Source organism: Protopterus annectens, chromosome 1.part0 (genome assembly GCF_019279795.1).
Source record: "Protopterus annectens isolate FY-2018-M chromosome 1.part0, PAN1.0, whole genome shotgun sequence".
Lineage (NCBI taxonomy): Eukaryota > Metazoa > Chordata > Ceratodontiformes > Protopteridae > Protopterus > Protopterus annectens.
The window spans coordinates 1,458,933,266-1,459,005,354 of NC_056725.1; positions in this window are offsets into that span (position 1 = coordinate 1,458,933,266).

A 72,089-nucleotide genomic window follows, 5' to 3' on the forward strand; every position below is an offset into this window, starting at 1 on the left:
ACCGCACACTCACCTTTCACACACCCTAACCCTACATCCCTCACTATTGCACACTTACCTGTCCGCTCCCTAATCCTAAATCCCTCACTATCGCATACTTACCAAGTCGCGCTTACACATTCCCCTTGTCGGTCTTCCGGCTGTCGGGATTCCAGCGTGTCGGTCAACTGCGTTGTCGGTCCGTTCACGTTCCTCTTCCGCGTGTCGGCGAATCGGCGTGTCGGGCAACTGAAGGTGATCCATATATATATATATATATATATATATAGATAGATATATATATATATATATATATATATATATATATATATATATATATCTATACGGGTCTACTTCAATTCATTGAATCCCATTTCGTTGAACTTTCATTTCACTGAAAGTTCATTACATCGACAAGCATTTTAGGTCGGGGGCCTCACCCCCCACACCCCCCAATGTGGGGGGCTGTGCCCCCCACACACCCCCTACTATATATATCAACTCCAGGGTCGCACAACATTGGGGAAGGGGGCAAATGCTTGTCGATGTAATGAACTTTCAGTGAAATGAAATTTCGACGAAATGGGATTCAATTAATTGAAGTAGACCCATATATACACGCGCACACACACACACTATATATATATATATATATTTATATATATATATATATATATATATATATATATATATATATATATAGATTCACTTTATAATTTCGAAATGCTGAAATACCGAAATCATAAAGTCGAACGTCCATAAACAGCACACAATCGCAAAACACACAATCACGAACACATACAAACCATAATCTACACAACACATACATCGTCCAACCCACACAACAACAAACAAAACACACACAAACACAAAAACACAAAGAAACCTACACTGCATGTAAGCAGGGGGGCAAGCCCCCCTTCACCCACCATGTGGGGGGCTGTGCCCCCCACACCCCCTACTTATATATACTAACTTAATTAAATTAAATAAATAAAGGACAATAATAATTTAAGATATTCAGAAATAACAGTACAGGGGAATCACTGAAACCAAAGTAAGCACTAGGGCTGAAATCCAATATTTAATTTAATTTGATTAGTTAATTAAGTCACGATGATAATGTACCTTTTAATGCTGACATCTCTTGGTAATCACAGCATTTTTTATGGGTTGGGTTATTTTATTGCTGAGTCTTATGATTGGCCCTTTGACATTCTATCTCTTTATGACAGGTTAGTATTTTTTTGAATTACAGAATATCAAGTGTGTACAATTGATTACACTGCATTTATGTATTTGTTTCTGAAGAAGTCTTATCCATCAATAAAAGATGAAAGCAGAAAAACACTAGTTCATCCTACGTGTTTTTTTTTTTTTATAGTTCAAGGTTCGTTTCTCGTGGTCAGGGTGTTTTAAGTTATTTTATTATATATATATATATATATATATATATATATATATATATATATATATATATATATATATATATATATATATATATATATATATATATATATATATGTATATAGGACACACACACATGCACACAGACACAAAGACCCTTCTACTGGCTTATTATTTGCTAATGCATTTTGAAGGTGTAAAATATTCACTATCAACAGGTATGTAATGAAAACTATGAGGGTTTAACAGTGGACAATAATGTTGAAAAGAAGTGCATTTAATACCATAGCATACATATGCTGTAACAGTGAAATAGATTTAACAGGGAATCTAATTATGCAACATTCAAATAAAAGGGATTATCAAAAGCTAGCTTTTAACATGAAGAGATCCTGGTTTAAACTGGAATCAATTAAGAGATAATTTTTTGCTTAGGATTTAAATATGCCATACTTAGGAGGTAGTGTTTACCAGAAAATGGTGCAGGTTTTGAGTTTTAATCAGCTCATACCTTATTAACATGCTGAGGGCTGTGTGTGCATTCTCAGTAAACTCTGCTTTAATATTTTATTATGTTTGTTACATTGAGTGCTTGCCTTTGAAGATAAGCATTCATCCAAGTACTTATTTGACTTGCCAAATAAAGTACTGTCAGTACCTTTAAGCTATGGCTGAGGAAAATAAATTCAACATTCTATGTCTATTGCTCCCTTTTACTTCCTTTAAATTATTTTGCTATGTAACACTACTGCAAATTCATCATTTTAGAAACTAGTTGTACATTCTACAAATACATGTATTATAAATTCTACTTCCAACATGTTCAGACTGTAATTTTTATACTGCACTATATGTACAGCTAGGAAAGGCAAATGCATGCAATGTTAAACACTGTAGGGGAGGTTAATAAATGCTAGAGGTCACCACGATTGGAGCAATCAGTGTCAGTAAGTCAAAGCTGCATGTTCAAATCCAGGCATGTGATGGTATGCTGGCATACTTATGGAGAAGCATCAGAATGTTCTTGTGCAAATCTGAGCTTCAGACTTTTTTCTTATTACCATACCTGCTCTTATAGTACACTTAGTTTAGATAATATATTCTTAGAGCAATAATTTTATCATATTTAACCTTCTAAATCTATTTTACTGCAAGTCAGAACCAACACCATACTATTAATTAACTTAGGCATCTGCAGATAACTTTAGGAGGTGAATGAATAAAAAAAAAAAAAAGATCTAAATTGTTGCTTAACTAAGTCTTGTAGCTTAATCTGTAGTAATCAAATGTCCAGACTATAGGGACCAGACAATGCACACTTGCCAAAAGTTTGTTTCTCTATTTCAGCAGATTGATCTTTTGACATACAGTAGATATTTTCTGTATATTCTGCATAGTCAAAAGCTGGTCATCGAAACAGCATTATCCTTATGCATAACAGGCGGAGTCAATGTTTTTTTATACCAGGCAAGTCCACTGGACACAAGTGAACATTTTCAGAGGTTACCTGGGAGCACTGGATTAAGTAACTTGCTCATAGTTAACCAGTAAGCAAAGGGGAGCGGGATAGAAAACCCAGTATTTGTATTAAAGGAAGCACTCATAAGTTTGCAGCACCTTAAACACCTGTGCTAACTGCCACACAATGTGGTTCAACATCTTGAAAATGAAACAGAAAAGAAACTCTATCTTCTGCAGCATGAGCAGGCAATACATGTAAAATGTCTAACAGAAACAGATAAATTACAAAGATATAAATTAATTTAGTAAAACATCTTCTGTTACAGATTAGCAATCATGAATCCTGTAGACTTTTTCAAGTCGATGTGCACTAAGTGCTTTGTGGAGTGTATATTTAAATATTGTCACAGTACTTTCATGTTCATCCAGTACAGCAATTTATGGCTTTGAAAATCAAAAGAGCATTAAATTAGGACTTCAGCAGCTGTGAATGCAGATTCCAATGAGGTATTACTTTTATACACAATGACATAAGCTATTGCTTTTACATTATTTTTCTCTGGCCAGTAATTTGTCTGCATTTATCTTTAATGCAGAGAAGCTGAGAAGAAATGATAAGATTCTGCCAAATATTTATTCTTAGTTTTAAATAACACAGAACAAAACTCTTGTAAAAATTCTGAAATTCCATTTAAGCCCCATGTTTCTGTAACATTGCCAAGGAAGCTTTTGTCTTATTCATTTGATCGAAATAGTACAACCCCTCCCCCATAGTGCTTCATTCAACCATGTTTTCATTCCAGTGCTAGCAATTCAGAAAAAAATAGATGGAGATTATGCAAATATAGTTAGCTTAACAGTTGCCTGCCCTTACTTTGCAACTAAAGTTATCTGCATTTCCTGACCAGCGAGCCACAAAATGAGGGTAGTCCTGCTTATTTTTGATTTTACTCTTCTTGTCTGTTGTGATCACAGCGAACTTAGTCTGATAAGATACTGAGCAGAGGTGGTCTCCGTCTGTAAGTATTACCACAAGGTTTTTTTTTTATAAAACAGGATATGAAAATGGAAAATCTGTCTTCTGTCAGTTAATAAATCTAAGCCTATCTAAATGATGTCATGCGATAGCTAAGAAATCCTCATTAAAAACTGGTCTTATCTTTATTCTTTATGTTTTCAGTATCTGCTTCCTTCATGACAATCATATAAGTGGTTAGCTGTTATAACCAATTCAAGTCATGCAAATCCTCAATGAAAAATTGCTTCACTGAGCAATATAGTGAGTTAAGAAGTGCTTGTTATATTCTTGGCTATTAAACTGTTTCTGGTATGGAAACATCCTTCAATTTATCATTTTAAAGTCACTCTCCAGGCACAAAATCAGCATTTGTCTACAGCTATGAAAGGTTCTACCTGGGAACTGAGGCTATGTTTGAGTTAAAGAATTATGAACAAATATTTTAGTGACTTGGTCTACAGCAATTTATAGTTATGTCATCGCATGCTCTTGTTAAAGTCAAAATCAAGAGTGTGCCTCCTCAAAAAAGTAATAGAGCAGTTTGTTTCTTGTTTCTTGGATTCATCCACCCCCCCCCCCCCCCAAAAAAAAAAAAAAAAAAACGTGCACAAAAAAATGAGTGACAGAGGCAGAGTGGCATGTTCCTGTCCCAATGAACAAATAGTGTTTTTGACAGGAGCTGAAAAAGTTAAGCAAAGTAGAACAAAATGGCCCTTAAGTTACAATACTTCTGATTATGAACACTTACAGGAAGCCAGGGAGGAGCAGAACTGCATAGAGCATAGAAGCTTTTGATCCTCAATAATGAAAGTGTTTGACTGATGAATATGCATTCTCAGATATGCAGGCATGAGCAAAACTGCAGAAATTAAGTCTTTAAAAGACCTTGTCATAGACATGTTACACATAAGCAATGCTTGTTATGAACGAACAGGTAGACAACTATATTACCCAGTCTGTACTATAATTACCATAGACTAAAATGTCAAAAACTGTGGAGCTATTTCTTGTCTCTTTTCTTATAGAAAGGGCAAAATGATGGTGGGATGGTTTAACCATTATAATAGAAGTCATAAGGAAGTTAGGGGGAAGCATCAGTTGGGATTAGATGGACAGAAACTAGTGGCCTGTTTCACTTGTGGATGCTAATTTTTGTAAATTTGTCAATAGAGATAAATGTTTTTCCTCTAGAAATAGCTCCACAGTTTTTGACATTTTAGTCTATGTTAATTGTAGTACAGATTGGGTAATATATTTGGCTACCTGTTCATGCTCTGCATTTTATGTGGGGCAAACATCACATCCTCTAAAGTTAAGGATGTCTGAACATTTAAATGATATTCATTGTGCCAAGCCAATGAGTACTTTGTATGAACACACTTTAAAACATGCTTCAGCTAGATTTATGTTTGCTGTTATTGATAAGAGTCTATTTGCAAACCAATAATAATGTGGGAGGGCACAAGATGCTAAACGCAAGGAACAAATGTGGACTATTAAATTAGGGGCTCTGTTTTCATCAGGGCTTAATGAGCAGTTGTGATAACCAATGGGAGTTGGGACTTGGGTATTTAAATGTGATGTAATGAGTTGTATTTATGTACTGATGAAGGCTTACAGCCAAAACCAGTATGCAGGATGTGTTCTTACATAATGTGTTAATATATTAAAATATTTATTGCCAAGCTTATGGATGGTGCTGGCTGTTTTGCTCAGGTTATATAAATTACCCAAAACACATACATACCTAATTATTAATTCCAATATATAAAGTACCCAAAACACATAAACATCTAATTATTAATTCCAAATCAGATTTAGCTGTTATTTCCTTATCAAACACAGTTTCTGCCAAACATATTGTGAAGGATAACCCCATTCCATCAGACAAGGAAGTGAAGAGTTTTTATAGATTTAGGAAGAACATTTATTATTGTTACTTACTTTCCGAATTCTGAACTGCAAAATTCACGTTAAAATTTTTGCTGGTTATGTTTGAGAGCATAAGAAAGATAATTATTAACCTTATTTCTTCTAAGGTTAAATCTGACAATATGATTCTGCTGACGCTGTATCCAGAGCTACTGCTACTAGTTCATTTATGAGAAGATTTGCTTGGCTGCATTCTCAAAATTTACCATAAGATGTTAAAGCTAAGCTTTTAAATGATTGTCTTGACAAAGAATTCTGTTTTGCAGCTTTGCTGCTGAAGCCCTAAAAAAGTTGATGAAAGACTGAAATTGATTCAATGGGTTACCAAGTTTTTTCTAGTTCTCATATTCTAAGTTTAATAAAATGTTCCTTCCTGTTCAGGACCCTTTTTCAAGAAGCAGAATAGGCAGCCTCAACAAAGTTCTAACAAACATAATTTTAAAAAGTCATGGCTTACAGGATAAAAAAAAGAGCCCTCCCGGACCAAGGACAGTTGAAAAAGAATGACTATGTGACTATATGACCCTAAAAGCTCCCCCTCCCTCTCATCCCAACATAACTTTAAATATTTCCCTCAGCCTAGGCCTTCATTTCCACCAGTAACATCAGATTATCTCTGACAAGTGGGTGTTAGAATCATCCAACAGGGCTTCAGATGGCAGTGGGAAATTCTGCCCCCTTTCCAGTAGATTCATCCTTGTCCTCTAACTTAAGCATCACTGTTTCTTCCAATTTTGGATCATATATTGCTTCAGATGGTCATAGAACTTTTGCCCTCAGATAAGGTAGACAAATTTATTTATTTAAGGATCTTTCTGTGGCCAAAGAAAGAGGGAACTTGAAAAACAATCTTAGGCCTCTCCCTTCTCAATAACTTTTCTTTGTCAAGGTTCAAGCTTCTTATCTTTCCAATCCTTGTCACCACTTTTCCCCCTGCAATTTCATGATCTCATTACACTTAAAATATGTTTATAACCAAATACCAATTTGCAAAACATTCAAATGTTTCTAAATATTTTCCATAGTTGATTTGAATTACTAGTTCTCTGTCTTACACTTTGGTCTACACCAAGTGTATTTACAAAATGTGCAGCTCCAGTAAATGTTCAATGCAGACTTTACAGCATTCACATATTTCCATGTTTGGATGACTGTTTTATATTTGCAATCTGTTTTAACAGCTGTCAGTATTCCCTAAAATGGGTCAAGAAACTCTTGCTCAGTCTGAGGTCTCAAGTGAAATAACAAACATCATCACTCATCCTTCTCATAGAGGTTTATTCTGAGATGTCTTTTGGATGCATCACTGCAAAGGGCTTTTCTTATACTGGATGAAGTAGACTTGCATAGATAAATCTTCCTGAGCCGTTCCAACTGAACTCTAAACATCTGTCAGGGAATTATCAGGTTTCTGTATTTCTTGGCCTCTGTTTTTTTTCCTGATGTGAAGTCTGGCCAAGATAATCATGATAATGACAAAGTGGTACCTCAGGTCACTCTGTTAACAACATAAACATACTTTATCCTTTTAGATTTCAGAGCAGTGGTTTGTAAGAATGGAGGTATCATGGTGGGTGGACCAGTTTTCTCTAAACTCAGGTCTCCCCTTCTACCTTCAACCTAGTCTTCAGTCTGTCATAGTAGATGCCTTGGACTTTGCTTGGAAGGTTGTGTCAAAAGGGGTAAACATTCAAGAAGGTCTGTGGAACAAGCAGGACAGACAAAAGTACATAAACATCCAAGATATGCTGGCATTAATCGATGTTTTAAAAGCCTTAAATAAACTCTCATCCTGTTGTTCTCTTCCAGTGATCAGTGACAACACCACAGTGATGTGGTATATAAACAAAAAAAGCTGGTACCAGGTATTACTCTCCTTGCAGATGGTGTGGAGGTTGTATTTTGTCTATTCTGGTTTCATACAGTCTATCAGAGCAAAACATTACAAGAGAAAAGCAGAACAGAATCAGAACAGTCACTCATGAATACAAACTGCATCCAGGAAACTTCCAGGGTTAATTTAACTGGGAAGAATACAACAAATAGATCAGTTTGCCTCATTTAAATTAATGCTACACCAGGAGTCCCAGCAAACAGACCTGGAAAACAGGCACCTTCTCATTTCCATGGATGTGAATGTTCCTGTATGCATTTTCACCCTTTTGACTGATACCCAGGGCTCTTCTAAATATACAGAAGTACTCTCTAAAGATAATGGTTGTGACTACTTTTTTGCTTAGGCCAGTGGTTCTCCTTTCTTTTGAAAGTGGCCATAGGCTTTCCCACAAACTAGATCCACTCCTGCAAGACGAGTCAAGAGTTGTATGCTGTACTCTAAGGTGAAAACACTTCATTTGACTGCCTGGATGATAATGTTACTAGAGAATCATATATGTGCAAGTGGAAAAGATTTTCTAGTTGGTGTCACACTAAGGACAAGGTCCCTTTTAATCCCAGGATGCTTCTAGCACATTTGTGTGAGTTATTATCTTTTGGCCATTCTTTCTTTGATATCAAGATTTGCTTACCATTATATCTCCCATTTCTTCTTGTTCTCAAGTCAACTAGTTTTTTTTTAAAGGGATTTACATATCAATCTACCTAGAAAACAGGTGGCTCCTCCTTTAGATCTTAACTTAGTACTTGAAAAATTAACAATTCTTTCATGTGAATGAGCTCATTAGGCTGATTTGAGGTGCTTGACTTGGAAAACTGTGTGGTAATCATTACTCTTGAGTACTGTAAGAAGAGCATTGTGTTGCAAGCTCTTACAGTGAGTCAACCCTAAACTATTTTCCAGAAGGATGCAATTTCTTTGACAACAAACCCTTCTTTTATGCCTGAAGCAGTTTCAGAGTTTACCTTGAACCACTCTGTTAATTTCCCTGTATTCTTTCCATAACTGAAAACCAGGAAGAAAGGATCTTACATATTCTGAATGTCCACAGGTAGCTTAGATACAACTTTGACAAAGCAAAAGCCCTCCAGAAGGCTAATTAGCTGTTTCTCATGAAGGTAAGCCAAAAAGACAACTAGAGACAAACAGACAATTTCAAAATGGGTGTTTTTTCAGTTATGCTCACCATAATAACCCACTTTTATGCAGGATTAGGGTCCACTCTACCAGTGTTTTGCTTATTCTCAGGCTTTTTTGAAAGGGGTGGACTTTTTAAATGTATTCCGTTGGCAGCAACTTGTTTCCCTGTACTACTTGCTTTTTTAAACTGGAAAATGTTTCCAAGTCAAAAACATACTTTACTCATACTATTCCCCAGGGGATCCTGGATTCATAAAATATTTCCACCTCTCTATATGTGTGTATGTATGTATTTGTATGATATAAACTTATATATATATATATATATATATATATATATATATATATAGATATATATATATATATATATATATATATGTACACACACACACACACACACAAATAAACATACACACACACACACACACACACACATATATATATATATATATATATATGTATATATATATATATATATATATATATATATATATATATATATATATTTTTTTTTACATATGTAGATATGTTTTACTTTGTTTTCCCAGCTCTGAATCTTTTGGCATGCTAACCACTCCTTTTATGCATCTCTCATCAAGCCTCAATGAGGTTAGGGTTTCTGGAAGGTACCTTGAAGCTTTGGAAGCAGGCCATTTTGTTAAACCTAGAAAGTTTAGGCTAGTGCAGCAAATTTATTTACACAGCTGTACTTTCTTTGGTACTTCATAGTGAAAACTGATATGTTTTACCTATCAGCAAAGTCAGCCTACTGAAAGGCATTGGTGGAATTATTAGATTGTAGACTTTAATGTTACACATGCAGGATCAAATTTTGAACCTTTAGCTGCAGTTTATAGTACATAAGATGTTTTATTTTTTTCTATATAGCTTTTGCAGTAGACAATCTCTAGACTAAAAGAAAGATAGTGCCTTATTGCTGTAATTTTACTGTAGAAAATTCAACCTATTTTATGATGTATTTACAAATGTTATAAGACAAATCAGAAATGGCTACTTATAGCAACAGCGGAGTGTTCAGTATTAAATTCTTGTTACCAGACCAGATGAAATCATGACGTTGTAGCTTTTTCAAAAAAAAAGCAAGATATTCATTGCATATTATTTTGTCATTTGGCCTTGCACTAAAGTCTTGCTGTTCAGACATTTTCTCTGCTGGTGGACTCCTTTGTTCACATATTTCATAAGTATTAGAGTCATTCCAGGATGTTTTAGATACACTACAACAGCATTCTGTGTCAGCCTGATTGACGATTGCTGTTAGGGAAACATACAAAATCCATTTCAAGTAGACAAATAAATATTGCATCTCACAGGGAATATTAAGGCCTAATGCTTTGTCACACAGCTTCTTGGAACGCTAGCAGGTCTAGCTGTATTTTGAAATGTTACACGTGTTTTACTAGTTGCCTGGTGAAGTACATTTAATGAACAGATTAGCAGAATGTTAACTATTTGAATGCAACTTTACTCAGTTTGGTAAGTTTTCACTTTTCCTTTTATTGATTTTTGTCCTGTGTTCTGCTTTGGTTTAATAATAGCTCTTGTAATTTCTTTACGGATTTTGGAAGAGGTAACACTTATTAAGGTAAAAGATAAATTACCTACATTTATATAAATGGGAGGATGTAAGGCTCAACAGATTGTCTCTGGGTTTTGCATATTTGCATTACTCATTTGATTGGTATGAAGAAAGATACCATGGAAGAAAACAATTAAATGGGGTTTCATGCAGAAATGCAGATAAACATGACACAGGTATTCTCAGCTCCATATAAGTTGCTGCAGATGTTAATAATGCTGTTGAAAACAAAGCTTTCCTGAAGGGAATTTGGGAAAAGAAGAGGGCAGACACAGACTAAACAAGAGGTTACATTAATTGTGAAAAATGGAAACTGTGAAGGAGATAGTCATGAACGCATTGAGAAGGTTTTAGCCCAAGGCAAGCACAAACCAGAGCAAGTCAGTAGCAAAGGTAGAGATCAAAGGGGCAGCACATAGCATGATTGTGCCTTAAGCGGTACCGCAAACCAATCCGTTTGTGCATGTAAAATCCATATGAAGGTTAATCTCCTCTAAGAGAAGAAACCGGTAGCCAAGAACTGTAAAGAGCTGTTTCATCAACCTTCTTTGTACCAAAATAGAAAAGGATAAAGGAAATGGGTGATGATATCAATTGTTATAGAGTTCTAGGAAAATGTCAGAAAAGGTAACTCATACTTTACTATCTTCTTATTTAGTAACTGCATCTAAAAGTGTGATTCCAATTTTGTATCACCTATCATTATCTTTCATGCATAACTGGCTCTTCCTGTATATTAGTATTCTTTCTATCTTTCTTATTTTTTTAACTGTATTACTAATATTGCATAATTTCCTTGTAATTCTGGAGCTTTTCACCTCTGGCCTCTGGAGAGAAAAAGGGCTTTTTCCCCAGTTGGACTAACCCAGTCAACAAATGTCAAATACATAATAAATAAATATAAAGTAACCCATCGTCAAATTATGTGCTAGAAGTTTGGATATGGGAATGGCAGTTTTAAGAGAAAGAAGTTCAGATAGGTACAAGCCTAGTGAGTAAGGAAGCTAAGTCAAAAGATTAAATAAAGAATGGGTCTTACTGTTTTACATTTAACCATGTACTTATCCATCAGATTTATTAGTAAAGCATGCAATCACAGGAAAAATTTTCAATGTAAGCCTTAATAATAGATGATAAAGTACATGCCTGTTTTGGCCACTGGTAATGAAAGTAAAGCACAGAGCAACGATATGTATGGGGATGAGCAGAACAGTCATTAAAGTTCACTCATCAAAGTAGATTACGGTCATTAGGCAGATACCTGTGATTGTCATTCACAGTGAAGGTAAACCACAAGGTGAACAACTGCTGAAGGATGGTTAGAGAGGTCACTATATGTCCTTGTCCACAAAAGGCTATAGCAGTCATGCTAACAGATGTGATAGCTGTTGTAAGTGGAAAAAAAGCTGGAAGGCAATTAATTGCTGGAGATGGTTGGAGCAGTTATTAAAGTATACAAGCTGTAGAAAGAACAGTGAGCAGGTTTGTACCTGTGATAGCCACTGGTGAGTGAAATAAACAAAAGAGCAAACAACTACTTTTAGATATTTTAAGCAGTCATTAAAGTTCCATTCTGATAACATCACATTAATCAGATGGGCAGCTGTGATGGCCATTAGAAGTGAAAATATATGTATACACTCACAAATATACAAGTGTGTATGTGTGTATATATATATATATATATATATATATATATATATATATATATATATATCAAATATCTAAATTCAGACATATCTAAACATAAAATAAAGTATCAACAAAATCTGACCAAATTGAAACTCACTGTTTTTGCAGGTGGGGCCCCGACTCTATGCTAATTATATATATATATATATATATATATATATATATATATATATATATATATATATATATATATATATATATATATATATATATATATATATATATATACCAGCTCTGAAGTCGAGCCATTGTAAGGCAAGAGCATGAACCCTTCCCTAGTATAACTTTGAGTTTGTTTAAATTTTGTGTTGCTTATGGGGATGTATGATCCACATCACTCAGCATGTCTATAATGCCTTCTTTACATGAGTCATGAGTTCATGATCATGTACTCTCACTTTTGTGAAGGCTGCCATGTATTGGTAGCCTGACAGATGTGCATTTGCATCCCTGCCACTCCCCCAGTGGACTTGCACAGTGCAAGAGAATCACCCCCCCCCTTGCCTTCCCCCAAATTTCCTTCCACGTCATCTTTACCAGTGCCAAAACAACTTATGGAGCTTGGGTTGTCTGGACTATAGTCATAGGATTAGCCCTCAATGCCGCAGGAAAGAAGTAAACTGAAAACAGTGCAAGAGAAAATAGCTAAATTCTGTCTTTGGAAAATTGTTGGAGTAATTAAATCCTTAAATATATACTATGAACAAGTAGGATTTCATTCTTTATAATTCTTTACTCACCCCTTTTCACTTACATTCTTACTGCTACCTAATTCTCTTCTTTGATGTCTCTCTAAATATACTATACACCTGTTTTCCCTCACTTTATATTGCAATTACTATTTGTATTAGACTAACTTACCTTTAATTTCTCTACAAACTGTCTAGAATTTCTTGAGATATTAAGTGATTATCATATACCTTGTATCAGCTCTTAAACAATATTTTTTATATTATGTCTAATTTGTTTTTTTTAAACAAGAAACATCTTTATTAAATTATCATATATGATATAGGCAATAATTTTATATAAATGAAAACAAACATACTGACACAACTCCAATTGCAAAAATTATACATTACAAACCATGCTGACATAATTGCAGTTGCAAACATTATACATTACTTATAATCTATCCAGCCATTGTCAGTCAGACATTACATTATAATTATTTAAACTGCGGATGTTTTTGTTTTATTTTTGAACATCATAAAATTATTGTTCTTAAAACATTTTGTAATAAATTGAAACTTTTCTCCCCAGGCCACCATGAAAATGGCTTCTACCCAGCCAGACTTTCCAGTAATCAGTTGTAAAAAATGAAACAAATATACTGTTATTGTGATAGTGTTATGTTTGCTGTTACATATATTTGTGTACCATGAGTTACTGAATTCCAGTAAAAGTTATAAAATATTATACCATGACCCCCCCAAAACGTGCACGCTGATTGGCCAGCGTGCACATTGTAAATCGAGTTATACTAATGGAAAAAGGTCCGGTTGCCCGGACTTTTTTCCATTAGTATAACTTTACTTTTAAAACACTGTCTCGCTATGTTAAATGGGTTAAACATAGTGAGACAGCTTTAAAATAAGCAACGGAGATCTCCGTTGCTTATTTTAAAGCTGTCTCGCTATGCTAAACCCATTTAACATAGCGAGACAGGTTTTAAAAAAAAAGCAACGGAGAAAGCAAGATCTCCGTTGCTTTTTTTACTGTTTCGCTATGTTAAATGGGTTTAACATAGTGAGACAGTTTTAAAATAAGCAACGGATATCTCCGTTGCTTATTTTAAAGCTGTCTCGCTATGTTAAACCCATTTAACATAGCAAAACAGTAAAAAAAAAAGCAACGGAGATCTTGTTTTCTCCGTTGCTTATGCCCACAGCTCTGATGTACTGCGCAGGCGTGCAGTACATCAGAACTGCCACGGATGCCAGACATCTGTGGAAGGGCAGCAAACAGGCATTATACTATGCCATTATTTAAGAAAAGTAATAGTTTCTTTTCTTAAATAATGTCATGGTATAATAGCAATAACCCACGCCTGGGTGTGGGTAATGCTGGATTACCCACGGTTGGCTTTGTTTGGTCCTCGGCCGCCTCGGGACCAAACCACGCCAACCGTGGGTAAATCCAGCATTACCCACACCCAGGCGTGGGTTATTGCTATAATAACTTCCCACTGGAGTCTGCATAAGGAAGTCAGTTGACTGTATTCAGCTTAATTTGTATTTGCCATGATATATATTAGAAACTAGCACATTGAATAATACATGAAATACAATATGACGAGAAGAAAAGAATACCTTCTAAGATAACTGCCATATACTCAATATTCAGCCAGGTATTGGTACCTCTAAATGACCCTGTCAAGTATTAAGCTAGATCTATGAATACAAATAAAGATAAGCCTTTATAAAAAAGTATAGCTCATAAGTTCATAGGTTCATAGGAGGTTACTAGGCTAATGGCCCAAGAGCCCTTAAAGTCTAGCCATGTTAAACCTGAGTTTGTTTATGCAGGGTAGTGGTCATTTGGGGTGATTTTCCCTTAAGATAGTTTATTGGTGGTGGCGGTGGTGATATAGTGACTGGTGGCTTTCTGTGGCTGGAGTGCTTCTAGCTGAGCCTTGAGTGACAGGGTGTTTTGGGGACTGCAAGGCACCCGTGAGTAATGGTTTCTTGCTGTGCTTGCACTGTGTGGCGTTAACCGTTATGAAGAAGGGTGGATAATAATACTGAGTTGTGGATGCTTGGTCTGTGATGGTGTCCCTTGCTGTCTCAGTGAGTAAGGGCCATAACTCTCAACTGTTCAGAATTTTGCAGAATCCAGATTTTGCTGATATTTTAGTCTGTTCCTCATACATTTATAGATTTCTGTCAAAGCAGTGAGGATTGATGTCATGAAATAATGGCATGCATTTGAGTTTTGGACGTCTTCCTTCAGAAAATGTATGCTAACACAAAGCCTATTCAGCAACTTTCCAAGTTTCTAAAAGAAATATTTAAAATCTGTCCCTATTTTTGGACCTTTGCCCCCCCCCCCCCATTATTTTAGGCTGTATGCAAATGTATTGCACTAAGATGGTGAGAGATGTAAGTGTGTTACATGGGTTTAATGTTGTACATGTAAAAAGAAAAGTTCAATAATGAGATCAAGGACATGAAAGGAATTAGAAAACAATACAGCAAAGCACAGCACATGAGGGGAGAGCATAGAAGGCAGGCAGAGCAGGGATATTACGTGAGATGGGGGAGTGCAGAATTATAGAAGGAAGGGTTGGCATAACGGTTAAGGACTTAACCTCACTGATAAAACTTACTGGGTTTGATTCTGATTTCTGGTTATTTATTAGGCTACCTGTTACTATGAACCTATTAAGTGGTTGCAGGGCAGTTTTGAATCTGTGATTGCTAGGTGTGAGAAATACTCCAGAGGTATGAGGCAACAGGCTGGAGATGTGGTGAGATGCTGGAAAGCCCAGCAGACTGAAAAAAAAAAAAACAGGTATGGCAGGGTGTCTAGGCACATGTTTGTGAGTTATGCTACCAAGGTTGGGTAGTAGACTGTGATCATACCTACTACATGTTTTTTTTTGGGAGAGGTTTAGCGAGGGGTGGCAGGTCCAAAGGGATGCATTGAGTGGGGAGGGTAGCTTAGGATCATCATTACAGAGTTTAGGGTCATGCTTAGGCAGGGTTAAGTCGCAACAGGAGGAGGTGAGTTTGGATTTTGGGATAAGACCAGGGGATTTGTTAGCTACAAAGGCCTTGGGTGAGGTGAAAAGGGGGGGTCTTTGTGACCCCTCACAATTTATTTTATTTTTATTTATTTTACATTTGTTAACCAGGATAGCCCAGCTGAAACAGGTCCATTTTCAGTGGAGGTCCAGGGAGAAAAGCTCCAGAGTTACAAATAAGTGAAAAAATACAATTATTGCTTACAGCTACACATTACACTTTATATAATACAATGAGCAAACAGTAGTATAATTAATTATTAATAAAGGCTAGCATAGTACCATACATATTTTAATCTAGTTTGCATGACATAAAAATGGCTACGTTACAGAAACATGGAGAGGAGTGCCAGTGGATAAAAGGTGGGTAGTTAGGTGATACATGGGCAAATCCAGGTTTTTCTAAGATGTGCTTTGCGTAGTGATTTGAAGTGGGAGTTTGTGGATGTACTGGTTATGCTAGAGGGGAGAGTGTTCCAGTATTTAGCTATTTTGTAGGAGAATATTGTTTTGCCGGCAGTATTATTGGCAGTGCTGATGTTAAGGAGAGGTTTATTAGAATAGCTAAGATAACGATTGGAAGAGTAGTGGGTTAGTAGATGTTTTAGTGATGGAGTTTTGTTTGGGTTGTTTAGGATATTAAAAGCACATGTAAGCTGTTGGTAGCTAAATAACTGTGGGAATTCAAGCCATTGAAGATCAGTAAGTACTTTGCAGTGGTGGGTTTTGAAAGGGTAGTTGTTTGCAAATTTAGCAATTCTGTTGTAACATCCCTCAAATTTGTCGGTCTGTTTTTATAATATGGGTAAATATGGGTGCAGCATACAGTAGTGTGGATAAGAGATGAGTTTGGGCAAGGGTAATTCTTGTTTTGTCAGTGATAAAATTCTTGTATCTATAAAGAGTACCTATTTTTTGTGGACCTCCTGGATAGTTTGAGCTATGTGAATATCAAAGTACAGATTTTTATCAATCTCAACTCCTAGGAGTTTTGTATGTGTGGTAGGAGAGATGACTGTGCCATTTCTAGATGTAATTGAGAAGGATAGGGAAGTGGATCTGGATTTATTGGGGCAAACAAGAGAAGTTTAGTTTTATTAGGGCTGAGAATCAATTGGATGCCAGAAATCCAGCCTTCTACAGAAGAGAAGGAGTCTTGGGCCAATTTGTTTAGGGTGGTAAGAGATGGGGCTGCACAGATAAGTGTTGAGTCATAGGCGTATTGTATTAATGTGGCTTGTTTGTAGGAGGTATGTAGGTTATTTGTGAAAATAGAGAACTATATCAGGCCAAGTATTGCCCCTGAGGTACACCTATAGAGGTAGGGAGGAGGGGTGATAGCTCAGCTTGCCATTGGACAGCTTGCTGTCTGTCTGATAGCTTTTGAACCAAGAGATGGTAGGGGAGTCAAATAATAGGGCAGAGAGGGCATCAAGTAGTAGAATATGTGAAACCATGTTGAACGCTTTAGAAAGGTCAAGGAAGATAGCAGATACAAAGTTATTATTATTTCTGTGCAGGTTAACTTCATTTATGAAAGACAGAAGAGCAGTAGTTGTGCTGTGGTGAGGGCGGAAGCCATGCTGAGTGAGGGAAAGAAGATTATGTGAGGTTAAGTACTGGAGAACCTGGGAGTTGATATATTTCTCTAAGTGCTTGGATAAAGAAGAGAGAATGGCTACTGGCCAATAGTTGGAAAAGTCATATGAGATACCACCTTTATATGGTGGTATGATGTAGGAGATTTTCCAGATTTGAGGAACATAGCCTTCTTTGATTGACCAGTTGATAAGGATTGAGATGGGGTAAGATAAGGAGTCAGCTGCTATTTTCAAAAAGTTTGCAGGCATTTCATTGGCTGCAAGAGTTGTAGGTTTTAGTTTACAGATGAGCTTCTTAATTTTGCTAGTTGGAACAGGTGAGAGGGTAAAGGGGGGTAAGTTATTTGAAAGTTTTGCTGAGTTATTTGGAACGCTATTTTAATAGTAATGGGTAGGTCATTGTGTTTGGTGAATTGGCTGGTTAAAGTGTGAATTGAGTTCATAAAGTAATGGTTTAGTTGGGTAGTGATATTGCTATTTTCATTATTGGGAGATTTAGGGGTGGGGGTGGTAGTTTTACCTGGTCTTAACATTGAGCTTAAGGTGTTCCAGAATTTTGTGGGGTTTTTTTTGAGTGTTTGTTTTGTAAACTGAGGAAGTAGTTTTGTTTGTTTTTTGGCTTGGTTCCTAAGTTGTTTATAGTTTTGTTTACTTTGGTTGGAGTTGTCTTTTTTCCATTGTTTCCAAGCTGAGTCCATAGATGTTAATAAGACTCTTGCATTTCTGCTCAGTCATGGAGCATAATTTGCTTTCACTCTAATTTTTCTGATTGGGGCAATTGCATTTAAAACTCTAGTGAATGTTTTGTTGAAATATTCTACTTCTTGGTCTAGGTCTAGAGTTTTTAGTGGCTCCCAGTTGCATTGTTCTAAAGTATCATTTAGTTCATCTGGGTTTAAGTTTTAGTTAGCCCTGACTTGTCTATAGACTATGAGCTTTGCAGTTATTAAAGAAAAGATCTGGAATAGTGAATACATAAATATCTTTGAGTTAATTGATGCCGAGAGGGTGTAACGCTTGTTGAAATCAGAAACAGCAAGTAGTAAAGATCTTTTAGCAGCCTTAGTAGCACGGGGGCAGACAAAAGTGGGTAAGCTGCGAGCAAGAATGTGGACAATTGAGTGTTAGGTTTAGTGTACTACGTGGCAGTTTGGCTAGAAAGGATAACTCCATGGCACTACCACTTTTAGCCTATTTTCTTATGATATGTGAGGCACAATGACTGCAGGTGGGGAATGCCTGGTTTTGATATGATCAGTGGTTCTGTAAGTGAAAAGCAGTGGATCAATCACTGCATTGGGAAGTTGGGCACCCTGACATTTGGTCAACCACCAAGATGGATAACTTTGGGGTCACCAGCAGATGGGGTAAGCTAGGAGGTGAGCTTGGCCTTTAATGCAGGATGTTGTCCATGGGTGGAGTGCAAGTTCTCACACACTTGTTCAGATTGTACAGGTGCATATCCAGTTATTCAGTGGGGCCATCGGGAAGGGAATTTGGTCAATCTGGGCTCATTTCTTTCTAAAGTGGAAGCATTATCTCCTTTACTCCAGGGATTTCAAGGATTTTGGGTCAAGGTATTTTTCTTGGGCAGAAGGGAGGAGTCTCATTTCAGGGGAAGAGGGGAAGACCAGGTGACACATTCACTCCTTAAGGTGCAGGCATTGTGGCACATGTCAGGCAATTTCCTTATTTGGCTGTTGTAGAGAAACTAATTAAAGGATTTCCATGGGATTCTGTATTAAGTTGAAGGATTAGAGGAATGGGTCTGTCTATAATTATTTGCATTCAGTGCAGGGAAGATAGGAGATGTTCAAACATTTGGTGGAGGCGGAGCTATATGTAAGCAGCCAACTAGGCCCATGTAATTGTTCTCGCTTTGACAGTGTCTTTTTTGGATCATTTAATGGCATTTCATTCTAGCAGACTGATTGGGTTGGTCAAGGGTAGCTGCAATTTTTTAGAGACGTGGCATGGGGTATTGGGATGGGAGTGTTTTTTTTTAAAAGAGAATGGTCTGCAGCTCAATGGCTGGATTATTGGAAGGATGAATGGAAGAAAGATGTGGCTTCTTCGGAATTGATGCCTATTTGGGTGGTGTCTGTGATGTGGCAGGAGTGACTGTGTGGTAATAGGGTAATTTTTTATTCGGAGAATATTGAAGTTGTGCCAGTTTTAGTCAAAGACAATAAAAATCTAGATTGCTTTTGTTAGTATTACATAAATTGGTTTTGCACAGTTTGCTAATAAACTTTTCTTTTACAGCTGTGCATCTGGCAGGTTTTAGGAATGGGATTGCTGAGAGTTTGTCTTATTTTCTGTTTTACAGGTTTTGTCAGTTAGCCCCAGAGGCAGCAGGCAAACTAGTCATGTTGACAAATAGTGTGGCAGATTGGACTGAAGTAATGAGACGTTTGTTCCAGCAGTCTTAGGCAGTTTCTACAAGGAAGGTATTATGGTAGGGCTTTACATGATATTGATAAATTTGTTTTGCAGCTGCCTAGGGAAGAGGGAGTTTGGTCAGAGAAACTGTGTGGTTGCAATATTTGTCTCAGGCTTGGGTGCAAGATAAGGCTGTCTAGTCAGTTATGGTGGATCTGGCTGCTATTAATATATTTGTGCAGGTGGCAGGGTTGCAGGATTTGATGAAATCTTTGGCAGCTCATATTTTGAAAGGCTGGATAGAGTTGCCGATGGTAGGGTGAACAAGCGATGGCTGATGACAAGACAGGCACTTAAGGTTTTGTTGCCGGGTTTAGTATTAGTGAACGGTGACAGCAGATTATAATTTGGGGTATGTTGTTACTATGGATGTATCATGGAGCATTTAGGGTGTCAGAGTTGTTGGGGTTACTGGTTTGGCAGGATGTGATTGTATTTTCTGGGTCTCTTTAGATATGGTTGCGTAGATCTAAGATGGACCAGATCGAGAGGAGTGTGCCAATTGTTCTGGCAAAAGACAGAAATGAGTTGTGCCTGGTGGGGTGGACTAGGTGGTTACAGTGGTGTCATGCCTGGGGTACCACAGGATTTGTTTTTTCAGTCAAAAGGGGGTAAGGTGATAACAGGAAATTGGTTTGTGTGAGTGATGAGAAGGGCTTTTCGGTGTTTTGGTTTTCCAAGAGAGAGCATTTCAACTCCTTCATCTTGCACTGGAAGGGCTTCTGATTTGACAAGAAAACGTAGATCAGTGCAGGTTATCAAGAGGGTAGGTTGTTGGTCTTCAATGCCTTTTTGTCTTATATTAGATAATTGGTTAACTTGGTCATTTTAATAATTATTTTTGTTTTAATTGTTTAGGAAAAGAAGTTGTCTTTCTGGGTAATTCCTATATTCATTGAGCAGTGAAGTGGACTGAGTCAGGCTGGATGTCAATGAGCTGGGTTTACATCTCTTTGGGTGGAGGGTCCTATGGCATAGTATCAGAGGCCTTAGATGGCAATAACTTGTGGAGGTGTTTGCGGGCATATAGTCATGGACTGGGAACCCGCAAGTTTTAGTGGTTCATTTGGTAGGTAATGACTTGAGAGTAATTCCAAAATGAGAGTTGGTGCATAGGATATTGGAGGATTTAGTTAAATTAAACAGAACATTTCCAGATATGAGTAGTATGTGGTCTGAAATAATACCACTTTGTTTTGGAGGAATTGCCACAGATTTATGGGAATATAATGGGCTTGTTGGTTTGATAATTTTAGGTTGTCAAGGCATTTGATGAATTTGGGTATTCATGTGATAGGGCATAGTGACTTTGATGACTCTAATCTATTTTGGTTTAGAGAGGATGGAGTGCACCTGAGTGAGTTTAGATTGGATTTATTTAATGTGTACCTGGCTTTGTTTTTGGAAGGTTTGTTGAAAGTATTGCAGTAAGTGAGGGGGATCAGCCTGTATCAGACTGTTGGGCATAGAAGAGGGGCAGGCTTGACCTGCTTCTGTTCCCTCTCTGGTGTTGGACATTGGATTCAAGGAGATTGGTTGAGGATAGAAATGAATGGTGGTATTCTGCCTTGATAAGTGAGAATAAGGAAGCGGTTGAGGTAATGCTGCTTATTTTGGGGCAGGGTGAGCAGGATATGCTGCCCTAGTAAATTGCTACATGGATGTTCATGCTGTGATTAATAAATCTAGGAATGTTGTTCAATAATGTCACAATTAAGAAAGTTTTAGTAAAGGTCGTCAAATGCCATTTGGTGTGGTGTGATTTATTTGAAGGGAATCTGGACAAATGTAGATTAGTTTCATCTATCTAATAATTACAATAAAATTACTCTACTTGAATACAGTGTGTTAACATTTTTTAATGTTTCTAGCAGAAGTATTTCAGAATTTTGCTTAGACAGACTGTGTTAAAATTATGAAATATTCCCAATATTCAAGCACAGAAGTGCCATCAGTCTTGTGTGTCTTTTACATATGAAAGATGTAACCCTGTAAATCATAAAAGGTATGCATTGGGAATTATAAATGACTTAATTTTTAAAGATGCCCAGCGTCCTTTTCTTTATATATTCATATACATATACTTGTGCACTGTGAACTAGGGAAGGCATAAGGTTTGCATCAGGTATAGCCTTCATTTGCAGCAACTGCTAGACATTTAAACTTCAAGTTCTTTTAAGAATTATACATGATCAGTGGTGGCCATACCTCTCAACTGTCCAGATTTTCACCTCATAATTTTGGTCTATTCTTTATAAAATTTGTGGTTTTCTGGCAAATCCCTGGGATGATCTGAGGAATGAAGTCACCAAATAATGACATAGATTTGCATTTCAGACTTCAAATCCCTCAAAAATGTATGTTAACATAAACCCTTAAAACAAGTAAATATGAGCATGGTACTGAAGAATTACCAATAATTCAACAAAACAGTACCTTGGTATGTAAAAATGGAACAAAGTGAATTTAAAGCAGTTTAAGAGTTTATTCCACTAAAATACGCACTATACATATAGTGCGTGCTATAATGGAATAAACTCTTAAACTGCTTTAAATTCACTTTGTTCTGTTTTTACATACCAAGGTACTGTTTTGTTGGATTAACATAAACCTTGTTACTTTAGCAACTTTCTAAATTTATAAAATAAATATTTAAAATTTGTCTCTATTTTTGGGCCTTTGCTCCACCATTTTGTCAAGCATTGTCCAGATTTCTTGCACTAAGAGGCTGAGAGGTTATGGTGGTGACATTATTCTAAATTTGTGTTTTGGTTATTTTCTCTCAACTCACAAACATATATTGTGCTCTTTTTTGCAACAGTCTGTCTGGTACTGTGCCTGTAATGGCTAAACAGAGTTTGCAGCTGATCTCTGATCTACCTTATGATGCTCATTTCCAGGGGCTGTGAGGTTGTCTTATTGGCATAGTGCACTATCTGGAGCATTGTGATATCTATTTGATGTAGAACCTCCTCAACACCCAAAATATGAGGGTGAAGGACATGTGAGAAAGCTAAACGCATAGTGGCTTAAATGTATCTGTAGTGAGTACATCTTCATTTGAAAGCAACAGCTGTGAGGGCAGCTTTTACTCCCTTATATACAGAACTTTAGATGATGTTTACAGGCAAAATTCATTTGCAGCACGCCTCTAAGTAAATAGCTGGATAAAACAGATAAATGTCAGATGATGTGGAAGAGGGTTCATTATTTTTGACAGTTAGGAGGATTACTGGATTATTCCTACAAGGACCATATTCGAGTGAGAACAAAATGACTGTTGTTAAGAAACTTTATGAGAAGGATGAATGTTATTTTTTACACTAGACAGTGATAGAAAAACATTGTGTGTGTTATATATGAGCTCTAAACAGGTGGCCTAGATTAACCAAGAAGTTTCATCTTGAACAGAATAATATGAATTGTGTTATATGTTCTTATTTATTATTATTTGTATTTTAAATAGTAGAGTAATCTGATTGCCTGTTGTACTTTTGGTTATATATATATAAAGGGGTAAAAACAATTGGTTATTTATAATAACAAAGCCTTCAGGTGAAACTGGTATGTGCTGCAATATTTGAATAATTGTTTAGGTTCACTGTCTTATGATGGAAGGTGTTTTTGTTTTTATTGAACTAGATTCATTACTGCACTACCCCATGCATTTTTTTGACTAGATTACTTTGCGCAAGTGCAAGTGAATGTGTGCTTGTTTGTGTGTTTGTGTGTATATTTGTGTATGTGTGTGTGTCTCTATCTCTCTCTCTGTATGTATATATATATATATATATATATATATATATACATATCTCACACACACACACACATACATATAAATATAGTGAGAGAGACATAGAGAAAGAGAGAGAGCTAGTCAAACAGTACATTTTTGTTAGGAGATATAAAACCAGATCACAGAGAGAAAAGCCATCTGCATGCATATAGACATGTCAGCGCTCACTGTACAGAGATATATTTCTCCAAGTCTTCTTTATTGACTGTTGATTTATAATTAGACCAAACCCTGAATCCTAGTTTAAAATACTGGCAGATTTAGGATACTAGCCTCAAAGTTGGCTATTATTTGCAGTGCCTCTTTGAGCCTTGAAAATAAGTGTCTTAAATGATAAGTATTAGGTTTAGCAAACCTGTGATGGCATTATTAAATTGGCCTTGAGAAAAAAAATGGGTAACCTATCAATGTGCCATATTCTGAGTGGAAGACAGATTCAAGGCCCTTCGGAAATATTCTGAATGATTATGATGTACTTGATTTGCTGTTGTTTTTGATGATTACATAATCAGAACTGGAAAGTAATCATTCATTACTATATTGTGAATAAAGGGGAACAGAGTTTGTCAGGCATATTTGTGAATACTTATTTGAGTGTTACTTTGTGCAGACTGGGAACTTGTAATCCAGAGAGCATTTAAATCCCTGAGTATGATTACATTATTTAATTTAATATTGAGGCAGATCACGTAACAAGTGTCTTCAATGATTTATAGCACTAAGGATGTATGTATTAGGGTGAAACCTTAACCTTGAGGTTATTCCCTATGTTGTACTTATAAAGAACCCATTTTCATTTAAATTATATTTTATTAATCGAAGTTGTAAGTCTTCTTTCCAGTTACATGCCCATGTGAAGAAAGGCAGCCCTGCCTGTTGTTTTATCAATAATGTTGGATTGGATGGGATGGAACTGGGTAAATATATTTAAATCAGGATTCAGTGAGTGATTTTGTACCGAATGTGGTACATACAGCACAGATTAAAACTTGGTGAGATTTTTTTCAGGAGGTGTATATATTAATTCTGCCTAGATTAAATTGTTTCTATGTTATTCAATGTTCTATATTAATATAAAAAGGACTGAGGTCAAGTCAGAGAGGAGTAACATTTCCAGATGATGATAATGTAGGTATACTTTCTTAGCTTGTGACTGGAAGAATATGGGAGGACATGACTGGTACAACAGGTGCCTCAGGTGACAGAAAAAATCTTGTTCCTTCTAATTATCTTGCACAAATGTTTGACATTTATTGAAATTCCAAGGTTAAGGTTAATGCAACAAGTATTGCTTTCTTTTTTTCAGAACTCTGTATTGATGGTAGTATTGTTGATAGGAGATATATAATAAAAAATATGCTCTCCATTATTTAGAAACTTTCAAAAATAGAATAATCTGCCTACTAAATTACTCTTATTTTAAGTCAAAAACTAGATACATTAATTAATGACTATGATGCTACTTCCACTACTATTTACTTACCTGCTATGAATACTTGTAACAGCCATTCCCTGAAAGTAAATGACCATCCATAGTATTAAGTGAGTTTTCTAAAATAGCAGTGTATCTGCTTGTACCTATTTATTACATTTAATTATTCTGGGTATCACAAAGGACTGCAAAACTGCATGCACCATTTGGTACATTGCACAATCAGCACCTTTCAACAATTGTTGTTTCTGCAGCAGTTATGGGTTTTAAAGCCTCAGGTTGCTAGCCCAAGGCCCAACCCTCCTCAGAGAGTGCACCACACACATTCAAACACACACACTCACAACTAGGGCCAAATTACAGTGTGAGATCTACCTACTGCAAGTCTTTGGAATGTGGGAGGAAACCCACATGAAGGCAGGGAGGACATGCAGACTCTGCAAAGAAGGCACCCCAGCCAAGAATTGAACCAGAGAACCTCTTGCTGTGAGGCAACAACGCTAACCACTGCACCTCCCTGTAAAATTATTGCATAATGTTATTTCTCAGCTTTTATTTGCATTTCTATTTGTTTACATGCTTATTTCTAAACACACCTTGTATTAGATCTTTGTTGCCGTTCACTTTCACCCATGATAAAGGTATGCTTATCATATGAATTATAATAATATTAAATACAATGCCATATATGCCTGCTGAGAAGAACACTCTAAGGACATTGGTACCCTAGGGTATTAATTACAAAGCCACAGTAACTGTGAGGTGACTGAAGATTACCACATCTGGGTTATTTCTACAAACACATAGTCTTAAAATGTATGTTTTATCCTATACATAACACTTTGATTCATATCTTGTATCTTTATTTGTGCACTGAATAGATAAATTAATGTTAATAATTGTAGTCTGAACAATAACCCTTGAAGAAAAGAGAAAAGGTAAGTTCTTATACACCATCCTACAAGGAAAGTACTATGTAATGAAAGTGACCATGGATTTGGTGACCGTCAGTAGGAGATAATATATATATATATTTAATGGCAAATTTCCATTTTCCTAAGTTGCAGAGACCTCTCAATTAAGTATATTAAAGAAGCAGTACAGAGGGCAAATCACTTTGCTTAATATATTTGAGCTACTTTGTTGCCCATATTTTACTTTTAATTAATTTACTTATTTATTAGGCTGAAATGCAATCTGATGATATTTGTTATAATAGCTTGGAACCTATAACAAATATGGTATGCCCAATGAGTCACAATGGTCTCCCACTTCCTGTTTGTTTGGTGACACAACACTAGAATGGCAGTTTTCTAAATTAAAGTATACTCCACAAAATTATAGAGTTTTGCTTCAATGAAAAGGGAGTTTACAGAGGTAGAGGTGCTGGACTTCACAAACCAAACAAGAAACATAACAGGAATAACATCAATAGTGCTGCATTTTCCATGCTCTCAAAATGAATCTTGAGTAGGCTACAAAACTTCACTTTGTGAAAGAAAATGAATGAAAGCAAATCACCATTTAACATTTACAATTCTCACCTAATTTTCAAGGTTTTGTTTGAATAGGGTCAGGGTTGAACTCTGTTTTACATGAATGAGGATCCTATTCCATAGTTTAGGGATCTTTTATAGGTTCATAGGTTGTTACTAGGCTATCAGCCCTAGGGCCTATACAAGCCTAGCCATAACAATTCCCTGGCTATTTCTTCCCACACTATTTACTTTCCTGGACCCCTGTCTAGCAGGGTGACTTTTTCAGATACATATCTGTCTCTCCAGCATAATCTATGTCAGGGGTGAAATTCAGATCCCTGGATCTAGTGTTTCTAGTGTTTGTTTTGAGCATATGCAACAGAGGCATCAAGGCTATGTATAAGGAAGCCCTGTAAGCCAGGCACAGATCCCTTCTCAGCAGCCTGTAGGAGACTGGATACAAAGACAGAGATTTTAGTCAATCAGTGTAGGACAGGGTATTTATGCCCTGAACTCTCCTGGTGAGAAACCTCTGTGCGTGTTTCACTGTTCAAAGTGTCTGGTTAGATACATGCCAAAAGGGGCATTCTATTCAATGATAGACTTGATAAGGGCCAAGTAGAGTTGTACTATAACATCCTTGGACCCGGATGCAATAACCTTAGGTTGGATGACATGGAATGATTTTCTTACTATCTTAACTACATGCTGGTCAAAGGCCAGATTGCTGTCTCCATATTAACATTAACATATGTTCCCAGAACCCTTACTACTAGGTCAACCCTAAGAGTTTTTTTTATCAGTGGAGTAATTGACTTCAGTTGATAGTTTCCCTAACGGCATTATAATGCATTTTTTGTATTGAGTTTTATGCCAAGGCTATGACACCAGTCATTTGTATGTGTTAAACCTGCTTGCGAGACTTTGTGTCTTGGGAGGAATGTATAATAGCTCCAAATTTACAGTCATCTGCAAACTTGGAGAGCCCCAGAAGAAGATTCCAAACAAAAGCAGGCTCAGTACAGAGCCCTAGGGTACTTCATTAATGACTGGTCTCTTGGTGGAGGTGGTCTCACCAATCCTGACTTCTTGAGTCCTGTCTGTAAGCTTGATGGAAGTCCAGGGTTTATGCCTAACTCAGCGAGCTTGTCAACAACACTTAAGTGGGGTATTGTATCAAATGCCTCAGCCAGGTCAAGATAAGCAATAGGCTCTGTTTTGCCCTATTCCACTTCCATGGTAACCCTCTCAAAGAATTCTACCAGGATAAATAGACATGACCTTCTCTTAACAAAGCCAAATGGGGATGATTCCTGTGTCTGTAGGTTTGCAATGTCCTTGTTTACTATTTCCATGATAATTGTTCTATGGCTTTGCATATTAGGCTTGTTAGACTGATGGGTCTGTACTTCCCTGGGTTGGTTGATGGTCTGCCCTTGGTGGTCAGGAATGACTGCTGTGGTCCTCCATTCACTTAGAAAGTAGGCTTTTTAAAGGTTATAGTGGAAGAGTGCCTTAAGTGGTCATGTTTTAGATTGTTTAGGTGGCAACTGGGGATGTTATCAGGACCCATGGAGGCAATGTTCTGGGCTTTAGCGAGTGCTGCCAGCACCTGGTCCCTGCTGATAGCTGTAGGGAAGTATGTTAGATGGGATTTCACCTAGTGGAGATGGTGGATGGTAAAACTTCATCAGCCTGCAGATTTGCTACGTCACCCTGATCAGTGTAGGTGGTACCATTCACCACCAGTTCACCACACAGTTGTGTGTCACCTCTAAGGTCCTGGACTTAGCTGAATATGACCTTCTGACTTTCCTTATGTGAGGCTATCCTGACCTCATAGTTGGTCTAGTTGGACTTGACCTCAGTTTCTTGTTTAGTTGTGTAAGAGGGCACTTGTCTTTAAGAGCGTTACATTTCCTGATTTTGGCCATGTGCTATTTAGCTGAGGATTCCACCAGTGAGGTTTGTTTTTAGTGTTTGTTTTGATTTTATTTCTGTTAGGTATGGCACCCTCCATGCAGCCATTCACATGTTTGTACAATGATTATATGAATAATTTTACACAGGTAGCTGTGGTCTCAGGGTTGGGGGAGCCTTGAATTTTGACAAATGGTCACTTAATATGATGCATTTTGCCTGTGAATAGTTCCTAACTGTTAATGGATTAGCTGTGTCTTCTGGGATGATTTTTAACTTCAAATGAGACAGGTTTGTGATCTGACCTCAGTAGTGAGGACGGGACATTGGGGAGATGAAACACTCTCCTATATTGGTGAGTACCAGATTCAGTATGATTGATCCTCTGGTTGAAGCATGCACTAACTGTTCCAGGGTGTTTGTGTTAATAAAGTCAAGGAGCATTGTGCCAGTGAGGTTGCAACAGTGTACATTTCCCAGTCTATAGACAGGTAATGAAAGTCAACCATGAATAAGGTGTTTGGTTGCATGATGAGTACCTACAGTAGGTTTAGATAAGAGTTGTAATTGACTTTAATAATTGGCTTAGTTTCTGGTGTCATTCCAAGGGGATCAAGTACCTAACAGCCTGGGATGACATGATTGACAAACCACAATGCTTTGTCAGAGATGGCCTGCATCTGTCTCCCTTGGGCTTCAGGCTCCTGGCGAAGGCTCTTGGCTGCCCCATCATGTCTTTTGTAGGCAATGCCATGAGGTCAAAACTACCATCATGACAATTTAATCAAAATGTAAATTAAAGGTTATGCTGCTAAACGCTAGGAGTCTAAACATGAAACTGCACTCATTGCAAGCTTTCTTAATCCTGGAAGTAGCTAACATTTGTGCAGTCACAGAAACCTGGTTCAAAGCTGTGGAGAGCACTCCAGCTTTAGCAGGTTACTCATCCTTTCATTCATTTAGTTCCCAAACTGCGGGCAGCAAAACAAAAGGAGGTGGGGTTGCAATATATATAAAAGACATACACACCTGTTGGCTGGTCAAACAGTATGATGTACAGGAAACACTCCAGGTGCAGTTAACAGTTGACAAGACCCCTATTCAAATCATAGCTATCTATAGGCCTCCAACTCTGACTCATGATAACCACTCCATCTATCTGGACCTCTTCAAAGCTATCAAGATTCAACCCATTACCCTGATCCTGGGTGACTTTAACCATCCAACCAAAGACTGGAAGAAATACTCATGCCAAAACACAAATGCCCAGAGATTCCTTGATTTTGTCGATGCAAATGCTTTGGACCAGTTGGTTGACACCCCCACAAGAGGAGAAAATATCTTGGACTTGGTATTAACCAACATGAGTAGCCACTGCAGCATCCCTACAGTGTCATCATCACTGGTAAGATCCAACCACAAAGCAGTCACTTTCAAAGTCACCATCTTCCCCAACCCCCCCCCCCCAACTAACGTCAAAAAAAAAAGTTACAAAAGCTGATTAAAACCTCCTGAGGGAAGATATAAACAGCTTCATAGCCCCTTCCCCCCATAGGAACTGGAACATATGTCCAAACCTACACCAAAGTACTATAAGAGCATTTATATAGCTGCATGGAATCAGGAATACCAGACAGGATGAAATCCTCCTTCTCAAGGAAGAATAAACCTATCTGGTGGATATCTACAATAAATAAACTCTATACTAAGAGGAAAAAATTGCTGCCCAGGACCGAGAATGAGCAAGTGCCTAATTGGAACCAATCTCTCCTTAGCCTTAACAAGCAAATAAGAATACTAATGAAATCCACCAAAGCAAACCGAGTCCAAACTGGCCACGTCTACTAAAGACAAAGTCCTTTTTCACATATGTCTGCAGTCTCAAGGGAAGCACCCAGATCTGCTCAGAACTGGTGGTCAAGGATGCCACTTACACAAATGCTGTAGATATAGCCAACCTGCTGGCAGACAGGTCAGTGAAAACTTAACTATCTCTGTCCCCCCATCAGTAAAACAGGACATCCTCAGTACCTGCCCCACCACTTATCTCTAGGGAGCAAGTCATCACTGCCCTCTCAAAGGCAAAAAATACGACCACCATGGGACCCAATAATATCCCAGGCTACATCCTAAATAATCTCAGACAGGAAATTGCAGCACCATTAGGCACCCTATTCAACCAAAGCCTGAGTACTGGCTTCATCCCAGCCAAATGGAGGACAGCTACTGTCATCCCTTTACACAAAGGTGGAGCATCCACCAATCGAGGAAATTATGGACCCATCAGTCTAACTAGACTGATCTGCAAGGCCATGAAGCGGATTATCATGGACCTCATTAACAAGGACATTGGCAAGCTAGAGACTCTTGATCCCCCACAGTTTGGTTTTGTCAAGGGGAGGTAATGCCTGTTAAATTTGGTCGACTTCTTAAGACAATTACCAAGGCAAAAGACGTGGGGAAGATGGTGCACACCACCTACCTTGACCCGGCCAAAGCGTTCAATACTATTCCCCACTGAGGTAAAATATTTAAACTCTCTCAACTAGGCATCGATCCATATGTTACCAGATGAGTAGCTGACTGGCTCACTGATAGAACCCACCTAGTCAAAACAGGGGAAGCCATCTCAAGCAGTAGACTCATAACAAGTGGTGTACCCCAGAGATTGGTCTTGTGACCTCTCCTGTTTGGGATATACTTCTCGGAGGTGCAGGCCAAATCTAGTGGGCTATGGCTGACCAAGCTTGCATATGACTGCAAGCTGGGTGCTGTCATCAATTCCCCTAGTGATGTGGACATCCTCCAAGAGGGTCTCAACCAAACAAATGACTGGTGCCAGAAACATGGCTTCAAAATGAATGCCAAAAATCCATCCTCATCCATTTTGGGGAGAGTGATGTCCCCACAAATTATCATATTGATAATAAGGTACTAAGCATGCAATCAGTCATGAGGGACTAGAGCACCCAGGTTGATAGCAAACTGCCTTTGCCCACCATATTGCCTCTGTTGTATGGAAAGCTTTCTACATGGACCACCTCATTAGTAAGGGTATCTCATCCAGGGACAAGGTGGTCATAACATCCCTGTATTCTTCCTTTATAAGACCCATTATTGAGTACAATGCTCCTTTCAGCATGTACCTCACAAAGCACATGCAGCAGCTGAGAGACCACAATGGTTCCTCACCTGGAGAATCCAGGGCCTCAAACATCTACCCTACAAAGATAGGCTAAAAGCCCTGTCCCTCTACTCAGTCTCCTAAAGACTCTTCAGAGGTGACCTCTGTCTGGCATACAAAGCCATCTCAGACCCCGTCCTGATGGGACTGCTGCATATCTGCAAGTCAAGCTCCACTTGAGTAACCTGCACACATGACCTGAACCTGGTCTGTGACATCAATAGGTCTCATTGGCAGGACAGATCTGTGTCCCATAGACTCCCCCTTTTGTGGAATAGACTCCCTCTCCATGTAAAACTGAGTACATCATTAAAACTGTTTAAGCGCAACTTGGATAACTGGATGGGGAACAGAAAATACACCTCTGGGATTCTACCTGTGTCCCTGCTGGACAGTGGCATAGGGTGCTGACTTGTTGGAAGATGGGCTAAATTCTTGGCTATGGTTGTAAGAGCCTCAGGGCCAGTAGCCTAGTAACTTCCTATGAACCTAGGAGCATAGATGGTGACCAATAGCTAGCCATGATATGCTGAGAGACCTTACCATGGATGTGCTGCATGGTATCATCCTTTTAACCAACCAGGAGATATATTTGCTGTTAACGTAGATCAAGAAAACTCCAACTTTGGCCCAAGTCTGTGCTGTTGTTGGTCTAAATTTGTGGAAGGCACTGTACCCTTGCCCTTCTGGAGTAATTTCTATACCTCATGGCACAGATGTCAACATCTTCCAAATGAGGAGGGCATGAAGGGTGTGGAGATTTTTGTTTAGACTGTAAGCATTGAGTAGTAAATAACACTTTAAGGTTGCTTGTAGACATTTTCACCATGTTGGTAAATGTGTCTTTTTGGGATTGCTTAAATAAGGCTTTAAGGGTTTGATAAAGTTTTAGCCAATATCCAAATGCCTGGGGAGGACACGTACAACCCATCAAAGCACATATTTGACCATGTTCTCCCATGCTGAAAAATATTGGATCCCCCTGAAGTGACACCAGAAACTAAACCAATTACTAAAATCAATAATGTTATGTTCATACTGTGGCATCATCCTTGGTGACGGTAGAATGTTGTTCAATGCAAGACTCATGCCTATCTGTGAGACATATTTGAGTGATGCATTATGCCTCCTCTTATATAGTCCAATGAGGTATGACTCAGCTCATTTCCACTTACATGAAAGAATCATACTGATACCTGGGATGTAGGAACTTGAGTGTGTGCATGATATTGCAGATCCTAGCTCCAGGTAGGCTGGCAGTAGAGACATTTGGAAATATATGCAAAGTCCTACATAATCTAGAGGCATAAGAAAAAACAGGAGGATGTCATTGGTTTCAGTGTAATTTGCAAATCTCAGGTCAACAGAACATAGATATGTTTCTTCATTCTTTAGAATTGTCACTTTAGAATAGCTATAGCTTGACTGCCGGGGGGGGGGGGGCAATCATCATTTGCATTTAAAGTAGATAAAACCTTTGCATCCTCATTGAATGGGATTGCAGAATAAATTTAATCTTAAATTAAACAATGAAAGAAACTGTTAAAACAGCAGCTTTGAGAAAATGGTTGTAATGAAGACACAAAATTCTATAGAACATTAGTATACAGCACCTCCCATAGTGCTACAAACATGGAAAATATATAAAATACCCATTAAATAATCATAAAAAGTTTTGATTTAAGATTAATTACAGCAGAAAAGAACTTCTAATTGTAAGATACAAAGGTCAGGAACTGGAAATATGCCAGCACTAACCCTCTATTTTACTTATCAATGAATCATATCTGAGTTTCCAAACAAGAAATAACCAGTCTGTCCTATAAAGAAAATGCCTGTCAAAAATAAAATATATATCAATCATGTAATGCCATAATAAGAAAAAAACATCTTAGGGCCTGGGTTCAGTCAGACAGATCGTTAAAAGTTTTTTTTTATTCTATAATTAAAATTGGTAAACAATAAATGAACGACTCCTCAGATAAAGCATTCAATCAACAAATAAACACCAAAAAACAACAAGTTAAATGCTTGCTGCCTCAGACTCCACAGAAGACACCGTCAGGCGGATCGATAAAAATACTTCTTCATTGTAAAAAACACATGAATGTTGAGCGCTTTCATCCACTGTAATGTGGACTTCATCAGGACAGCATTTAAACACAACTACTCATTTAAATACCCCAATTTTTAGGTGCCAAAAATCACTATCATGAAAGCGCAGCTTCCCTTAAAGTGAACCTATCCTCAAAATGAATGTTAAACATTATTACAAGATACTAGTTAACAATTCATTCACTTATATCTAAATACTTAATAAATACCACACACCACATCAGAAAATCTTAAAATTAATAAAAAAAATTATAAAAATAATTAATAAAAAATAATTAATTTGTGAATTTGATTCCATTATCTAATTGAGACACAACACATGAAATAAACCTTCCATACATTATTCCATTCCATTTAACTAATATTGGTTTGATGGATATATGATCATTAAGACCAGGCAATGTGGAAGCATCCATTAACAATTGCCACCAAACCTCTTTGTAACCCACGGTAGCTTTATAATTGTCCCCCTGAGGGTCTATCCTTATATGTTTCAGAATAGCAAACTTAAATGCATGGCCATCACCACATTTTTCTATATGCCTATATAAAGCGTTGTTAATATCGATTCTCCTAATACTATATAAATGGTCATAAATTCTTTTTTTGAGACTCCTCTAAGTTTTTCCTGTATAGTAACATGAGCATGCCATGCACTTGGCCATATATATTACTAACTTAGAATTACAGTTACCTTGCCTGAATTTAATTCTAGTTTTGTTCACATTATTCAAAATAATTCCATCATCTTCCAAAATGGCATGACATTGATTACAACAACCACGTTTTGTTGTATGTTTAGATGTTCTTCGTGTTTCACTGTTGCAGTCATTACATTTGGGTAATCTGCTGGTAGGTTACCCTCAGTCAGCCTGATTAACAAAGTCTTGGGTCCTGCGTCGGTTGCTGTCCCTTATTCCATGATGTCAGGTCATCAGGGGTATAAAACATGCAGCCAACGCCATTACATCAGTCTTTCTTGCCCCACGGTGCCCGAAGCAGAAGCAGTTGGGGTAACTTTTTCTTGCTCCTTACCGATGTCAGTAAAAGTTAATAATTGCATTACTTGTGGAAAGCAAATACCTCATAAGGATTTTCATTTGTACTGTATTCCTTGCCTAGGCCCTGATCACAACGTACCTTGCTGTCGGTTTTGTGCTAAATTTAATCAACGCACTAATAAACGTAGGTATATTTTTGCTTCTAAATATTTTGGATCACGCTTTAATTATCCAGAAATGTCATCGGTTAGCAATCTGACTACCGGAATACCTAAAAAACACAAATAAAAAGACAGAGACAGGCTATCGAGGTCCAAAACTTAATGACAACGCTTCTCTTAAGCCAGTCGCCAGTTCGCCGGTACTCAGTGAGGCTCTTTTGCAGCCCGTGATACCCACTACTTCTGATTCACAGGCCTCTACTGAGACCCATTCAGAGTCTGGTATGCCGCGAGATGCTTCAATTATGGAACCCGTGGATGTCTCTACCTTAGATGGGTCCAGAGCCGCTGTGCAGGCACCGGCTTCTGAGGGTGTGTTCAGGCCTACAGATTTGTATATTAGACCAATGCCATCTTCAAAACTAAGGCCAAAATCAAAATCTATGTCTAAAAAACCGATGCCTGGGCCAAGTGTGCAGGCCCCTATGCCTAAAAAACAAATAATCAAAATGGCTGAAGATTTAATTACTCTGATCAGGGGTAGCCAACCCACACCCCCAAGTGGCCTAGGCAATACATCGATTATGAATCTTCTGAACAGGATTCTATATCTTCTGATTCTTCTAATGAACAGGATTTGTCTATACCTACTTATGAGGACTCTGATGCAGAAGATTCCATTCCTTCTGCTTCTCCCCCTGAGGATTTTTCTTTTGGGGAAACTTTACATACCTTATGGGAACATTTCCACTGGGAAAGTCAGGATTTCTCTGAATCTAAAAAGAGACTTGGGGATTTTCTTCTTCTTCCTCTGCATAGGCCTTTGGCTATACCTCCTGTCCTAGACATTGTTGATGATGTTTTTTCAGAATCTAGTATGGCTCCTGATTCTCTGCCTCTGGCTCCTTGTAAGCCAGACAGATACTACAGGGTTCCTGACTCCCACAAATTTGTTTTTAAAAATCCTATTGCAGATCCTGAAACCATTTCTCAGGGTCCTAAGGGCATTAAGGCCTCTACTGCTAAAAAATCCTACCCCTTCTGATAAAGATTTCAGGGCACTGGATAATGGGGTAAGAAGGTTTACACTTCTGCAACCTTGGCAATCAGGGCTTTAAACTGTCAATTTCATATGCTTAAATACCAGCAGCATATCATGTGACTGCTTAAACAGAAAATTATGTTAATTTCTGACTCTGTGGAAAATAAAGATTTACAGGATTTATTGCATTCAGCTGAACAAGTTGGAAAACATACTTTGCAATGTGGTTTTGATTCTTTGGAGGCCTCTTGCAGGGCTGCTGTATCTGGCTCTGGCTAAGAAGGCATGCTTGGCTCAAAGAGCAAACTCTGCCTGATCATGTTAAAGCAAAATTGTTGGATGCTCCTTTACAACAGGACCGTCTCTTTGGTAATAAGGCTGAAGAAGTTTTAAAAAAGATGGAAGATAAAGCTAAATCTATGCAAACTGAAAAAATTCTTACAAGTGCAGCCTCCAAGATTTAGTAGGCATTGGCCTACTAAGAACTGGTCCTTTCCAGTTCCTTCGAGACCCACTCAAGTCAAACCGAGACATTCCAAAGGTTCCAGGTTTCAGACACAAGGGACTTTTGGAACAAAACAATGGGGTGCCTCCTCCTCCAAATCTGGAAACAATAAGGCGCCTCCCTATGGTAAGCAGTCTCAATGACTTTCATCTACATTTACCAAGCACTTACCTTTCAGCCGTGCCTTTGACGGGAAAACTGGCACTTCATGTAAGAAACTGGCAACTTATAACCAAGAACAAATGGGTTTTAAACATAGTATCTCAGGGATAGAGATTTCATTTCCACACATTGCCAATCCCAAACGGATGGCCAGACCTGCCCCCAAATCAGTGGGCAGAAGCCCAGAAGCAAGTACTGTCTCTCATTAACATGGGAGCTATTCAACCAGTTCCAGAAGAGGAAAAGGGAGAAGGTTTCTATTCAAGACTTTTCCTGGTACCCAGAAAGGACAAATCATGGCATCCAATTCTGGACTTATCTACTCTAAACACATTTCTGGACATTCCAAAATTCAAGATGCTGACTCTTCAACGGTTACTTCCAATGCTAGCCAAAGATGCCTGGTTGGTAACTCTAGACTTAAAAGAGACTTACCTGCATATCCCAATCAGGGAATCTTGCAGAAGATACCTCCACTTCAAAGCAGGCTATTTGCATTATCAATTCTCTGCACTGTCCTTTGGCTTATCTACTGCACCCAGGGTCTTCACAAAGTGCCTTGCTCCAGTAATTGCATTTTGCAGACAAAGAAATATTCAAATATATCCATACCTGGATGATTGTCTAATTTAGGCAGAAAACATGGGCATTCTTCAAAAACATCTGGTGTTTGTAAAAAAGGATCTAACCTGTCTAGGTTACTCCATAAATGAAAAAAAAATCACAACTGGTTCCCTCTCAGAAAATTACATTCCTGGGTGCAAGCTTGAATACAACTGCCCAGATGGCTTACCTTATGCTAGAAAAGCAAATTCATTTGGTGACTTACTTCAAACAGATGGCCACAAAAACCCTGCTATATGCAAGCCTTGGGGTTCATGGCCTCCTGCATTCTTCTAATTCCATATGCAAGACTGCATATGAGGAAACTTTAGTGGTACTTAAAGAGTTTATGGAGTCAACATTGTCACAGCCTGGAAACAATGATTCCTATCATATCTTGCCTGCAGCTAGAGTTCCTATGGTGGGCAGAAGCCTGTCACCAAAACAAGGGACTGCCATTCTCTCCACCCTCTGCCACCCAAACCCTAACTACAGACGCATCAGACTATGCTTGGGGGGCTCATCTGGCAGGGAAGTGCATTCAGGGCAAATGGAGCCCAAATCAAATGCACCTTCATATCAATCAAAAAGTGATGCTAGCTGTACAGAATGCACTGACAGCCTTCAAGGACTACCTTCATCCAGGACAATTAATGATAAGGACAGACAACACCACAGTTATGTGGTACATAAACAAGCAGGGGGGTGCACACTAATACCCCCTTTTCAGACTAGCCATGGCATTGTGGAACACGGACTTGACCTATCAAATTCAACTACAAGCTCAGTTACTGCCAGGAAGCTGAATACTCTGGCAGACGAACTAAGCAGAAATCTCATGGACCCACACGAATGGAAACTGGAACCATGGATTTTCAACATGTTGACACTCAAATGGGGGAGTTCAGACATAGATCTTTTTGCCTTACCCCAGAATTATCAGTTGGACAAATTCTGCACAATAACTCATCACAACAAAGCTTGGAAAGTGGATGCCCTATCATTCAGCTGGAAAAACCTATCAGTCTATGCCTTTCCCCCTCTGCCTCTGCTCTCCAAAGTTCTACTAAAAGTCAAACAGAACAAGCCAAAAATTATTTTGATTGCTCCAGACTGGCCTCGCCAACACTGGTACCCACTCCTGCGCAATATGTCACATCTTCCACCATGGCACCTGCCTCAGACACCTTACTTACTGTCTCAGCAGAACAACCAAATTCTGCACACTCAGCTCCAAACTTTGAATCTTGCAGTGTGGCTAATCACCTAAATTCACCCTTGGCATCCCTCAGCAAACCTGTGATGGATGTCATTTTGGAGGCAAGAAGGCCTAGTGCTAGAATATCTTATGCTGACAAATGGAAAAGATTCTGTGCCTGGAATCAATCACAAGGGATAAGCACAACAGTGCCCAATATTCCTCAGATTTTACAATATTTAACTGAGATGCTTCAAAAGGGCCTGTCCTTTTCTTTCCATGCCTCAGCTATTTCAGCTCATTACAACACAGAACCTCCCCTCTTCTCTCATCCTCTGCTGAAGCAGTATCTCAGAGAGGCCAAAAACTTAAGACCACACAGGAGAGCTCTGACCCCTGCCTGGGACCTCAATTTTGTATTGGAAAAACTCACTCTCCCTCCTTCGAGCCAGCTGCTACTGCAGACTTAAAATTTCTCTGCTGGAAAACAGCTTTCCTTTTAGCAGTCACTTCAGCTAGAAGGATTTCCGAATTACAGGCTCTTATGGCAGTGGAGCCCTTCATTATTTTTCATGCGGACAGGGTGTCTCTCAGGACCAGTCCATCCTTCATGCCTAAGGTGGTATCTAGTGTGGTTCTTAATCAAACCATTCATTTGCCAACTTTCTTTTCCAATCCACAGAACAAGGGAGAACATATTCTGCATTCATTGGATGTACACAAACAACTTAGATTTTACTTAAACAGGACAAAATCTCAAAGAAAATCTGAACAACTACTGGCGGCATTTGCTGCAGGGGCAGAGGGAAAGACTATTTCAAAGCAGACTATTTCCAAATGGATAAGTCATTGTATTCATTTCTGCTATATGCACCATGGTAAAACTATCCCCCAGGGGATCAGATCTCATTCCACCAGGGCTGCATCTACTTCTACAGCCTTTCTCAGAGGTGTTCCTACCAAAGACATTCTAGAAGCTGCTACCTGGAGCTCATTTCATACATTCACGAAACATTACAATTTACCTTTCTTCTCTAAATCCAGAGTTGGCTTTGCCTCTGCTCTCCTGCAGGGCCTTATAGCTGGTCCTAATGCTGTATAAATCCATCCTCCCAACCATAGCTTTGGGAATCTACCCCAAATGTAATGACTGCAACAGTAAAACATGAAGAACATAGTACAGTTGTGTACACTTACCATAAATGTAGCTGTTCGAGTGTATTCACTGTTGCAGTCCTGGTTACCCTTCAGCCAACCCCCTGTTTTTTTCTCTTACTATACCTCTCCTTTCCTTTACTATGCCTAAAGGCCTTTTTGGTGTATTTGCTTTTGTTTGGAGGTATTTTTTTGTGTTTTTAATTACTTAAATATTTGGCTCCCCATTTGGGGGGCACCTGACATCTGGGGCAAGAAAAACTGATGTAATGGCGTCGGCTGCATGTTTTATACCCCTGATGACCTGACGTCATGGAAGAAGGGACAGCAACCAACGCAGGACCCAAGACTTTGTTAATCAGGCCGACTGAGGGCAACCTGCCAGCAGATTACCCAAATGTAATGACTGCAACAGTGAATACACTCGAACATCTACATTTATGGTAAGTGTACACAACTGTACTTTCTTGTGTCTACCCCCCTTCCAACACTACCCTGTTCCAGGTACTTATTAATATTACAGCCCATCTTAAAAACAGAGGTGGACTTATCACCTATAATATCCTTGATCTCATTGTCAGCCATCAGGATATTCCATTTATTTGTCAATATACTTTTAACCTTATTTACATGAGGGGTATATTCAAGTATGCAAGCTCTTTGATAATTAATATCATTATCATTACCGTTGTTAACCTTTACAACTGCATCAACCCCCCCCTTTTTTTTAAACCTAGAAGGGGGGATATTTGTTACCCCATTCTTCCATTACATACTTTCTAACATCTTCCATCATATGTTTTGGATACCCCCTTTCACTAAATAAAGATGTAATAAATTCTAACTTATCTATCATATTCATGTAGGAAGAAGTCATATGAGCAGCTCTTATACATTGTCCTTTGAAAATATTTTGTATTAATTTTCTAGGGTGATTGCTGGAATATTCAAGATAACTATTAGAAAAGGTACTTTTCCTATATATACGTGACTTAAATCCAGTAACATCATTAGAAATATAGGTATCCAAATATGCTATACCCTCCCTATTACTTGTATGAGTAAATTTCAGAAACCTGCTACTGTTGTTTAAGTATTCCATAAAGGAATTTAGGCATTCAAGTGAACCATCCCAAAGGATAAAAATAGCGTCCAAATAAACTGGAGTAATGTTGAATGTGCTTAAAAAATCTACTGCTGAAGATGATAGTGCCTTCCCAATCTAGCATGACCAAGTTGGCAAACATAGGGGCACAAGTAGTCCCCATTACTACCCCCCTGGTCTGCCAATAATATTCACCTTCGGAATAGATATAGTTGTGGTCCAACATAGTCTACATACACTCTAGAATAAGACAGTGTCCCACTCTAAATTGCCGTATTTTCTTATACTATTCCAAAATCCCTCCAAGCCCTCCTGCTTAGGGATACAGGAAAAGAGGTCCCCAACGTCAATAATTCTGTAAATCAACCCTTCTTTCCATAAATTAGGGGTGAGACCTCCCAAGAACTCCCATGAGTCTTTGAAAATATGGGGAATTTTTTCATAGATGTGTTTTTACCATGTATCAATTGCCACTCCTAAGGGAAACATTTTAGAGTGACTACCAGATATAATAGGACAAGGGGGGGGTTATGATGCTTTTATGAATCTTGCTCATTCCTACGAAAGTGGCCAATGTAGGAAATTCAACCTTCAAAAAATTGTGTCAGTAGTAATTCTATTATCTATTAGAAATTCCTCTAAATACATGTCTATGTGTTTATACGCTATGTGAATTTCATTGATTGACACTGTCTCATAATTACCAGACAACTGAAGAATCTCATACATTTTCGTAGTGTACTCCATAGCATCATAAATAACCACTCCCCTCCCCCCCTTTTTCTGGTTTCATCACACGTATGTTCAAATCTTCCTTAAGGAATTTCATTGAGTGAAACTGTCTCATAATTACCAGATGACTGAAGAATCTCATACATTTTCGTAGTGTACTCCATAGCATCAACACCCCCCCCCCCACCTTTGTCTGGTTTCATCACACGGATGTTCAAATTTTCGTTAAGGTCTTAAAGAATTTTTAACTCATTATTAAATAAATTGCATCTGGTATTTCTGGTCCTAATATTATTTTGAAGTTTGTATATAACTTTTGTAACCATCTTCTCAAATACTGCCACACTGGGGTGCATAGGTGTAACATAAACACTTTTCTTTTTGAGTGTATTTTTGCTACTAAGAGAATGTTTACCTGAAGTCTGAACCTTGTCCCGAAACGTAATGGCTAAAATGATTTTTATAAGGAAAAGTTTAATCTCACTTAAACAAGCAACTAAATGGAAGCACATAGTAGGAATGGATGTCATTCCTCTGGATAATAAATCAAAATGTACAGTCCCTAACACCAAACTGGTGTAGTTATTAATTTTAAAGTTATGGACACTATTAATTACCCCATCAGTAACTATATTTCCAGGGACAATCCTATCTCCATCTTCACAACCTACTACTGTCTAACATTTTCCCTCCAAAACTGATTCTTGTGATGTCCTTGTGTGGCATAATGCTTGTTCTCTCTCCATTTCCAATCTTTTTTCCACTTCGAATGTTGCTCCTGCTTCCAACCTTTCAGTCACCCTAAAAATGTTCATTAGCCACATCATATGTTACTTCCCTATTACCATATCCCTTCTTGTATTAATACCCCCTTGTGTTTACCATTTCCATACTTAACTTCCTTCCAAGGGTACACTACATCATTTTTATACTGCTCTACATCTCTAACAATCTTCCTACATTTTTACCATGAATTTTTTGTGCCTTCTTTTCCACAATATTAAATTGCTTGACATACAATTTCTCCCATTGTCAAAACAACATTAATCATTGACAATAGTATGGTTAATCTTTTCAACTTCATTCATTAAAATACAAAACCTCTCATCATTCTTTTTTATCAATAATTTCATAAAATCAAATCCAAATTGATTAAATAATTGATTGAATTCATGACGTGTTTGTTTAGTAACAGTAGCACCCATAGGAGTTTTGAAAAAACGTAACCCCATGGGAACAATGTTTAACTGTCAACACTTAAGATATGCATTATCTAATTTCAGACCATTAATAATGCTTATTTTTTTACCAAGAGTATAATTAAAATCTTTTAAAGTTCCTGTAGGTGCAGAGTTGTTGTGCACTTCAGTATCCTGTTCCTGAGTCACATTACCAAAATCACAATTGGTTTGGGAAAAAAAAAACATCTTAGGGCCTGGATTCAGTCAAACAGATTGTTAAAAGTTTTTTTTTTTATTCTATAATTAAAATTGGTAAACAACAAATGAACAATTCCTCTAATTCAGGGCATTATTTATCTGCACATAAAACATGCTGGAGTGACAAATTTATTAACTAATGCCTCCACATCCTTAAGAACAGTCTTCACCTGCAAGTTAAAGTGACACCCTAGCATCCTTAAAAATGGATGACTGGATGGCTATAAATTCACTCCAAAACTGACCTGCTTTGCCTTTCTTAAGAAGGGTACAGGCAGCATGAGCGTAGACTCTAGCAAAGTATAAATGATCATGTGAATCCTTTGCCTTGTATTTCCTATAATCCCACAGTCCTATTGATCATGCAGTTTGCTGAAAGGTGAGTACACTGCCTGGGTAGCAAGCTGAAGTTAATTATTTATAAACTTGACTCCATTTTAGTGGATCTAGTGGTCTTGAGATTATAAGCTTTTCTAGTGAAACAGTGACGTGAAAGGACTAACAAATCAGCCAGCTAATGGGATAGGAGGCTAGTGCAGTTAGAAAATAAGTAGATAGAAATAAGGAAGAAGAAGAAATCAGTGCACTACGATATTTGTTAGAACAACTGGCTGGGAAGATTGTTGACACTGAAAAGATCCTGAAGAGAGAATGTGTAGGTTACAAGCCTGTAAGAGTGAGTAGAAGGGTAAGGTACTTTAAAAATCATACACGATTGGGTATGTGCACTTAGACAGAGGCAAGGAAGCTTAGATGATCCAAATGAGTAGGTACATAGAGACGGCAAATCAACAACAGATCATCAAAGGAAAGCAAGATAGATAGATTCAAAGCCTCCTTACATGCATAGCTATTGCACATTGTTTAGATGACTGGAATGTTATACAATAAAGTCAACTGATTGCAAAAAAAATGGATGATGAGAGAAACATCCTAAAACAGAGTGTTGCTGATGATAAACATATAAGTCAAAATAGTTAACTTTTTGAAATTGCTGTACATACAATGTGTGAACAAGAACTATATGACAATTTAATCAGGTATGGGGAAGCAGTAGAATACTTTCCCAGATTATAGTCAGAATACAGTGGAAGACAGGATTTTTGCAGTGCAGAGAGGTGTAAGCCAACAGTGCAAGGAAAGTCAGAAGAAATACATTATTAGGAGATGACTGGTGTGGAGATTGTAGCTCAAGATCCCATAACACAACAGAAGAAGAAGTTGAAGACAGAAGGTGGGGTGGGGGGGATTAGATTGTTTGAATGTTCCCAAATCAGCACTAGTAAGTTAACAGATGGAGGCTAAAGTAAGATTAGTAACAAGTGCAGAAGAACCAGAGGGGGAATATGATAAGAGACAGAAAAGAAAGTAAGGAACATGAAATGTACAGGGGCATTCTAAGAAACAGTACTGGAGATGTTAAACATAGAGATGTCCTACAAATGCTGAGGCCACCTCACCATTCCCCACTCAGGAATCATAGAAAAACTCACTAAGCTAGGCATCAACCCCTATATCACCAGGTGGGTTGCAAACTGGCTCACAGATAGAACCCACAGTGTGAAAGTAGCTGACTCCAAGTCAGACTGCTGACCAGTCACAAGTGGAGACCCACAGGGTTTGGTCCTGGGTCCTCTCTTGCTTGTTATCCACTTGTCTGAAGTCTAGGCCAACACAAAGGGACTCTGGCTAACAACGTTTTGCAGACAATTGTAAGTTGGGAGCTATTATTAATTCCCCAAGTGATGTTGACATCCTACAGAAATGTCGCACTGAGACGAATGACTGGTGTCAGAACCATGGCCTTAAGCTCAATGCCAAAAAATTAGTTGTCATCCACTTTAGGAAAAACCCGGTTCCCATGAATTACCACATCAATGGTAATCCACTGAACACAGAAGGCGTTATGAGAGATCTGGGAACATAGGTTGACAGAAACCTCTCTTTTGACCACCACATTGCCACTGTGGTCAAAAAGTCCTATGTGGCACATCTCATTACTAAGGGTTTTGGATCCAGGAAGAAAGAGGTAATTCTTCCCTCATTAGGCCAATCATCGAGTACAATGCCCCTTTTGGCATGTACCTCACTAGACACCTCCAACAATTGGAGAGGCTGCAGAAGTACCTCACAAAGAGGATTTTAGGCCTTAAACACTAGTCCTATATGGACAGACTCAAAAAAACTCCAACTATTCTGTCTCATATCGCCTACTTAGAGGCGATCTCTGTTTGACTTACAAAGCCATGTCTAACCCAGCTCTGTTAGAAATGCTACATCTAAAGAAATCCCAATTCTTCCACACTACACACTTCAGAAACCTCAATTTCATTACTACAATCAACAGAACATGCTGGAGGGACAGGTTCATAACACAGAGACTGCCCATGCTATGGAATAGACTTCCCATACATGTCAAACAGAGTACCTCACTGGCCCTCTCCAAGATAAATCTTGATGAGCGGATGGGAAATAGAAAATTCACCCTGGGGATCACTCCAGTGGCTCTAGTCGACAGAGACACTGGGAACTATGGTCGGGTGGCATGATGCCAGGGTAATCCTACAGGCTAGGCTTGTCAAAGCTCCAGGGCCATTAGTCTAGAACACATCTATGAACCTATGAACCTGATAAGGTGGAGGATAGTAGGACTGCAAGACATGCTCAAAGGTCTTCATTATCCATCTCCTGAGGAACAGTAATTATGTCTGTGGAATGGGATCAACAGTCCAGTCAAGGCAGAGATATTGCATTTTGACTAGACTGAAAAAAAAGAGATTAATGTAATATTATAAGAGCTAGCCTTATCCAAAACAGAGGCAAACAAACCCTGGAAAAGGTGAAATTAATTGGAAGTATTGGAATGTATGAAAGGATTAAAGAAAAGGTGAATGATCATTTTAGCAATGGTCAGGGCGAGCTGGACCAGGAAAGAAAGTGCTTGTGTTGAAATGGAAAGATAAGTACTGAAGTGCTTACAATCACAGGCAAGTGGTGTAATCCTCCTAATATAAACTAAATGAAGGTGACATTGAAGATATGAGTAAAGTTATATAGAAGGTATGACATTTAAGAAGAGAAGGAGACAGAGTAGCATAAGGAGAGGATTTTAGCATGGTATTAAATCCTGAATTAGGCAAACTGTTCGGTGGCATCAGTTTTCTAAAAATTATTACTGGTAGCTGTGTGTGGATAAATGTGAGGGAGTCAGTACACATTTATCAGAAATTAATGTAACAGGTGAGTAGAATAGCCAGTGTATTAGTCAACAAACACAGAATGAGAAGAGAGGAGTGAGGACATCAGAGAGAGAGAGATTATTTCATTCATACGTTGGATTGGGATTGGAAAATGAAGGAATTTAACAAGTAGAAAAGGACCTGAACAAGTGAAAATGATCAGGACCTGAACAAGTGAAAATGATCAGAGGAAGTAAGATGACTATATGAGGTAATGATAGAATAGGTCAAACAAAAATGAGAAAGAAGGGATTGGTATTAAGGAATGAGATGGAGTAAGGGACTCCTGGAAGGCAGAACAGGCTAACTATAGAGGTGAATAACAAAGAGGTTTGAGGGTACAGGGGTTGAAAATCAAACAAAAGAAATATATGTTCTGACCTGTCAAAATGTCCAGAAAGGAAATGTCTAAACAAAGAAAGAGAATGAGGTACTTAATGATGTATTTCAAGAACTGGATGAGAATCACATTAAGCTGAATTAGAAAGGAGAAAAACATTTGATACAGCACAGGAGAGAAATAAGTAAAATATTTAGCATTGAAATATGAAGAGCAAAACAGACATTGCTGGTTTAAAGGAGCTTTTCCCCCCGACCTTTGCTGAAAATGGGCACCTACCCAGTTGGACTTTCCCGGTAATCAAATGTCAATAAATAAGTAAATAAATAAACAAAAAAGTTAAGTAATTAAAGGCAGAGATGGAATTAGTAGTGCATAGTATTAAAACATTAATGATACAAGAAAATATTTTATTCTATGTAACGCCAAAAAAGAAAAGGCAGGAAATATGTTTTGAGTCTTCTGTGGCCCTGAATTAGACACGATGCTATAAAGGAAAACAATGCAAAAAAAAACATTAATATTGGTGAAATGGTTTCTGCATTAAAGTACATGAAAGGTGGAAAAGCAGGAGGGCCTGATGGACTAACAGTGAATTTTTACAAAGCAGTGAGACTGAGTAATATTTTTTTTAAATCACACATGTCGAAGCTGTATAAGTGATCTGATGTTAATATCTTGAATTAATTATTGTTTTTTCCCATTATTTATACTGTAAAACTGCATCTGTCTCTCATTGACTTCTCTGTTGATTAGCATGAATTGTAGTTACTTATTAACTGCTGTCTAACTAGCTGTTGGTTTATTTGTGGTATCTCACTTGCAGCAAGCTTTTTGTCTGTTTTCATTCTAAGAAGACTAAGAATTTTAAGCTAGTGGCAGTAGGTGGTAATCTGTTCTATCCAATTTTGAAAATGCACAGGAAGGCACTGAGCGTATTTCTTTTATTGACCAGGAGAATTATTTAGTCAGATTACCTTGTTTACAGTGCCAGTATCAATTTAGTACATTAACACACTTCTGATTATTGTATAGCTGGCAGTACCTTGTGTAGACACAGGCCCCTAGAACTACATTTTCCCTAGAAAACTACCTCTGGAGTTGTTCCCAGAACACCTTCTTTATGGACCATGTAGTAAAGAGCAACTAGTCTGTGTGTTGAGGAGCATAGCCCCATAAATCTAGTGTAACATAGCCTTGACTAGTTCTAGTAGCAAAGCACTCTAATTAGCACTCTATTAATGACTCATGAACCACACCCATATAGCTCATTTGAAAAAGGTTCTGATATTATGGATATGCTCTTTCCTAATTTCTCCTTAGTCAGTTTGTTGGATATAAGTATCTTGAGTCAATGTAGCAATTATCTCATGATCACTGGCAATCATTTAATCCTTAAAGAAACACATACAGTATGTGAGCAATACACACACACACACACACACACACACACACACACACACACACACACACACACACACACAATATGGGTCTATATCACTTTATCGAAGACCTAATTTAGTGAACTATTTGTCAAACCAAGTTAATTGAAAGCTAAATTCAGCAAAGGATCTCTGCAGTGATTTTTTTCCCCTGGGAGAGAAACTATTCGGCCACCTACCGACCATCAGAAAACTCCAAAATTTAAAACCCAGCTAAGTGGGGGGGGGGGATTCATCTCCTATGCCCCCATAACTAAATATACCAACTCCAAGATCGCAGTACAGCGGGGAAAATGGCATATTCCCAGTGATGGCCAACTACTTTCTTTCCCAGGTTAAAAATTCGCTGAAGACATCCTTCTCTGAATTTAGCTTTTGATTAACTGGGTTCAACAAATAGCGATTTGCTAAACTGGGTCTTTGATTAAGTGATAAAGAGCCATATATATATATATATATATATATATATATATATATATATAGAGAGAGAGAGAGAGAGATGTGTGTGTGTGTGTATATATATATATATATACACACACACACACACACACACACACACACACACACACACACACACAATGTCTCTGTTAGCAAAACTCTCACATAAAAAGCACCCCTAAAAATATTCATGCTGCAAGAAATGCATATACTATATCTGACATACATATTATGCACCTCACACATAGACCAACATGCTGAAGCACTCAAATGCAATCTTGCCAAACTTCAAATACCTCTCAGACATACCACCTGCAAAAATTATCCTCAGGAAACCCAAAAGCACTCAACAAAAATACACCTAACACTGCACATACATCCACCTCCAGTGGAGCTTCAAGTACAAAACCATAAGGCCAGACAACACACTACCTAGGACTTTAGTCATAGGACACTCCATTGTTTAACATTCCTATACCCACTCACCAGGCTAAATAAGGAGAAAATCTTGGTCAGTTGCCTATCCGGACCCAGGTTATGCATGCACCACAGGTACCATTATGACTTTGTCATAGTCTGTGTAGGTGTAAATGACATGGACGTGCCTCCCAAGACTATATGATGAGTGACATCATGGCCCCATCTGACAATGTGTCACAGTTTAGTATCTGCCTACCTTTGAGCAACATTCTGACTTCACCAAGGATGATGCCAGAATGTGAACAAAAATGACTGACATTACTAATTAGATTAGCTTCTGGCATCATTCTAAAGGGATACAATATTTGTCAGCATGGAAAGATATGGTCAACAGACCAGGTTGGTTAGCCAAGGATGGTCTGCCCCTTTGATTAGTTTCTGGTGTCATTCTAATAGGATGCAATATTTGTCAGTATGGGAAGATATGGATAACAGACCATGTTGCTTTACCAAAGATAGTCTGCACCTTAACCCCTCCAGGCTTTTAAATATTGGCTAAAACATTGTCCACCCCCATAGTGCCTTTTTGTAGGCAATGCCAAAATGGCAGACATTCCAGCATAGCAAAATCACCCCAAAGAAATGTAGAGGCTTTTCTGCTCAATGCCATGAGTTTAACCAAGAAGCTCCATTATTTCCAAGCTCCGCTCACCTCACCTTGGAAAATGCAGCCATCTGTGCATTTACTGAGACATGGTTTAAAGCCATGGAAAGTACCCCAGAAGTGCAGGGTTTCAGTGCCATCCATGCATTTAGACAAGCAACTATGCAACTAGACTAAAGGTGAAGGTGTCTCAATCTACATTAATAACAAACATAGCTCTAGGATAGTTTAACAGAATGATGCAAAAGAGTTCCTCCACATCCAAGTTACCAGAGAAAACGTCACATACCATATCCTAGTAAGCTATAGGTCACCCTTTATGACCCAGAAAACCCACAGCTCTTACTTAAAACTGAAGTCAGTTAACATTCAGCCCAATACCATATTCATGGGTAACTTTAATTACCATTCTATAGACTGGAAATCCAGACTTGCAGACTCAAAAAATCCTAGACTTTGTAAATACAAAGACCTGGGATCTGATGTTCTATATGCCCACTACAGCTACAAACATATTATACCTGGTACTCACAAACATGGGGAATACTGCAAAATGTTGAGTCTTCTTTGGTAAGGTCAGACCATTAAGTTGTCTCCTTCAAAATGAAAATCAGTTCTTTAAGCACATTAAACCATGAAATAGTTAAGAAATATTCCAAGGCAAACTGCCTTGTATTAAGCAATAACTTGTCAAAATATCAAGCTTTTCTAAACAAAGATAACACAGCAGCCTAGGAGACCTCTTCACAAAAACCCTGTACAAAAATGTCAGTAGATGCCTAATGGAAGTCAGCTCAAAACAAACTCAAAAAATAATTCACTTTGGTGGAATCAAAAATTAAATAGGCTGTACAACAAAAGAAAAAAAGGCATACCTAAAATTAGGAAGCTTAATGTTGAGAAAGATAAAAACTCTCTCAATAAGCTGAATAGATGACTAAGAGGGCTATTTAAGTCTAACAAGACCAGTTTTTGAGGTAAAGATGGCTTCCCTGGCCAAGGGCATCCATGAGGCCTTCTTTAGCTATAAAAATAGGAAACCAGCAGGCCACAGAGACTCTTAACAGGTACAGGATCCTGTAAACATGCAGTAAAATGCAAAACTGTACAAAAACAGTGGATTAGCACGTTTGTTTTTTTACATATAAACTTCTTTAGATAAAACCAAATGGTTAGAACTCCATTTAAATAGCAGCAGGTAAAAAGTCACATGGTAAAAAAAATTACATGATAAAAAGTCACATGATATAAATTGCATGATCACCTGATGCCCAAGCTCTAAGCAAAGCAAAAAAAAAAATTAAAGTGACAAGCCTTAAAAAAATAGATAAGACAGAGAAAAAGCTTTAATACTACTTAAATGAGATTTAAATAACAATTAAATAAAACTACCTCCCTAAAGCCTTCAGTTTTAATAAACAGGAAATAGATGTAAAACCATTAAGCTCTGGACAGCTACCAGCATTTAACTGCAGTTGCAAATACAATTCACATTTTTCTAAAAGTGGCTGCCAGAGACCATGACTTAGAAACATAGAGGGTCTCTATAGCCATAAACTTAAAGGTATGTCCAGGAAAGGTGCTAGTGTGTCTATCTGAAGCATTGCTTTCTTTTTTGTGCTTAATATCATTGTTATGTTCCCATATAAGATCTTTAGAACAGCATTCAGTTTTGCCTATATAATAGGCTGAACAACAGTCACACAAAGCAGCATAAAGCACACCCTTGGTAAGGCAGTTACACTCTTCTTTCATCCCAAACTTAAAACCATTAATAGTAAATTGCTCACAACAAAGAATACATTTGTACATAGAGCAGCTCTCAGACTTAGACATCTTAAAATATGTAAAATCATTTTTCCTACTATGAGTTCCAAAATGCTCAACCAAGCACTTAAAATTGTGTAAAGAGATGGTCCCTGATACCAAAGGGAGCTTTATAAAAAAAAGAACTAACTCCAATAATATGAAGAGCTGCTACACCATGGGCAGATGTTTATTTAATTAAACAAATGAAAACAACTTAAAACCATGAAATATCAACTAGGCGAAACATAAAGGATTGAAATGGGACAAGAGCTTTCAGTCTTAAAACCTTCTTCAGATCCCATGTTACCAAGCTCATTCATTCAGTTAAATTGCACAATCAGCCAATCTAGGATCATTTAGGGAGCCTTCACCCCCTTCACTATATTTGTAAGAGGAACCAAGCCATTCAGTCCTGGCAGTTTATCCACCTACAGATTTACAATCCATTTAGTTTCCACTGTTTCAGTTCTGTTGTGTATGTCCCCTCCCTGATAGTATCACAAACCACTTTGAAGATTAAAAATGAAATCCATGCCGTCATTCTTCTGGATATGTTGAAACAAGGCATTAGAGTCATTTTTGTTCTGAATATCACTTAGGTGATGAAGAATCCTCTCCTTAAAACATCTGTTCTTCTTCCATGCATCAAATTTCAAACAGCAGTTACAAATTGGCACATAAACAACATTCCTGACATTACAGTCAGACTATGTCTTTAATCTGTAGAGCCTGGATGTAATTGGATGTCTAAAACTATTACTTTTGTTAATGAAGGTACAAGCTCTGCATTTTCTGCAGGGGAAATGTTCCATGCTTAAGGGGGATACCTTTAGAATCCTTCACACTCTTATACCACAAGAGTCTTTTTAAATTCTGCTTTTTCTTGAAAGTGAATCTTAGAGTCTCACCTATGATGCTTCTTATGTTCTCATCAGTGGAGTAGAGTTTCCAATACTTTCTTATTATCTGACATACTTGAAGTCTATCACTACTGAAAGTGAGTGGACATATTAAAGGTCCATATTGCTACCCTTTGCTATTCTGTGGCATCTGCATTGCCATGCCATCTCTGGCTCTTGAGCAGCATGGTTTTCCTTTTGTCCTCCTCAGGCTCCTAGTTGCTAAATAACCCTGTTGAACCTTTTTCTCACTATAAGCATGAGCTTGAAGGTCATTCAAAAGTTGAGTTGCTTCATCCTCCTCCACCTTTTCATCAGTGCAGAGCCTGGAAGTTCTTAACAGTTGTCTCTTAACCAAATGCGTATATATATATATATATATATATATATATATATATGTATATGGAATCTGTACAGATCCCCGATGGCACTTTCTGTCACAGCAGAAATCACTGAACATACATAACCGGAAGTGCTGTTCACTGAAGCAACACTTTCGGTTAAGTATGCTTGTTGTGCCAGTCACACTACTGTGCGGTTAAAGGAGAATTCCCTTTTCCCCACTGTAGTGCTACCTCAGAGTGAGAATATAAAAGCGCATACTTGTTCTATGCAAAAGATTGTTTCTCTAACAATCTTTTCTATAAATTCCAGTAGTAAGGTCTACCTCAGCACTGAGCATTAAAGTAACATCCAAAAAGTCTATTTTCTCATTTTATCAATGCACTTCAAACTTCAAAAATGATGTCATATTGTTCAGATATGCCACAAATCCATTCAGTTAATTCTCATCACCAGTCCAAAGGAAGAAAATATCATCCACACACTTGCTTCATGGACCTTATGGTCATTAGCCTATGGTACATCTTATGAACCCATGACAGTAGCAGAGACATTTGCTGAGTTGTTTTATAACATTGCAGAAAGAAGAAAGGCCCTGCTTCTATGGGAGAGGTAAAGATGGTACTTCTATATAAGGGAACATGTGATAAAGAGGTTCAAGCTAACTTAATGCCCGTTTGTCTCTGTAAGTCAGACGCAAAGGTGCTGGCCTGGTTTTGGTACTTTGACTACAACAGGACTACTGGATGAAATCCCAGAGATTACACTGGATAAGTTGGCAGAGTATGTTGCAGCTTAATTGTTAGATAAACTACTGGAGGCACATGGCTATTGACGGCGGATTTAAGGTGGGAAAATGCAAGGAAGGAGTAATTTTAATGGATAGGCAGAAAGCTTTTGATTTGATTAGTTGAAACTTTCATTTTCAAACCTGGAACAGATGATAGGTAGAGTCATTCCCTGTTGGCTGTAAAATATTGTATAGGAATGTAATGTTTATAGTTAGAAAAAATCGGAGAGTTGTCAGACATGGTTAAATTGGCCAAATGGACATCAGGTGCACCCATCACATGTCATTCTTTATTTTTGTAAAGTTAAAAATGGATTCAAGCTTGAGGGGATCCTTAAAAGTCTGAAGCAGAAGAAGACAGATAATTGGGCTGAAGATGACCATATATAACTATTTCAGAATGGAGAATGGATTTCACCCAAGGACTTGAGACTTTAGTTTTGGAAAGGAGAAAAGAATATTTTTTGCCTTCAGTATTTTATGATAATTAATGTGGGGATGGGTCATGGGCCTTCCTACAGCTTCCATTAACTAATGGGGATAAGCATTTAGAGATTAAAGTGTTCTGTATGGTAGGAGAATTAAAAAAAAAATAATTGGGAAGAGCTGAATGAAAAAAATAAATGGCAAGGCAGGAAGGATTGAAATCTTACTGGGTAGGAATCAGGTAGCAAGACAGCTATTATTAACTGGTATTGTATTTTATGCGACCTGCAAGCTTAGCTTTTATGGATGGCAAAATAAAACACATAAAAATCATACAGTGAGCCTGAATAGAAAAGAAGATATGATTGTGAAATAGACGCTTTCAAAGCAATGGGTGGGGTGGACTATGTTTAGAAGGTATATGACACTAGTGACTGTGGCACAGAGGTTAAGAAGGAAGATATCTGAAAATCTGAGGTGGGATATTTGGATGAAAAATAAAAACAGATGTGATCTAGGAAATAACTTATAGGAAACATTGAAAATACTGTGAATATCCACTTTACAATTCCTCAGAGCTGCTCTTGGTTTGGCTGTTTCACCTGGGAGTTACAGAGACTGTGCTGCATCTAAAGCCATCCACTGCTAAAAGAATGAAAATAAGTATAATTTTGCACTTCTGCTTATTATTTTACTGCATTTCATAAGAATTCTGTATTATTTGTTTCATTTCTTGCATTTTAGTAAAGTTTCAAAGCTGAACTGTTTCCACTGCTGCTGTAGTACTAGCTAGTTTCACAGGTCTTTATTATATACAGTGCGTGATGTCCCTGCACTTGAACTCTAAAACCAGCATGGAAAAAAACCATCATGGAAAAAGGGTGTTCTATCAAACCTATCTGAGTTATGGGCTGCTGGATGAAAGCTTATTGTGTGTTTTCCCGATTGGTCTGTGGGTCTTGCTGTCATAAAACTTGTTTTTCTGATTCTATATAAGCCCAGTGTTTGTGCAAGGGTGCTCTCTGTACAGCAGTAGTTAGCAGTGCCCAGTACAGATGCAAATGCTTTCAAGTTAAAATCCCCTCAGAATAACTATCTCTGCAACCTTCTCTAGTCTCCCTGCTGCACTAGGAACATCTGAGTTGCGCACAGAACAGCATCACCTAGTTGGATCTCTGGCATAAATAGACCATACAACAGAAGGAAGACGTTTCTGTCAAAGTAAAAGGAGGGTGCACAACAGAGAAAAAAATCCCTCATTAATATCAACAGGTAAATCAGGGAAGTAGTCAAGTCTTCAAAAGCTAAATACAAGACTAAAATAGCCTCCCAAGCAAAGGATAAGGACAAAGCATTTTTTAGTTATTTCAGAAATCTTAAGGAAACACTCAACAATGTGCTGAGTTGGCTGCATATGGTACAACCTATACTCAGCCAGAAGAAATAGAAAACATGCTGACTGATAAATTCAGCTCAACCCTCATCTGCTCTGGTCACTCTCCATAAAATATCCCCTAGCAATCCTTTGCCTGCTGTCACAAAAGAACAGGTCATCACTGTGCTCTCTAAAGCTAGAAATATGGCATCAATGGGCCCTGATAGAATAGCTGGTTGCCTATTAAATAGATTGAAACATGGCCTAGCAAACTCACTCAGATCTCTCTCTTTTTTTTTTTCAATAATAAATCTTTATTATTTTCAGTTGTTAATACAATAATACACTACACAAAATAAAATACAGCAATATCAAAAGTAAACCTATAATCACACTACTACACTATATATACATTATCTACATGAATGCTTCCAACAGATAACTAAAATCTTTATACTTAACCACAGTCTCTAGGCAGGCTTGTCTCTAGGCAGGCTTTGTGCCAGTAGATTGGAGTACTGCAATAGTCATCATTCTGCACAAGGGAGGGGGGGGTATCAATGAACCCGGGAAACTACTGACCCATAAGTCTGACTACCCTCAGAGTCAAGGCTATGAAAATGATAATCATACACCTGAATAACAATGATAAAGGAAATCTCCGGACTCTAGACCCAATCCATTTCAACTTCTTCAAGGGCTGGTCCTGAATGCTCTGTCTGGTGGACTTCTTTGAGAAGGTTCTCAAGGCCATAGATGAGGGTAAATCAGGGAACACCACCTACCTTGACCTGGCCAAGGCATTTCACACAATGCCCTACTCGGGTATTAGAGAAAAACTCACATAATTTGGCATAAACCTCTGCATCACCAGAAGGATAGCCAAATGGCTCATGGATAGGACACATTATTAGAGTGGGGTAATCCACATCCAGCAACAGGCCAGTTATCAGTGGAGTACCACAGGGCTCAGTACTGGCCCCCCTCAATTCTGGGATATATTTTGCAGATGTCAAGGCAAATGTATATGGCCTTTGACTGACAAAGTTTTCTGATGACTGCAAGTTGAGGCATTCACTGACTCCCCAAATGATGTTGATATGCTACAGAAAGGACTAATGCAGACTAATGATTGGTGTCAGAACCATTCCTCAAATTGAATGCAAAGAAGTGCATAATAATACCCTTTAGGAAAGCAAATATCCATGCAAATTACAACATTGATAACACTTACCTAAGAGTGGACCAATTTGCAAGAGATCTAGGTACTCAGCTGAATTTTGACCACCGTGTGTCAATAATGGTGAGGAAATACTTCTGCATGGCTCAGCTTGTAAGTAAGGGCATGGCATTGAGATTTAAAGATGTCATAGCATCACTGTACTCAGTCCTAATCAAACCAATAATTGAGTATAGTGCACCCTTTGGCATGTACCTCACCAATCACCTGCAACAGTTGAATCATCCTCAAAGGTTTCCCATCAAAAAAATACAGGGTATAACCAACATCTCACATGCAACCTATTAAAAGCCCTCTCACTGCATTCCATTTCCTAACAGTTACTGATGGGTGATTTATGCCTGACCTACAAGGCAGTCTCTGACCTAGCCTTGATGAAAAAGTTGAATATTTGCAAAGCTAACTGCATAAGGGTTACCTGCCTCAAGGATCTAAATCTGTTCTCTGACATGAAATGATCATGTTGGAGAGACAGATATGTGTCCCTGATTGCCTCTTCTCTCTGATAGGCTCCCTAATCATGTGAGACCCTGGTCTGATGAAGCATTTTATTTAATGTGAAAGTGCTTGCCCTGTTAATAAAGTTAACAAAGTTCAGCATTTTATTCCTGTGCTGTTATTTATTTTTACTTGAGAAGTTTGTTTTACTCTAGCCATATTTCAGTACCCATATTTATTTTTCTTTGCGTCAAAAATGTATCAACAGTGGGTCCTGCTGAACAGAAAAGAAATATACATGTATGTCAGGCTGTATTGTGGTAACTGCTGAAATGTGTATATTTTTCAGAGGATACTGGAAGGTAGGGGGTTAATCTCAGCCCAGCTAACACTAAGAAAAATAGCCTGAAATTAAATGACTTGGTTTAGGCCATAAAGATTCTATCTCACAGGTCTGAATGCAGCCAGAGATGCAGTCTCTATGAAAAGCCTTTCTGCATGAAGGTTGCAAGTGATGGAACTGTTTTAGAGCTTCCAGATGCTGTATCAAGCCTTAGCAAACTTCTTGGTGTGTATTGTGACACATATGTTCCAAGTCTTGGCTTAGTTGCTAGTGAGGGGGTAGTGTGGGAACCACAGAGTCAGGTGACTAAATATGATGTCATTCTGTAGCCAGCACTGAAATGGTATTTGAATACTAGTGAGAGATCTGATATAGGTACTTTGTTATTAGACCTGACAGAGAAACTCATCCAACTTCATTTTGCCTTGCTTAGTAAGTAACCAGGGAACAGTAATTCTTCAGCCAGTTAGGAGAATATAATGAAATCAGCTAAATGTTGTATTTTTTCTGTATCTGTCTGAGTCCTTCTGTATATGTTGTTTTTCTTTATATTTCCTGTGATTGAAGCTCTGTTTTTACTGTAAATAGATATTCAGTATTTTCATGTTTTTTTTTTAATATTTATTATTAAATATATCTAAACCTTTCATTGTGGCTGGTCTTTTAGAAAACATTTTAATCTTTGATAGTACTTGCATTTTAGTGACACTGGGGCTGCATGCTGCTGAAAGTCTTTCTGCTTGGTTGAACATTACCAACAATGATTGGGTACCCTGGTTAAGAGCCTTAGAGTAGCTGGCTATTGGGTATTCTGGTGGCAGTCTATCTACCTTTTAGTTTGGGTGGAGGTGGTAGAGTGGGTAAGCTGTACCAGCCTTTCCCATGTGTTTGTATGTGTGAAAACCAAATCTTAAAGAGAGAGTGTGTGTGTCAGCTACATTGAACAGGGACACAGAGCACTGATGTGACAAAAAGGGTGGTGGAGGACTTGACTTGGAACTCCTAGCTAAGGACTTAACTCTTTAGCTGTGTCAGTGTGGATTCTTAATTTGGGGTGTGGAGATAAAGCCCACCCCCAGCACTGGTGTGTGCATTCCCTGTGTGCTCTTAAGGGGAAATTGTACTTGGTGCAGAGAGCTGCATCTGAACATACTGTGCATGTCTATTTTTTCTCAGTGAAAATTCCTCACCAGTGTCAGTGGTGAGGACTGAGGCTCATTGATCACTGGCCCAGAAGAGCATGTCACATACTGGAGAGTAGCAGTGTGGATATTAATTGAACTTCTGTAGCCTGTAAGCAGTTATTACTAAAGGTTTGTGCATTCTCAGCAGCCACAAGGTAAATATGCAATTTCATTTTTTCACAACAGTTTTATCTATTTTTTTTTAGTTTAGTTTAGACAGAGAAAGCAGACAAAGATGTCAGCAGAGGATTATGGCAAGCTGACAGTGAACCATTTGGCTAAGTTGTCCAAATCCAAAGGACTGTTGCATGCCAACCTAACTAAAGAGGAAAATATTTAAGCTTTAGTTGCAGTTGCAGTACAGACCAACAACTAGAAATAAAACTAGTCTGTCAGTAGGCATGTGCAGACCTCAGAAACAGGACAGTTCACCTTTTCCTTAGAGGATTTAAAAACCCTTCTGGAATTAAAGAGACTTGAACTGGACACAAAATGGATGGAATTAGAATCAGCAGAAAGAATGCGGCATTTGGAGACCAAAGAAAATGAGAAGAAGTGTCAACATGAGAGGGACATGCTGACTCTTTGATGGGAACATGGAGGTAATGGGGAAGGGAATAACCAAACACCAGAAACAAAAAAGGTCAGTAAATTTCTTCCACAATATAAAGAAGATTATAATTTTGATACTTTTATTCTTATATTTGAAAGAGTATGTCAACAATATGATGTTGACCATGGGCTCTGGGTACGGTTCCTGACCTGCTTACTTCATGGTAAAGTTGTAACCACTGTTTCTAAAGTGTCTGATACTGATTGTTTAAATTATGATGAGGCTAAACCATGTTTATTGAAATGTTAACAATTAACACCTGCAGATTACAGAAGAAAGTTTGGTGAGTATAGACCTAAGGCAGGTGAAAGTGTATGTGATTATATTGCTGAGGTAAGCACTTATTTTCATAGATTGGTGAGTAGGTGTCAGATCTTGGCACTTTGCCTGAGGACATATGAATTTGGTTGGCAGATAAGGAGTGTAACTATGCAGATGAGCTGGAGAGAAAAGGGGATCTCTACTTAGCAAACAGGGTGTCCCTGCATGAGAAGGGGATAACCAGTGCTGCACATGGATATAAGGGAACTCATGGTGGGCACCCTAAACCTCGCCAATAGAGTCCACTAGTAACAGGGGAAGCCACTAGTTCAGGTACATGGCCAGGATCAAGGTTTAGATGTTTTAAATGTAAGCAGAAGGGCCATATAACATACAATTGTCCGCTGAAACAAGGTGGGGAACAAATGTTTGGAGCCAGCAAGTGGGAATAGCAGTATGCCAGTGGTAAGTTGTCTGGAAACAGCAGGGGTACCAAACCATCACCAGCGTTTGTATCTTATCTTAGTGGATGGAACACAGGCCACTGCTAAGAGAGACACTACCTCTGACATAACCATTGTGAAGCCTGCAGTGGTTAAAGAGGAGCAATCTGTATAAAAAGCCTTTCTGCAGGAAGGGTAGAAGTGTTGGAATTATTTTATAACTTCTGTATGTTGTATTAAGCCTTAGCAAAGTTCTATGTGTGTATTGTGACACATCTGTTCCAAATCCTGGCTCAGTTGCTAGTGAGTGGGTAGTGAGGGAACCACAGAGTCAGGTGACCAGATGTGATGTCATTCTTTAGACAGCACTGAAATGGTATTTGAATACTAGTGAAAGATGTGATTGATGCACTTTGTCATTAGACCTGACAACAGACACTCATCTAACTTCATCTAGCCTTGCTTTAGTAAGTAACCAGGGAATAGCAGTTATTCAGTCAGTTTTTTTCTGTATCTGTCTGAGTCTTTCCATATGTGTTGTTTTTTTGTATTTCCTGTGATTGAAACTCGAAACACTGGTGTTTATTATAAATAGATATTCAGTATTTTCATGTTTTCTTAATATTTATTATTAAATATATTTAAATCTTTCATTGTGGCTGGTCTTTTAGAAAATATTTTAACCTTTAAGAGTACTTGCATTTATTTAGTGGCACTGTGGCTGCAGACTCCTGAAAGTCTTGCTGATTGGTTGAACATTACCATTTGTATAAGTATTAATTTTACTAAGAGTTATTGGATACCTTGGTAAGAGCATTACTTTAGCTGGCTTTGGGATGTTCTGGTGGCAGTGTATCTATCTTTTAGTCTGGGTGGAGGTGGTAGAGCAGGTAAGCTGTGTCAGCCTTTCCCAGGTGTGTGTGTGTGTGTGTGTGTGTGTGTGTGTGTGTGTGTGTGTGTGTGTGTGTGTGTGTGTGTGTGTGTGTGTGTGCATGTGCATATGTGTGTGTCAGCTACTTTTAACAGGGACATGGAGCACTTATTTCACAGAGAGGGTGGTGGAGGACTTGGCTTGGAACATCTGGCTAAAGGCTTAACAATATAGCTGTGTCAGTGGGTAGTCATATTTCAGGCCTGGAGAGAAAGCCCAGTCCCAAGACTAGTCTGTGCATTCTCTGTGTGCTCTTAAAGAACATTGTACTTGGTACAGAGGGCTGCATCTGAAAATACTGTATGTGTCTATTTTTTCTTAGTGAACATTCCCAACCAGTGTCAGTGGTGAGGAGTGAGGCCCCTTGATCACTGGCCCAGAGGAGGGTCGTCATAAATGACAAAAGTGGAAAATGTATAAGGTCATGTAAGGGGAGCAGTTTTGGACTTTTGATAACAAGCTACTAGAATAAAAAGGTAAAGGGTTGATATATGTGAACAATTTATGGACTAATGAGGAATGGAGTAAAGTAACAATTAATGTAAACACTTGAGAGAAGTATGGCTTTACTGAATGAGACTGGTTAATATTAAACTGTAGTGTGTTGACAGTAAGTAATGACAGAGGAAGAGAAGGAGCAGAGCAGGAAGAACATTAAGATTTAGAATGGGGAGTGGGGAAAATGATGTAAGGTGCGACAGGCAAACTATATAGTGATGTAGGACAAAAGGAGAGTAGTGTTGAAATGGACACATTAAGAAGGCACTGGGGTAAGGCAGATGAGATCTGGCTGAAAAGAAAATTTAGTAGGAAGTGTTATAATCTGGAAAGAGTATAAATTAATAGGACTAATTCTTGATTTAAATGGGACATTGATGCATAGATGGTAGAATATGCTTGATTTAAATGGGACATTGATGCATAGATGGTAGAATATGCTTAAAAGCAGATTGTGGAGAGCAAATGGATGCAAGAGGAATGTTAAATATTTGGGGATATGGAGCAGATGATTTACATTTCTGGTGATAGTGTGATGAAGAACAAAAGTAATACATTATATTTAAAGCTACTTGGATTAGGCTATATTGGAATGAGATGAGTAAGAACTGGCTTGGAGTGAAGAGATAAGTTCAGTTTTGGTCCGTGCAGAATGGCATAAGAATTAGATAGCAAATGGTGAGAAAACAAAAGACATTAAAAAAGGTAATAAGAGACATACTACAAAAAGGAGGAAGGATGATAGAGACAATGGTGTAGTAAAATGGCTTAAAAGGAACATTGTAGTAAGATGCCTTAAGTTGTTGCCAAAAAGATAGAAATCTAGGACTGGAGGGGATTACTTGGAGTTATGTAGAGAGGAATGTTTCTTAATGTGGACTATTGTGGAAGGAGAAGATATATGAAAAGCAGATAAACTTCTTTGACAAGAATGCGTGTGAGACATCTGAGGGGGGAAAGGGTATGAGAAGACAGTTACTGATAACTCTGATGAAGGAGGGATGGAAAGCTACAGAGCTACTGGCATGAAATGCATACAGGATTTTTCCTCAAAGAGTAGGTACTCTTTGCATGAGCAATGTATGCCAATGTACACCAGGAGAGAAGAAATGCATGTATGAAACTATAAATTGTAATTTTATGAGATCTCTTTTAAATGTATTCATTTTATTATATAAATATATGAGAAGTTGCTGTGGAAGCAGGCTGTATGACAGTATGTGTTGTTCTTTTTTAATATGGTGCATTTACAATTCTTTTTAAATAAAAACCACATGAAAAAAAATAAAATTCATATCAAGAAAATGGAGAATGCTCCAAAAGCAATAGCTTTAACATAAGGATTTTGACAACTGAAACTGGGAATAAAGCCAGATTCAGACATCACTGTAGCAACGAATGCACAGCACATGAGGAATATGAAGTAAGGAATTAGGTCACAAGCCAGGGCATACAAGAGGTGGAAAAAAGTAATCCAGAAAATGGCATGGAAGAAAGCTGCTCTCAAAAAAGTAACAAAAAGTAATAAAGTTGAAAACAAGTTATCATTATGTATGATGGTATGGAGATCATGGACAATTCGAAAAAGCACAGCAAAATTACATCAAATGATGGTGCCATGGTGAGAAGGTAAGAGGACGGACTTCGGGGAATGACAGACAAATGCCTACATAGAGAGGGAGGAGTCTCACAGTCAACTCACTGCTCATTCATAAACCACAAGGACTTGATGGACTTCCTTCTTTTGTCCTCAGATATCTGGCCTAAGTGTTGGCAGTCCCACTGATGGAGAAGATCAACTGACCACTGGCTAGTGCCGAAATGCCACGGGACTGAACAGCAATTGTGTTATCATTTCTAAAAGGGTGCAAGTACAAAAGTTTTAGAAATTCTAGGTTTGTTAGTTTTACAACATATGCGGGGAAAGTCAACAAGAGAATACAAGCAGGAAGGCTTGCATCATTCCTAGAGGACAGCTGTCACCAAAAGATCAGCCCATATGGCTTCAGGGACAGAAGCAGCTTTCAAACATGATCCAATTTTATGACTAGTTTTCATTGGTACTCAGCAGAAGAGTATCATTAGACATAGTTTACCTAGACTTCAGAAAGAACTTTTTTGTGTCTCATTTAAAAGTTTGATAAGAAAACAGGAGTGGATGGTGGTAGGACCAAGACGGAGGAATTGCTTAGCTTCATGGAAGAACATTAGGACACAGACAAATGTGGCGAAAGGGTAAATATCAGAAATTAGGAGAGGTGACCAATTGAGTACCATAGGAGTCTATACTGGGTCAAGTACTCACATGTATGTTTATCTCTGACATATGTGAGGAAATAGAGACCTGGATTAGCCTCTTTGGTTATTACACACAGGTGCAGTAGTGGAAGAATAGGGCAATAGTCTTGTCAAGGATTTGGAAACACAGGTATGATGAGGTGAAAGGTAGAAGCTGAAGTTCAATGAAAAGTACAGAAACTGGCCACAACCTTCATGGGAAATAGAAACTGGGAGGGCTGGAAATTATGGCAACAGAGAAAGTAAAGCTTGTAAGGATGTTGATCACAATTAGCTGGACCACTAGGAACACAGTAAGATGGCAGTGACAACAGCTAACAGAATGCTAGGGTATATCCTGAGACAGATAGATTCTAGTAGCAAATAAGGTAATGTTTTCGTCATACAGGACCTTGGTCGCATCGCACCTTGAGCATGGCACGTAGTTCTGGAGGTTGCACAAGGAAAGGTTTGGAGAAAGAAATTTCAAAGAAAGTTTCAAAAGAAATCAATAGGATAGAAGGGGAAGTAAGTACTTTTTCTCACTGGACACCGTGGACTCATGGAATGCACCACCAGAATGGTTGGTGGAAAGGGAATCTGCAGTGCCATCTCGGAGGACACAAGTCATACTGTAAAATGGTCAGGGGAGGGAGGGAGAAAAGGTAGAATGTAAGGCATTTGAAATAGCAAACTTGACAAACCTATTGTTTCCTTCTACTGTCATGCGTATGTAATGTAATGCCCTCAGTATTTGGCAAAAAAACCTGTTTTCAGAAAAATGTTCATTTTAATTCTGATGCCATCATCCAAGGCACAATTAACCTGCATAACTCATGACAATGAATATAATAAAACACCATGGCAATGTTTAACTTGAATACTATGGTGTGCCCCTCAGGCAAGACCAGGAAGAGTAGGCATCTTCTTCTTAGTCTGCTCTGTACTGAATTGCCATCAGGTGGCATTGCCAAGGATCCGTGTATAAAAAGGTTTAAAATTTACCCCAAACTAAAGTTTATAAAAAGTACCAGTGCTTGTATGTGGACAATTAAATGGATAAGGGATAAAACCTCTTAATCGCTGGTGTGGAATGTTCACACTGTATAGCCACCTGCAGTACAGACTGGAACATGCAGTCTGTACAAGTGTGAATTGTCAAAAAAGGCGCTGAGGCTCTCAAACGAAACTCCTTCTTTATTCACAAATGAATGGTAAGCGCTTTCACCGGCTACAATATGCCAGCTTCTTCAGACCAAATTCAAACAGATTTAAAACAGTCCCCACTTGTTGTATATACTGTAAAAGTACTCAATTAGTAAGCTAATTAATTAATGACCTTACAAGGTATCAAATTAAGACTTTTCTTAAAAAAACGGTACTTAAAAAAGCCATTATTTAAAAATATATACAGAATATTGAATGAACCAACTTCATAAGCTAAGTTATTGATATTAAGTAAGTAAAGTGCAAAATATGTGCAACATATATCTTATTGTCCATTTTATCCAAACATGAAATATCAAATATTGTATAAAAATTATTTATATGTAATACATTTATTTATTTATACACATATAAAAATATATAAAATTACCAGTTCCTACTAATAAGAATGGACAAATAAATAATATCCAAATGCCATATATATATATATATCCTAAAATTGCCCTTAAAAATCATCTATCCCTAGGCATAAATATGCCTATCACTATTAAACTATCCAGGTATAAAAACTTTTTTACCTACTATAATCAATAAATCAGTGTTTCATTAAGAGTTAATTGCCCTCTTCAATCGTCAAGGTATTGAGTTTTTGGAAACACTTGTAAAGAACTACCAAGTGAATATTTTGAATTTAAAAACAGAGTTGGAGGGCTTAGAGCAGTCAATCCTCAACGCCCCTGACTTTGATCGGTATAAGTATGAATATTCTAGAATCTTTACAAGTATTGATACCAGTATTAACAAAATGGTTGAATTTAAAAAGAAGAAGATTAACAGAGATCTCAATGCTTACAGTAAGGGTATTGCTTACCCCCAACCACCCCTTGTTCAAAACTATAATTTGGGACAGGAGCCCCTGTTGGTGACTAATGCAGCGGCCATGGATTTGGATGGTGAGGTGCAGGAACAACAAGCCCATATGAATATGGTTCGTAGGAGCGAACGTATTCAAAATCAACACAATGCTTCGATACGCCAACAATCAGAAATGGGCATGGGTGGGGTGGAGATGCAATATAATTCTAACAACCAAAGGGATGAAAGTTTTTTTCAGGATTTTCAGAACTCCAATCATGGTCAACAACAAACTTTTCAAAACAAACAGAACAGGAAACAAATGCCCCAGAGGAGACGACAGAACAGGAGGAGGAGGTAGTAAACAGTGGTTTTAATGATCTGGTTGATTCTGGCCTTAGAATGACCACTAATACTGAGGGTGATTTCCACATTTTTAACTTTAGTTCAGTTGAAGTCAATGAGGAATTAGCAAATTTCTTGTCGAAGGGCTTGACTTTTGTTCCGGATATAAGAGCCAACTTTGTAAAACAGTGATTGATTTAAAAATATTTGTTCGCAAGTTGAACTTATCTTGCAAGCTGGGACAAAATTTGAGTCTTATACAAAAACTTAAGGTATCTAGTTTGTTTAACCCACCCTTACAACCTGTTTTAGCTTTGTTTGAGAAATGCTGCGAGATGGAGTTCCGACATTTTCTAACTAGCAGTTTTGACCAGCATAAAAATAGAAAATGTAACATAGATAAGAATGAAAAAGATCTTCTCAATTTGCTAACTACTAGTAAAGTAAGAGTCATGAAACCTGACAAGGGGGGTGGGTTAGTTTTCATGGATCAGGTTGATTATGAGAACAAAATGCTTGCACATTTAGATAGTGAAACCTATGAGAGTGCGAGTGTAAATGAGCTCAATGGAGCTTACAATAAGATTAAGGGTATCTTGAGTGACCTCTTTTTAGAGGAAATGATAGATGTGGATGTATATCATTTTCTTACTATGCCAGCTCCTATTGTACCATCTTTGTTTGGTTCACCAAAACTACACAAGAATGTATCTAACCCACCTTTTAGACCCATAGTAGATGGAAGGAGTTCCATTACTTATGGTTGTGCCAAGTTTGTGGACCACAAATTAAAACCTTTCATTGCAACAGAAGTGCAAATATGTCGCGATCCCTGGGAATTCTTGACTTATATCAATAATTTGGAGTTCAATGATCAATATTTGTTCTTGACTGTTGATATTAAAGATCTTTATACTTCCATTCCACACAATATAGGGCTAGAATGGGTTAGAGAGTTTTTGCTTAGGAAAGGTCTGGAGCATCAGGACATTGACCTGACTGAGGTTTTGTTGGAAATTATTTTGGATAATAATTTTGTTTTATTCACAAACAAAACGTTCCTCCAGAAGAGTGGCATTCCCATGGGTTCACCTTGTGGGAGCAGTTTTGCTAATTGTGTTCTTACCATTGGGAAACCACATTCTTGTTTAATTGTTCAACCTACAAAGAACATGTCGCCTGGTATACTAGATACCAGGACGACATATTCTTTTTGTGGAATGGTCCGAAACATGCTATTGATCCATTCATATTAGAATTGTCTAGATTTACCTCTTTTTTGGATTTTACCTATCAGGTGGATGATAATATGGTCAATTTTCTGGACATTTGTTTGAGCAAGGACACAGTTAAAGGTCAGTTTAGATCTACAATATATCGTAAACCAACATATTCGTACATGTTCTTGCACGTTACCAGCTGCCATCCTTTCCATCAGAAAAAGGCTGTGGTTAAAGGCCAAATGGTAAGGGCAGCTAGGATGGTGTCCAGATTCGAGGATTTTCAGGATGAATGCATCTTACTTAAACTTATGTTTTTGAGGAGAGCTTATCCTTTAGCTTTACTAGACCAAGTTATACAGGAGGTTAGTAGGAAAAGAGACTTAGGATATTTTCAACCCTTAATACAAGATAAACAAGTACAGGTGGTTTCATTGGGTATCTCCGGAAGTGTTGGCCCTCCTAAGACCAAGAAAGATTTAGAATTTGTTGGCTTTTTGACCACATATTCTACCAGTGCAAATAAGATTAGGGAAATTATGTATCAGAATTGGAACATTATACTTCAGGAGCATGAGTTAAATACAAAAATAGGCCATCATTTTTCTATCACTTTTAGAAGGGGTCCTAATCTTAAGAATTTATTGGAAAGAGTTAAAAGAGTACCTAGGGGGCAACCTGGCACCTTTAGGTGTGGAAGATGCTCACAATGTAAATTTATTAACACCTCCGATAGTGTTACCATTAGAGACAAGAATTATAAAATCTCAGGTCATTTTTCATGTGACTCACAAGGAGTTGTTTATTTTGCTAATTGTACCCACTGTGATGCATTCTATATTGGAAAGACCGAGCGCAAGCTCAAACAGAGGGTTTATGAACACCATTATAATATTGTTAGGGCAAATAATAACAATGCTCTAGCAAGACATATTATGGTGTTTCCAGAGCATAAATTCAAGTTTGTGGTGTTACAAAAGATTGAGCATAGTGTCAGGGGAGGGCCATGGTTTTTGAGACTTGAGGAAGTAGAATTAGAGTGGCAGATACGAACCTTAGCATATATGTTTCCTGGGCTTAATGAACAAATATCCATTAAATGCCTTCTTAAAATAAAAGCTCTAAATAGATGAATTTATAGTAGGTAAAAAAGTTTTTATACCTGAATAATAGTTTAATAGTGACAGGCATATTTATGCCTAGGGATAGATGATTTTTAAGGGCAATTTTAGGACATATATATGGCATTTGGATATTATTTATTTGTCCATTCTTATTAGTAGGAACTGGTAATTTTATATATTTTTATATGTATATAAATAAATAAATGTATTACATATAAATAATTTTTATACAATATTTGATATTTCATATTTGGATAAAATGGACAATAAGATATATGTTGCACATATTTTGCACTTTACTTACTTAATATCAATAACTCGGCTTATGAAGTTGGTTCATTCAATATTCTATATATATATATTTAAATAATGGCTTTTTTAAGTACCGTTTTTTTAAGAAAAGTCTTAATTTGATAGCTTGTAAGGTCATTTAATTAATTAGCTTACTAATTGAGTACTTTTACAGTATATAAAACGAGTGGGGACTGTTTTAAATTTTGGTCTGAAGAAGCTGGCGTATTGTAGCCGGTGAAAGCGCTTACCATTCATCTGTGAATAAAGAAGGAGCTTCGTTTGAGAGCCTCAGCGCGTTTTTTGTGGATTTGCCAGTTTATGTTTTTGTTTTTGTTTTTGCTTTTGTTCTACAAGTGTGAATTGTACTAGATGTCATCAACAGCTATAAAAATTACCACAGGGATCCATAATACAAGTGCCTGCTGCACAAAATAGAACTGAAATCAATACATACAACTGTTCACATGGGCAAAAAAGCAGAGTGACCTCAGTCACACTCAACAATTAAGATGCATATATTCCACGGTGCTAAACTAATATCTCACAGCAACAAAGTTAACACAGGAGCCAGCACCTCCTCAGTACTGTTATTAGAATGAGAAGTCACCAGGGAAAGATATAAGACACTGTTAGGTTACAATTCTAGGATATATAGCCATGTTCAGTGTCATGGGCAGTGTCATGTGTTCGCTGACAGTTTCAGTGGTGTCACCTGGACCTGTGAGTGTAGATGTCACTGGCACACTCATGTGGAGCACGTAGACTAAGATCCAGCTACTCATACAAGATCTAGCTGACCTAAGTGATCCGAGAATAGAAAAAAATGACACTTCTCTTCAGCTTGTGCAAATCATGTTTTGTGATGTATGTGGAGAAATCATATTTTTCTGTTGCTTGAGGAGTAATGGCATCATTAGTAAAAGGAACACTTACTACTTTGATTTTAGAAGGAATGTCTTTACTAGTAAATGTAATTCTTCTTTGAGTGAAAGGATGTTGATTCTATAGTACATGTGCCTGAGGTGACTTGAAACAATACACCAAACAATGCACTCTTACATACTTTAAAACAGCTGTAAACATACTGCATGCACAGAATGTCAGCCTGAAAAAAAAAATGGAAAAAAAGGACACTACAGTACCTGTCCCTACATTTGTTTCTGACGTCTTCTGTTTTTGCTTTACTCAGGAGTAAACACTCAACTTTAACCAGAACAAACAAGGATTGTGTTTATTTTGGATCTATAAGATTTGTTCACAGCAGCTCATTGGTGAGTTTTGTTCCTTTTTGATGACTTTGAAGAGCATAGCAGAGGAAAGGAAGTACCTAGACAGAAAGAGTTCTGTGCAAGGATGTTAGCTGCTCAAACCAGGTATCTTACTATCCTCCTGCAAAGAAGGAGTTGTTTTGTAAGGGACTTCTTACATTCATGTTTGAAAAAAAATAGACCACCCATTTTCATAGCACATCAAGTTGCATAAAAACAAGTAGTCCAGCAATAATGATTTTTGTATGTCTGTCAAATCATAACAGTCACAGTGCAGGTTTTATGTATGCAGTAACTCAAATGAGATTCATTAATGCCTGCACTAAGTTAACACTAAGTGTACACATTCTGAGTAAACAGACAGCGCAAACATATTTCACACCTTCTTCCTCTTAGTTGTAGTTTTCTTACTGATTTTCTTGCAACCTTAAATATTGAGGGGGATTTATGGAGAATACCAGAAAATGTAGACTACATGTTCGCTTATAGTAGTCTTTCTGAGTGACTAGAAAGCAGAAAAATGTAGTAGGGATGTTCTTGATTACAGATCGTGCACACTTAGAGTATGCTCAGTGTACTCATAATGTAGGCATTAATGAATCTGGCATTTGTGCAGTCAGACTTAAGTACTTCCTTGTATGAGACAGCTTGGTTGTATTTATTTAGTATTTGCTTATTAACAAGTGCACCTGATGTGTTTGCAGTAGTTTGTAATACTGTCCTACAAGGTTAGAACAACGCTCCTTCTTATGGCTGTGAGCATAAAATTAAAATGATAGATTCTCACTTTTGCTGGCATGTAGAATGACTGAATGTATCCTATGTTTTTAAGAAAATATAACTGAAACTATTAACTGGAATATTAGTTCATGTTTATCCTTGGCATCTCTGTAGGAAAACAAGTTATGCTGATTTGTTTGACTGATTGATTGAGTGATTGATTGTTCGGCAGTTCAGACCATTGTCAGCTAAGGCTCACATGAAATAGAAGAAGCAGCCTAAATAATTGTACAGAATGTGAAAGAAATAAATCAGAATGTAGAGCATGTACAACATTTATAAGACTGGTGAAATGAAAAAAACGTATATATAGTGCACCCACCTTTGATGACATAAATGCCACTGCATCTTTGTAAGAAATAAGCTGTTGTACCAAACATCACCGTTTTGCATTTTTTAAAACCTGCCTGTAGATTTCTAAAGATCCCACAGTGGGTTATAAGGGCCACATTAAAAAGGCCCTACTTATGAGATGAGGCGATTTGTGATTTTGAAGTACATTTGTCGCAAGGAGGAAGGACCTCATTGTCAACTAATATGCATGTCTCTGAAATGCAGCTAACTATGGTGGGCTGAAGATTAGTACTTCCTGCAGCAGCTACTAGTGTTGGTAGCTGCATCATTAAAGCAGAGGCACCTCCCCACATGCACTTTCCCATACAAAATACACACACACACACACACACACACACACACACACACACACACACACACACACACACACACACCTGCTACCACTACTTTACAACTAAATTATCTAGTACTTACCTCCGGCACAATGGATTAACATGGCCCTTTGGCCATGAGGTGTAAGGAGCGGCTATGGTAGTTTACGCAGCTGAGCAATTCTATAACTCATTCAGAGTATAGATTCTTTCCCTGATGTAGTTCTGGGAAAGCACATGTCTAATTAGCATATTCCTCTACCACATTAGTATGTAGCATGGCTGTGGAGACAGCCCAGCATAGTGCTATATGTCTTCATGCAAACAGGGCCGGCCTTTAGTCAACTGGTGCCCTAGGCAAAAATTATTAACTTATTTAGTTTAGTGCTATTATTATGGTTGCCACCTTTGCATTTTTCCTCTTCCTAACAAATAAGCTACACCCCTGGATAATGAAACATAACCCTAGTCCCAGGGTAGCCATACCCCATTTAGCAAACCATACCCAGAAGCACTCATTTCTAAATGCCATATACACTGACTGCATGGGCAGCCTTAGATGACATGGATCACTATGCAAAGTGATTAATGGCAGTCCACACCCACTCTTTACTGTTGCCTCTCCCTGCTGCTCTTTTTCCCTCTTATCCCAGCCTCCTCATTCTATCCAGAGGACTTATGTTTGGTTTTCTCTCACTTTGTCTTACTTGACAGCTGTTTTCTAAATCCTTGTAACACATCCTATCTGGCCAGGACTGCACTCTAATAAACTATGGAAGAAAGAATTTAATTATGCTGTGGGTGTGGGGACTAATATTCTAAATGTTCCAATGATGACCTGAACAAAAAATCATGACTAAGGAAAGAGAATGATAATTTTTTATTTCAAGGAAGAAATAGATTATGTTGAAGGCTGAAAGTTCAAGGCTAGTGACATAGTAGTTATTAAAAAACTGGTTAGTAGATATCCACAAACTAAGCATAAAATGCTTGTGAGGGCACATAGATCATATCAGG